At 41.7% G+C, this 72,089-nt stretch overlaps 4 protein-coding genes across 5 annotated transcripts; all 4 read left to right on the top strand.

Annotated features, from left to right (window-relative positions):
- Window positions 1–13,631: 13,631 nt before the first annotated feature.
- LOC112068644 (beta,beta-carotene 15,15'-dioxygenase-like) lies at window positions 13,632–21,638 on the top strand. The gene is made up of 10 exons (XM_024135831.2): window positions 13,632–13,650; window positions 16,341–16,466; window positions 16,657–16,786; window positions 16,979–17,126; window positions 17,211–17,361; window positions 19,393–19,613; window positions 19,743–19,994; window positions 20,442–20,547; window positions 20,669–20,767; window positions 20,866–21,638. Exons 1-9 carry the CDS (start codon window positions 13,632–13,634, stop codon window positions 20,698–20,700), a joined length of 1,185 nt encoding a protein of 394 aa, XP_023991599.2. The 3' UTR covers window positions 20,701–20,767; window positions 20,866–21,638.
- Window positions 21,639–21,722: 84 nt separating this feature from the next.
- Window positions 21,723–25,886, top strand: bola3 (bolA family member 3). Its single transcript, XM_023995443.3, has 4 exons — window positions 21,723–21,902; window positions 22,120–22,246; window positions 24,763–24,851; window positions 25,077–25,886. Exons 1-4 carry the CDS (start codon window positions 21,867–21,869, stop codon window positions 25,140–25,142), a joined length of 318 nt encoding a protein of 105 aa, XP_023851211.2. The 5' UTR covers window positions 21,723–21,866; the 3' UTR covers window positions 25,143–25,886.
- Window positions 25,887–32,449: 6,563 nt separating this feature from the next.
- LOC112068643 (synaptic vesicle membrane protein VAT-1 homolog-like) lies at window positions 32,450–66,851 on the top strand. The gene is given in 10 exon segments (XM_024135830.2): window positions 32,450–32,770; window positions 33,771–33,900; window positions 34,160–34,375; window positions 35,152–35,294; window positions 36,970–37,045; window positions 37,047–37,077; window positions 40,525–40,580; window positions 40,719–40,913; window positions 57,754–57,837; window positions 64,427–66,851. Coding segments are annotated over 10 exon segments (1,242 nt in total). The 5' UTR covers window positions 32,450–32,558; the 3' UTR covers window positions 64,526–66,851.
- Window positions 66,852–68,526: 1,675 nt separating this feature from the next.
- On the top strand, window positions 68,527–70,353 carry clec3a (C-type lectin domain family 3, member A). Of its 2 annotated transcripts, none has more exons than XM_024135836.2 (3): window positions 68,527–68,709; window positions 68,821–68,907; window positions 69,872–70,353. In XM_024135836.2, exons 1-3 carry the CDS (start codon window positions 68,601–68,603, stop codon window positions 70,267–70,269), a joined length of 594 nt encoding a protein of 197 aa, XP_023991604.1. In that variant the 5' UTR covers window positions 68,527–68,600; the 3' UTR covers window positions 70,270–70,353. The 2 variants fall into 2 exon arrangements, with proteins under 2 accessions (XP_023991604.1, XP_023991603.1); XM_024135835.2 differs by having other exon boundaries at window positions 68,815–68,907.
- Window positions 70,354–72,089: the final 1,736 nt, after the last annotated feature.

Raw genomic sequence — 72,089 nt, 5'->3', positions numbered from 1 at the left:
AACTAAGTAAAAGACCATCCTGTGTAGATAACCAAGGTGGCTTAATGGAAGGTTAGAAGTGACTGACTAAGGAATCTTGGTATCAGCTATATAAAAACTGTGCATCATCTGTAAAGGCTAGACTCTCAGCCTAACAGTCAGTCAAGACTGGTGGGCTGACGGTCTCATTATTGCAATAATTAATTGATATKAAATAAAGATGATTGTTTGAAGAAATGATCAAGACCAAGTCTCTCTCTGTACTGAATTTCCACAACAATGTTCTATTCCGTCTTTGTAGGATAATGTCACGATCGTTGTTAGAAATGGACCACGGCGCAGCGTACTTAGAGTTCCATATGTTTAAGAAATATGAAACTCACCAAAAACAATACAGACGAAAACGAACCGTACTGTGCTGCTCACAGGCAGCTACACAAAAACAAGATCCCACAAAAACCCAGTGGGAAAAGGCTGCCTAAATATGATCCCCAATCAGAGACAAATATAGACAGCTGCCTTTGATTGGGAACCATACCAGGCCAACRTAGAAATTAAAAAACTAGACTACCCACCCTAGTCACACCCTGACCTAACCAAAATAGAGAATAAAAAGGATCTCTAAGGTTAGGGCGTGACAGTTAAAATGCATTTCATACATACAAACACATTTTAGACAAGGAGCACATTTACCGTACTGTACTATTCTGTACTATATTGTACTGTACTGAATTATACTCTACTGCACTGAACTATACTCATGTTTACTCTACTGGGGCCTCAATTATAATCGTTGTGTAAATTTTACACTAAATATCTGCTTGCACCATTTCTGAAAAGAGATTATAAACTTGGCGCATACCACACATACACAGCTTTACCGTTATAAATCAGACCTGTTGAGCATTATAACTCAGCCTAAAAACGCCCATCACTTACTCAGCTTTTATGGTGACAATAACGACCTTATTTGCTATATAGGGCCTAGCCTACTTTGGAAGTATTGGAATTAGGCCAAGAGAGTATCGAAACTAACTTCAGTTAGTGCTAAATACGGCTGCTAGAATCCTGACTAGAACCMMAAAAAATAAATGTTGATCATATTACTCCAGTGCTAGCCTCCCTACACTGGCTTCCTGTTAAGGCAAGGGCTGATTTCAAGGTTTTACTGCTAACCTACAAAGCATTACATGGGCTTGCTCCTACCTATCTTTCCGATTTGGTCCTGCCGTACATACCTACACGTACGCTACGGTCACAAGACRCAGGCCTCCTAATTGTCCCTAGAATTTCTAAGCAAACAGCTGGAGGCAGGGCTTTCTCCTATAGATCTCGATTTTTATGGAATGGTCTGCCTCCCATGTGAGAGACGCAGTCTCGGTCTCAACTTTTAAGTCTTTACTGAAGACTCATCTCTTCAGTGGGTCATATGATTGAGTGTAGTCTGGCCCAGGAGTGTGAAGGTGAACGGAAAGGCACTGGAGCAACGATCTTACTGTCTCTGCCTGGCCGGTTTCCCCTCTCTCCACTGGGATTCTCTGCCTCTAACCCTATTACAGGGGCTGAGTCACTGGCTTACTGGTCCTCTTCATGCCGTCCCTAGGAGGGGTGCGTCACTTGAGTGGTTGAGTCACTGACGTGATCTTCCTGTCTGGGTTAGCGCTCCCCCTTGGGTTGTGCCGTGGCGGAGATCTTTGTGGGCTATACTCGGCCTTGTCTCAGGATGGTAAGTTGGTGGTTGAAGATATCCCTCTAGTGGTGTGGGGGCTGTGCTTTGGCAAAGTGGGTGGTGTTATATCCTTCCTTTTTGGCCCTGTCCGGGGGTATCATCGGATAGGGCCACAGTGTCTCCTGACCCTTCTGTCTCAGCCTCCAGTATTTATGCTGCAGTAGTTTATGTGTCGGGGGCTAGGGTCAGTTTGTTATATCTGAGTACTTCTCCTGTCTTATCCGGTGTCCTGTGTAATTTAAGTATGCTTCTCTAATTCTCTCTTTTCTCTCTTTCTTTCTCTCTTCTCGGAGGACCTGAGCCCTAGGACCATGCCTCAGGACTACCTGGCATGATGACTCCTTGCTGTCCCCAGTCCACCTGGCCGTGCTGCTGCCTCCAGTTTCAACTGTTCTGCCTGCGGCTATGGAACCCTGACCTGTTCACCGGACGTGCTACCTGTCCCAGACCTGCTGTTTTCAACTCTCTAGAGACCGCAGGAGCGGTAGAGATACTCTTAATGATTGGTTATGAAAAAGCCAACTGACATTTACTCCTGAGGTGCTGACTTGCTGCACCCTCGACAACTACTATGATTATTATTATTTGACCATGCTGGTCATTTATGAACATTTGAACATCTTGGCCATGTTCTGTTATAATCTCCACCCGGCACAGCCAGAAGAGGACTGGCCACCCCTCATAGCCTGGTTCCTCTCTAGGTTTCTTCCTAGGTCTGGCCCTTCTAGGGATTTTCCTAGCCACAGCCACCGTGCTTCTACACCTGCATTGCTTGCTGTTTGGGGTTTTAGGCTGGGTTTCTGTACAGCACTTTGAGATATCAGCTGATGTAAGAAGGGGCTATATAAATACATTTGATTTGATTTGATCTAAAGGGAATAGCAATGGCAAACTTAATCAAATGTCTCTGGAGGTGTTGGCAAAATATTACAAAATATTAAACTTTTACAGTGACACTTGAAAATTATTAAGGACCTGTAAACAGATCGTTTTAATTAAATAATGCTTTGTGTTTACTTTTTACCGAACCTAAATATGCTGCACTGCCTGCGAATTCTGAAACTTTGTCTAGAACAGTATGTCTATTCTAAAAAAAAACTACAGTAGGCTTTCACACTTCAATGCAAAATATCAACTGTCTGTTCACCTGTTAAATTCTACTGTATGTTATAAATCACGCTACGGATGCATAGAGCAACATAAAAAATCTAAACGTTTTGGAAAACTCTGTTTATTCAGTTTTACACACATAATAAGACAACACAATAAACAATATAAATATACTCAGCTCGGAAAAAAGAAGAAAAAAAGTAACTATAAAGATACCGTACTTTAGACAAGTTAAACACACTGGGCAGAAGGGGACAAAAGTTAAAGGGCAATCTGTAGTTAATACAGGAACAGAGTGGTCACCTCGCCATTGTTCCTGTAAACAGACGAGGGAAAGGGGTGAAGAAATGCAACCACTCACACTCACAGTCAGTCATGACCACAGAMTGACCATCCACTGGACCAAAATTAAAGTTTACAATGTTATTATTATTAATAATTTTTTTACAATGTAAGTGTAAACCAAATAAAAAACAGGGCAAAACAAGCTCCCATGTTGGGCTCTGACAGAGCAAGAGGAATAAGGCATCCACAAATCACATTCAATAAGAATCAATAGGCACATCACCAACTTCAATGTCCTCCCAAAAAACCCACAAAGAAATGCTCCTCCAACCAGACTTATTTTTGTTTTGATAAGAATGCCATCAGAGGGTGGACTGATCAAAGTAAGACTGTTTTATGTTTGGAGCCCAAACATCATAAAACAGTTTGGAGTTGCCACGTTTATTGAATTACATTTTTCTAATTTCAGACAGCACAACACATCTCCCACCCAATATTTATATGATGGGGAACCGTGTCGTGGCAGAATCAGATTTAGCTAAGTAACATAGATAGATAAGATGTTATTTTCATCATATGCTTGTGAGATACTTGTCATTAGAATCTTCTGAGCTAGGGATTGRTAACTTGGGGCYAGAGAGGGGAGAGGTCAGGCTTGTCTTCATATGTCAATGTATCTGTTAAACCATGTGGTGCTAAGTAGAATATTAGAAGGGGAGGAGGACAGAGTGGAATGTTGGTTTCTTATGGGAACGTTGTTTGTAACTATTCCTAAACCATGGGATGGAGTTATTAATTGGGAAACCAGTTAGTTATCTCATACAATGTCTGTACGCTAGTCACTCCCTACTTTTCTCATAGGGGGAAGGAGTTTGGCCATGTTTGGAACCATTGTATGTCCCCTCTGAGGTTGCCCTTATCTTGACCTAGTATTTGACCTAAGGGGCTCACTGTCTGATTTTGAGTTTGTCCAGGTTTGGGAGTATCTAGAAATGACAATTGATATATGCCATTGGATGAGGTAATGTTTTGGTAGACAGTGAAGTATCAAGCATGAGATTTAAACCTTGTCTTGGGAGATCAAACTGAACGATGATTTAAAGCTGATGCTGTCTAGCGATAGGATACTCCTCTTTCGGGTAAAGGATTCTTTGTAAGTTGAGAGGGGTGTATCTTGACTATAAATGAAACTAAGAATTGTTTCGTAAGGACTCTCRGAGAATTCATTTATAGACACTGAATTGATCTGAGAGTCATTAAAGGGCTTTGGTGAAGCTTGTATATATATTAAAGATGGAATATATAATTTAACTCTGACTTGTGTGTGGTTGGCTCTCTCTCTCTCTTTATTGAGTAATACAGGAAATTTCCACGACAACCGCCATCTTCCAGTTCTGGAGTATTAGCCGTCTAGCTAAAAGAGTTGTATGAGCAACAGTGTCCGACATTGTGGCTGATTCCGTTTTACATCGAACACAGGTAGGATCAAAATGAGAGAATATTCTTCCAAGTTTGGCACCGGACCAGTGGATATGGTGAACCACCTTGAATTGAATGAGGCTGTGTCTAGTGCTAAAAGAGGACGAATGCACCCTGTGCAGCACAGATTCCCAGGTGTCTTACCCAAGTTCCTCCCCTAAATCCTTTTCCCATCTAGTCTTTAAAGGCAACAAAGAAGGCTTCTTTCTGTAAATCATTAATGATTGCATACACATCTGAAATTGCACCGTTAGGAAGCTTGTTTAGCTCAAAGATGCTTTCTATAGCTGTACTCTCAGGCATATTGGGAAATCCAGGTGTGGTAGCTCTAACAAAGTTCCTAGTCTGGAGATAGCGGAAAAAGTGGGATTGTAGCTGAGCAAAATAGGCAAATATATAATCAAATAATAATAATTGGGCTAGTGAGGAGAGGCCCAGTGAGTGCCAGATGCCAAAAGTCCCATCATTTAAAGAGGAAATAAAATGTTCTGATTGATTGGGCCTGATAGAGAAATGCCTCGAAGGCTAAATGCTAAACAGAACAGATTCCAAATTTTAAGAGACTGCTTTACAATTGGGTTGACACACCTTTTGCCTAGGGACACTGGGAGAGAGGAGCACAACACAGAGGAAAGTGCAGCAGGTTTACATGATTCAGACTCCATCTGGACCCAGAGTGGTCTTGGGCCAGTAGGATCAGCTTGTAGCCAGTACAAAAGGGCTCTGACATTTGCAGTCCAATATTATGTCTAAAAATTTGGTAGAGCTAAACCACACAATACCTTAGGCTTCTGTAAATGTTTTCTACCAATCCCTGGTACCTTGCCATCCCAAATAAAACACATCAATGTTTGATCCAGTGAATTTAAAAAATACTTTGGAATAAAAATGGGTAAACATTGAAATAAGTATAAACATTTGGGCAACACATTCATTTAAATGACATTAACCCTTCCAATAAGAGAAAGAGGTAGAGACTTCCAAAAACTAAAATATTGTTTCAAACTGTCTGCTAGAGCAACAATGTTTTCCTTAAACAAATTTGAATATTTCCTTGTCACTTTAACTCCCAAGTGGGTGAATAGATCCCGGACAATCCTAAACTGAAAGTTTGTAAAAGAGCACCTTAAAGCAGCCTGATTTACAGGAAAAAGCTCACTCTTGCCTAGATTCAGCTTGTACCCTGAGATTGCTGCAAACTGTTTAAGAACAGATAAGGCATGTGGTAATGAGGTATCAGGGTTGGAGATAAACAAAAGGAGGTCATCCGCATATAGTGAGACTTTCTGCTCTAAGCCCATCCTGAGTATACCTTGAATAGCATCGTTAGAGCGCAGTGCGACRGCGAGGAGCTCGATTGCCAAAGCAAATAACAAGGGAGAGAGTGGACAACCCTGTCTGGATCCACGTGCAGGTGAAAATAGTCAGAGGACAAGTTCTTAGGCCATGCCAAAGCCATGGGAGAGAAATAAAGAATCTTTATCCACGCAATGAATTTGGGACCAAAGCCAAATCTATAAAGGGCAGCTGTTAGGTATTTTTTTATTTCACCTTTATTTAACCAGGTTGTCACGAGGAATGACGCTGGATGGACGAAGCAGGTACGGGGAGTAAACATTTAATAAATGACTGACATAGACAAGACAGGAACAGCGTCAAGAACTAAAACTTAGACAAAAACAATACAATGAAGCAGCAGGGAACAGAGCTAGGGAACTGACAATTATAGGGGAGGAAATTAACAGGAGATACTGTAAGTGAGTCCAGGTGAGTCCAATAATGCTGATGCCAGTGACGAGGGAAGGCAGGTGTGCATGATAGATGGCAGGAACGTGTGATGCAGGGTAATCTGGCGCACTCAAGCGCCGGGGAAGGGAAGAGCAGGAGCAGGCGTGACAGTACCCCACCCTCTTGGGACGCAACACAGCGTCCCTCCTGGGCGAACCGGCCGAGACATGGGCGCTGGGCAAGCCGGTTGGGGCGGGAAAGCCCGGCGAGCCAGCCGAGGCATGGGAGCCTGACGATCCGGCTGATGCAAGACGCCTGTCGATCATGCAGCAGCAGGGGAAGGGAAGCCCGATGATCCAGTGAAGTGTGACGTGGGATGGGAAGCCGCCGAGCCAGGAAAACCTCTCGAGCCAGCCAGGGCGTGGAAGCCCGACGGGCTGGCTTAGGCACCCCCGGTTCCATCGGCGGCGGAATCCACCCCGACGTCACCAACAAAACAAAAGACAGACAAACTCCTGGACCATCTGGGCAGACAAAACTGACGATCCAGCTGAGGCCCGACGTGGGATGGGCGCCATCCGAGCCAACCGGGGAAAGGAAACATCTTGAGCCAGCTAGGGCGTGGACGAGCTGGCTAGGCATCCCCGGTTCCATCGGTGGCGACCCAGAACCGTTGCCACCATTCCAACCGGAACGCCAGTACTCCCCGATGCTTCGTTTGTTGGCTGCTTCATTCTGTCACGAGGAATTACGCTGGATGGACGAAGCAGGTACGGGGAGTAAACATTTAATAAATGACTGACATAGACAAGACAGGAACAGCGTCAATAACTAAAACTCAGACAAAAACAATACAATGAAGCAGCAGGGAACAGAGCTAGGGAACTGACAAATATAGGGGAGGAAATTAACAGGAGATACTGTAAGTGAGTCCAGGTGAGTCCAATAATGCTGATGCCAGTGACGAGGGAAGGCAGGAATGCATGATAGATGGCAGGAACGTGCGATGCAGGGTAATCTGGTGCCCTCAAGCGCCAAGGGAAGGGAAGAGCAGGAGCAGGCGTGACACAGGTAGGCCAGTTGAGAACAAGTTCTCATTTACAACTGCGACCTGGCCAAGATTAAGCAAAGCAGTGCGACACAAACAACAACACAGAGTTACACATGGAATAAACAAACGTACAGTCAATAACACAATAGAAATAAATCTATATACAGTGTGTGCAAATGAGGTAAGATTAGGGAGCTAAGGCAATAAATAGGCCGTAGTGGTGAAGTAATTAATATTTAGCAATTAACACTGTAGTGATAGGTGTGCAGAAGATGAATGTGCAAGTTGAGATACTGGGGTGCAAAGAAGCAACAAAAAAATATAACAATATGGGGATGAGGTAGTTGGATGGGCTATTTACAGATGGGCTATGTACAGTTGCAATGATCTGTGAGCTGCTCTGACAGCTGATGCTTAAAGTTAGTGAGGGAAATATGAGTCTCCAACCTCAGTGATTTTTGCAATTTGTTCCAGTCATTGGCAGCAGAGAACTGGAAGGAAAGGCGGCCAAAGGAGGAATTGGCTTTGGAGGTGACCAGTGAAATATACCTGCTGGAGATCGTGCTACGGGTGGGTGCTGCTACGGTGACCAGTGAGCTGAGATAAGGCGGGGCTTTACCTAGCAAAGACTTATAGATGACCTGGAGCCAGTGGGTTTGGCGACAAATATGAAGTGAGGGCCAGCCGACGAGAGCATACAGGTTGCAGTGGTGGGTAGTATATGGGGCTTTGGTGACAAAACGGATGGCACTGTGATAGACTGCATCCAATTTGCTGAGTAGAGTGTGGGAGGCTATTTTGTAAATGACATCACCGAAGTCAAGGATCTGTAGGATAGTCAGTTTTACTAGGGTATGTTTGGCAGCATGAGTGAAGGATGCCTTGTTGCGAAATAGGAAGCAGATTCTATATTTAATTTTGAATTTGAGATGTTTAATATGAGTCTGGAAGGAGAGTTTACAGTCTAGCCAGACACCTAGGTATTTGTAGTTCTAAGTCACATATTCTAAGTCAGAACCGTCCAGAGTAGTGATGCTGGACGGGCGGGCAGGTGCGGGCAGCGATCGGTTGAAGAGCATGCATTTAGTTTTACTTGCATTTAAGAGCAGTTGGAGGCCACGGAAGGAGACTTGTATGGAATTGAAGCTCGTCTGGAGGTTTGTTAACACAGTGTCCAAAGAGGGGTCAGAAGTATACAGAATGGTGTTGTCTGCGTAGAAGTGGATCAGAGAATCACTAGCAGCAAGAGCAACATCATTGATATATACAGAGAAAAGAGTCAGCCTGAGAATTGAACCCTGTGGCACCCCCATAGAGACTGCCAGAGGTCCAGGCAACAGGCCCTCCGATTTGACACACTGAACTCTGTCTGAGAAGTAGTTGGTGAACCAGGCGAGGCAGTCATTTGAGAAACCAAGGCTGTTGAGTCTGCCAATAAGAATGTGGTGATTGACAGAGTYGAAAGCCTTGGCCAGGTCGATGAATACGGCTGCACAGTATTGTCTTTTATCAATGGCGGTTATGATATCGTTTAGGACCTTGAGGGTGGCTGAGGTGCACCTATGACCACCTCGGAAACCAGATTGCATGCCGGAGAAGGTACGGTGGGATTCGAAATGGTCGGTGATCTGTTTGTAGTCCCACTCAACGTGGTAAAAAGCTTTTTCCGCATCAAGCAAGACCACCACCTTTTTGGGCCATATTTTGAGGCCCCAGGATCTTATTTTTATCCATTTAAACTGGTCTTGGTCTGGTCATGGTCTCGATCCACTGGTCCTTGGTCTAGATCTGGATCTAAATGGTTCCGGTTTTGACTTAATCTCTGGTACTCAAACCAATTTTAAACTTTGGAATTCATGTAGGTAATGGTGCTCCACCAAATTGGTAGTCTTCCACCTAGCTTGGAAAGACAGTACTGTGCAAAATCGAAGTAAAAAGCTGCATTCCCCAAGTAAAGATGACCTTCACTTCAGCAGTGATGAATTCATGAACTTTTTTGACGAAAAGATCATGATCATTAGAAAACAAATGACRGACTCCACTATGAATATGCATATTTTTCCAAAACTCAGTTGTCCTGTGTCTGCACAGAACTGTCAGGACCTTAGATCAATGGAGACACTAAACATTTTTAATCCTGTAGCTCTCGACACAATCACTTAAATAGTCATTGCCTCTAAACCTTCCAGCTGCCTACTGGACCCTATTCCAACTAAACTACTGAAAGAGCTACTTCTTGTGCTTGGGCCTCCAATGTTGAACATAATAAATGGCTCCCTATCCTCTGGATGTGTACCAAACTCACTAAAAGTGGCAGTAATAAAGCCTCTACTGAAAGAGACTAACCTTGGCCCGGAAATGTAAAGAAAATATTAAATCTCCCATTCCTCTAATACATTTTTAGATAAAGCTGTTGCTCAGAAACTCACTGCCTTCCTGAAGACAAATAATGTATACGAAACGCTCCAGTCTGGTTTTAGACCCCACCATAGTACTGAGACTGCACTCGCGAAGGTGGTAAATTACATTTTAGTGGCGTCAGACCAAGGCTCTGAGTCTGTTCTTGTGCTCCTAGACCTTAATGGTGCTTTCCACACCATCAATCACCACATTCTTTTAGAGGGTTTGGAAACCCTAATTGGTCTACACTGACTATTTCTTGCCTGGTATAGATCTAATCTGTCTGAAAGATATCAGTTTGTCTCTGTGGATGGTTTGACCGCCGACAAATCAAAGGTAAGTTTCAGTGTTCCTCAAGGTTTCGTTCGAGGACCACTATTGTTTTCATTATACACTGAGTAAACCAAACATTTGGAACATCGTCGAGCATGGACTGTACAAGGTGTTGAAAGCATTCCACAGGGATGCTGGCCCATGTTGACTCCAATGCTTCCCATAGTTGTCCTTTGGGTGGTGGACCATTCTTGATACACACGGGAAACTTTTGAGAGTGAAAAACCTAGCAGTGTTGTAGTTCATGCCTCAAACTGGTGCGCCTGGCACCTACTACCATACCCTGTTCAAAGGCACTTAAATGTTTTGTCTTGCCCAATCACCCTCTGAATGGCACACATACACAATGCATGTCTTAATTGTCTCAAGGCTTAAAATCCTTCTTTAACCTGTTCAGTGGGGTTTTTAGCATATAAATCTTATCAATCGTGGCAACAAAAAAAAGTGGGATGCATGCCAGCAAATCCACTACACAACACAACGCTAAACAATACATTAATTGCACTATACCTCTGCCACGCCTGGCTATCAGCGGAGCCTTGTTTGGCAGCGAAACAGTTCATGCAGCCTCATTTACTGCTTTAAAAAAAACATAGCTGATATGGCTGACTTGCTTAAACAAATGTGGTTTCTACTGACAATTGAGATGTACAAACTATGGCATAACGGGATGACAAGCGTATAAGAGGCAAGCCGTAATTTCGATAAAGACATTAATGAACGAGCTAGGACAGACGTCCTTCGTCTGCAAATTTTGTCATCAAACTTTGTCATCAAAGTCTGGCATTTATGATGATAGACAACTGGGAATAATTTTAAACTAGGAAAATAGATCCTTAATCTTAGACTTGGGAGCACACCCTTGTAGTGGTCTTAAAGGCAGCAGGCCTAACGGGGCCACCGTGGAGGCCACCACGACTGCATTCAACTGAAATTGTTGCAGAAGAAGAATGCTGTCCATGCGCTGAGTTGGTATACATGCCCTCATAGTGCGGGAGTTCAGAGCCATGCCAATAAAGTTGACCTTCTGGCTTGGTGTGAAGTTACTCTTTTCGTTGTTCATGGTAAGACCCAGTGCAGTGACGTGGTTCAGTGTCAGTGCTGTGCCCTCAGCCACACACTGACGAGGGGGGGTGCAGATGAGCCCGTCATTGAGGTAAGGAAGGATCTTGATCCCTTGTAGGTGGATGGACCTCAGGGCTGCGCTCACACATCTTGTGAAGACACGAGGAGCYAGGGAGAGACCGAAGGGTAATACCGCAAACTGGTATGCCTGACCCTGGAAGGCGAACCGCAGAAAATGCCTGTGTTCCGGTAATGCAGGAACGTGAAAGTAAGCATCCTTTAAGTCCAGGGACGTGAACCATTCCCCTGCAGCTATGGTCTGGAGAACGCTGATAGTCCGCAACATGTGAAAGGGGAGAACGTTTAGGAAAACATTGAACCATTTTAAATCCAGAACTGGACAGAAGCCTCCGTCTTTATTCGGAACCAGGAAATAGGTTGAGTAAAATTCATCTTGCTGTTCTGATGTCTCAGCTGTTTTCAACGTTCAATGACCCGCTCAGCCGCAGAGTCAAAGAGCAGTCCGGGGACCACTGGGAGCTTTCTCAGCATCCGTCTGGAGTCATCAGACATTGGGGCTTGGGCGACGAGTCACAACAAGGGTTGTCTGCCTAGCGCTCTGTTCATGAATGCAAACGCTTGAAGAGCTGCGTCATTCAGGTTGCAGAGGTCCAGGTCTGCGTGCTCCGGCTGGAGCATCCTGTTCTTTGCTAGCATGAGCACTGAGAAAGAGTTCCCAAAGAGGGACATGTGGGCCGCTGTGCCGTAGGCCCGTGACAGTAGCTCATCTTTGGCCCTGCACTGAGGTCTGGGGCAGTGGGCATCATCTTTCAGGGCTTCATCTGGGGAGAGCATTAGTTYTGCTATGCATTCATCCACCTTAGGCATATGGTCCAGCCCATATTGTTTTGCGTTGCCCGTGATGGGGGGCACCGTTGTTGAGATAATTATATACATGTAGGTAGCATTATTAAAGTGCCTAGCATGTGACCGGTCAGGCACCGTGTTATGCGGTGATGCACACTGTGTCTCCAGTGCGCATTCACAGGCCGGTGCGCTCTGTGCCAGCGCCCTGCATTTGCCGGACGAAAGTAAGCATCCAGCCAGGACGGGTTGTGCCAGCTCTACGCTCGAGACCTCCAGTGCGTCTCCATGGCCCAGTGTATCCGGTGCCTGCTCCACGCACCAGGCTTCCAGTGCATCTCCCCAGTCCGGTGAGACCTGTTCCGGCTCCACGTACGAAGCCTCCAGTGATGATCCATGGCACGAAGCCTCCAGTGATGATCCATGGCCTGGAGCCTGTAGTGATGATCCATGGCACGAAGCCTACAGTGATGATCCATGGCCCGGAGCCTGTAGTGATGATCCATGGCACGAAGCCTCCAGTGATGATCCATGGCCCGGAGCCTGCAAGGAAAATCCAGGGCACGGAGCCTCCAGCGGCGGTCCGCAGTCCGGAGCCTTCGGTTTCTGTTTACCTGTTTTTTTGTGAAGGTTTCACTTCGATTAAAGWTGTGGAATTACATGCACACTGCGCCTTGGCTCATTTATGACAGGGAGTTTGAAGATAGTGAACGTGACATGGGGATAGAAGCTGTTTAGAAGCCTCTTGGACCTAGACTTGGCGCTCCGTTCTCGCTTGCCGTGTGAGAGAACAGTCTATGACTAGGGTGGCTGGAGTCTTTGACAATTTTTAGGGCCTTCCTCTGACACTGCCTGGTATAGAGGTCCTGGATGGCAGGAAGCTTGGCCCCGGTGATGTACTGGGCCGTACGCACTACCCTCTGTACTGCCTTGCAGTCGGAGGCCGAGCAGTTGCCATAGCAGGCAGTGATGCAACCCGTCAGGATGCTCTCATTGGTGCAGCTGTAAAACCTTTTGAGGATCTGAGGACCCATGACAAATCTTTTCAGTCTCCTGAGGGGGTATAGGTTTTGTCGCGCCCTTTTCACGACTGTCTTGGTGTGCTTGGACCATGTTAGTTTGTTGTTGATGTGGACGCCAAGGAACTTGAAGCTCTCTACCTGCTCCACTACAGCCCCGTCGATGAGAATGGGGGTGTGCTCGGTCCTCCTTTTCCTGTAGTCCACAATCATCTCCTTTGTCTTGATCACGTTGAGGGAGAGGATGTTGTCCTTGAACCACACGGTCAGGTCTCTGACCACCTCCCTATAGGCTGTCTTGTCGTTGTTCAGGCCTACAACTGTTGTGTCATCAGCAAACTTAATGATGGTGTTGGAGTCGTGCCTGGCCGTGCAGTCATGAGTGAACAGGGAGTACAGGAGGAGACTGAGCACGCACCCCTGAGGGGCCCTTGTGTTGAGGATCAGTGTGGCGGATGTGTTGGTTGAGCGTTTTCCTGTTTGCTTATGGCGGAATACAGCTCATTGAGTGCGGTTTTAGCGCCAGCCTTGGTCTGTGGTGGTATGTAGACAGCTACGAAAAATACAGATGAAAACTACACAGCTTATCATGAGATACTCTACCTCAGGTGAGCAAAACCCTGAGACTTCCTTAAATATCGTTCACCAGCTATTGTTTACAAATATGCATAGGCCACCGCCCCGTGTCTTACCAAAGGCTGCTGTTCTGTCCTGCTGATGGTGTATAACCCGCCAGCTGTATGTTCTTAATGTCGTCGACCACAGTTGTGGTCCCGTGTGGCTCAGTTGGTAGAGCATGGCGCTTGCAACGCTAGGGTTGTGGGTTCATTCCCCACGGGGGGACCAGGATGAATATGTATGAACTTTCCAATTTGTAAGTCGCTCTGGATAAGAGCGTCTGCTAAATGACTTAAATGTAATGTAAATGTAAATGTCGTTCAGTCACGACTCGGTTAAACAAGATATAACAGTTTTTTTTATGTCCCGTTGGTAGGATATACGTGCTTTCAGTTCGTCCCATTTATTTTCCAGCGATTGAACGTTAGCTACCAGAACGGAAGGCAAGGGCAGATTAGCCACTCGTTGCCTGATCCTCACAAGGCATCCTGATCTCTTTCCGTGAAACCTATGCTTACATTTCCAGCAATCATGGGGTTCTGGGCCGGGTCGGGTGTCCGTAGTATATCCCTTGCGTCCGACTCAGAAGAACTCCTCTTCCAATTTGAGGTGAATAATCCCAGTTCTGATGTCCAGAAGCTCTTTTCGGTCATAAGAGACAGTAGCAGCAACATTATGTGCAAAACAAGTTAAGAACAGCGTGAATTAAAAAAAAAATAGCATGGTAGGTTAAGAGCCAATAAGACAGCAGCCCTACCCTCCGGCGCCATCATCATACATCATTGGCCAGTAAGAAGAATTAAGTAAAACCACAAGTCCAAATCCATATCTCTGTCCATGGCTAATTTAGGAAAGGGCCAATTTTAGCTAGCCAGACACTGGAGGACAATACAAGGAGATGCAATAATTCAAATATTTTTCTGTCATTAAAGTTTGGCTTGATGTGATTGGTGTGAAGCCAAATCCAAACTGGCTTCCCTTGACACCTTTTGTGGTGCGCCAGGACCATTCACAGTTGAGCTCACTCAGTTTAGATTAATGCTGATTGGCTATCATTGTGTAAAATAAATTATCAAGGGAGGCCAAATGCTTGCTGGCTTCCCTTGCATTCAATTCTATTGGCGGCAACAACATCATACTCTTTTTGACCAGACAGCGTCAGATAGTGGGGCTACACATACAGAGTCAGTGTCACGCCCTGACCTTAGAGAGACGTTTTATTTCTCTATTTGGTTAGGTCAGGGTGTGATTTAGGGTGGGCATTCTATGTTCTCTATTTCTTTGTGTTTGGCCGAGTGTGGTTCCCAATCAGAGGCAGCTGTCTTTCATTGTCTCTGATTGGGAATCATACTTAGGCAGCCCTTTTTTCCTCCTTCATTGTGGGATCTTGTCTTTGTTTGAGTGCATGTAGTTTGCACGACGAAGCTTTTCGTTCGTTGTATTGTTTATAGTTTTTTTTTTCTTGGTGGAACATTTAAAATAAAGAATGTACGCCTAGCACCTTTACAGTCAGGAGGAGCTGTGTTGCTCACTAGGATGCTTTCTCCGGTGAGATACATTCAGCCCCTTACTAATTGAAGGACAATTATGAAACACAGAGAAACGAAAGTTAAATTATTTAGTAGTTGTCATTTTTTATTGGTAAATTTATTTTTTGGGGGGGGTGAATACACACCACGGAAAAGCAAAGCAGTTGTCCCTTTTTGTTGTTGAGGCAATTGGAGTCCAACCGACATCCCCAGGTTTTAATGTCTATGCCGACATCCCACAACTTGCCACAAGCTGACGGTTCATAGCTTTATGGCACGAACCGCATAGTTATAGGCTATTCATGATTTAAATAATGGCCGTGTGAAATAGCTAATGGATGTGGTTGTTTCACAAAACGTTGAACCCAGCTTTCAAAATTGTTTCTCATAGTCAATTAACAATATTCTGAAGGCCTACTCCTCGAACAAAGACCATTTCTTCTCTTATTAGTTATTCACACATTTTTTGGAATACATTTCAACTCTATATCTGGCATGGTACAGGTGTCTTTTTAAAAACATTTTTAAAGCACATAACCATGTGTGTGAGGTGTTTAGATTTGTTTAAGACTACCAAGAAACACTCTGTGCCCACTGCAGCAAAAGATAAGGGCTGCAGAATGAGCAGTGACGCTCCTTGGTTGTACACTCTGAGTAGAGGGGCCCCCCTTTTACTATGACAGAATGTACAGGAAATTGTGCTCTATGTGCAGAAGTGTCCAATATGAGCGTACTGAACATCGTGCAATACGAATGGGCTAATGAACTATGGGATTTAAAAGTGTTTTCTAAAGTTTATTATAATATTGTTATAAATAATGTTTGGTTATTTGTATTACTGTTGTTACCATAACTATCTAGTAATCTTTACTATTATACTATTATTTGTGCTATAAAGGGGATTAATTTAATAATTTTTCATATTGTTAACCAAATTGTAAGTCTGCTAACATTTCCTCATAAAATGTTACAAATTTTGACMATTTGTATTATTCTTCACCATCTTCTTTGCAGGACTTTCATTTTGAAGGAAAATCACAGAGGACACTGCCTTATTCTTGCTATATCTTACTTATTCTTGCTGGCGGAATAGACACACTATCATAGATCCCCCCCCCCATGCTGTTTTGTAAAACTCTTGTTTTATGTAGGCAACCTTCCAAGCTGGCTGCAAGGCACGCTGCGCAATAGAACAGGCATATTCTCAGTGGGGGATACCACATACAACCACTGGTTCGATGGGATGGCCCTGATGCACAGCTTTACATTCAATGATGGTAAGATGAGTGGAAGTGTGTCTCTTTTTTGTGATATAGAAACTCAAACAAGAGAAGTCCAATTGGAAAGCTTTTGGGCTTTTTGGTATTATGGGCTCCATGGGTTGTGCAAGTAAAAACAATTTCCACATTTAGCAATTAAATTCACAATAGAAGTACATCTGTTTGTGTGTGTGTGTGTTTATTTCAGGTGAAGTAATCTACAGAAGCAGATATTTACGCGGAGACACATACAAAGACAACATGGCTGCCAAAATAATTATTGTGTCTGAAATGGGGACAATGGCCTACCTGGATCCAGGCAAAAACCTCATATCTAGGTAGCACATTACAGATGGTTCACTTTGGCACATTAAAAAGGCAAGATGTTGAAATCAATTATCTAGCAATTATGTTCTGGCATGCTGTAGCAAAAGATCAGGGATGATAGTGCATATGATCTGACTGTTGATGATTTAATTGTATTTGTCCCTATGCATATACCTGTTGCTGATCAAAGTATCTGTCTCCAGGGTGATCACCTTTCTTAACCACACGGTCCCAGACTTCACTGACAACTGTGGCAACAATTTCATTCGATATGGGAAGGATTATTATGCAACCTCTGAAACCAAATGCATCCGCAAAGTAGATCCTGTGACTCTGGAGACTCAGGACAAGGTAACTTAAAGTTATCACTGGCGTTGCTATCTGGATGACCATACGCATGAACACACCTGTTTTATAATCTTGTTATCTCACTAGGTGGACTACTTGAAATACCTTGCTGTGAACCTGGTGACATCCCATCCACATTACGATAAAGACGGAACAGCCTACAACATGGGGACTTCAATAGCGGAGAATGGAAAGACCAAATACACCTTTTTCAAGTTTCCAGACACTACTGCGGGAGGTACACTACCAGTCAAAAGTTTGGACACACCTACTCATTCAAGGGTTTTTCTTTATTTTTACTATTTTCTATATTGTAGAATAATAGTGACGACATCAAACTATGAAATAACACATATGGAATCATGTAGTAACCAGGAAAGTGTTGAAAAAAATCCAAATATATTTTATATTTGAGATCTTCAAAGTAGCCACCCTTTGCCTTGATGACAGCTTTGCACACTCTTGACATTCTCTCATGAGGAATGCTTTTCCAATAGTATTGAAGGAGTTCGCACAAATGCTGAGCACTTGTTGGCTGCTTTTCCTTCAATCTGCTGTCCAACTCATCCCAAACCTTCTCAATTGGGTCAAGGTCGGGTGATTGTGGAGGCCAGGTCATCTGATGCAGCATTCCATCACTCAAATATCCCTTACATAGCCTAGAGGTGTGTTTTGGGTCATTGTCCTGTTGAAAAACAAATGATGGGATGGCGTATCGCTGCAGAATGCTGTGGTAGCCGTGCTGGTTAAGTGTGCCTTGAATTCTAAAAAAAATCACAGACAGTGTCATCAGCAAAGCATCCCCACACCATCACACGTCCTCCTCCATGCTTCACGGTGGGAACCACACATGCGGAGATCATCCGTTCTCCTACTCTGCGTCTTACAAAGACACAGCGGTTGGAACCAAAAATATCAAATTTGGACTCATCAGACCAAAGGACAGATTTCCACCGGTCTAATGTCCATTTCTTGTGTTTCTTGGCTCAAGAAAGTCTCTTCTTATTATTGGTGTCCTTTAGTAGAGATTTCTTTGCAGCAATTCRACCATGAAGGCCTGATTCACACAGTCTGCTCTGAACAGTTAATGTGGAGATGTGTCTCTTACTTGAACTCTGGAGCAKTTATTTGGGCTGCAATCTGATGTGCAGTTAATTCTATTGAAAGTATCCTCTGCAGCAGAGGTAACTCTGAGTCTTCCTTTCCTGTGGTGGTCCTCATGAGCCAGTTTTATCATAGCGCTTGATGGTTTTTGCGACTGCACTTGAAGAAACATTAAAAGTTCTTGACATTTTCCGGATTGACAGTCCTTCATGTCTTAAAGTAATGATGGACTTGTCATTTCTCTTTGCTTATTTGAGCTGTTCTTGGAATAATATGGACTTGGTCTTTTACCAAATAGGCCTATCTTCTGTATACTACCCCTACCTTGTCACAACACAACTGATTGGCTCAAACGCATTAAGAATGAAAGAAATTCCACAAATGAACTTTTAACAAGGCACACCTGTTAATTGAAATGCATTCCAGGTGACTACCTCATGAAGCTGGTTGAGAGAATGCCAAGAGTGTGCAAAGCTGTCATCAAGGCAAAGGGTGGCTACTTTGAAGATTTCAAATATAAAATATGTTTTGATTAAACAGTTTTTGGGGGTTACTACATGATTCCATATGTGTTATTTCATAGTTTTGATATCTTACCTATTATTCTACTATGTTTGTCCAAACTTTTGACTGGTACTGTATATCTTCAAAAAGATCACTTTTCTCTCTTTTTATGTTTGAGTTAGTTAATTCCTAGTTACAGGGGTATCACCAGTCCCTGTAAGGTTGTTTCTCCCTTTGACTTGATCACTGTCCATACCTCTCGGTTGTCATGTCTAAAACAGGCACTATTTAAAAGGAAAGAGAAATCTAGCAGAGACTTCAGCGCCCCAGGAGTTAAACTTTAGACCACTGACCTTGTTACTTCTGACCGTGTAAGCTCTGAGCTTCACTGGTATCTGATGAAATGTCATGGTCTGATATAGCAGTGGTCAATACCTTTTTTATATTGGTGAAGTCATGTTTTAACACATTTGAGCAATAACCTTGTATTTCATAATCTCAAACATTTAGCAGAACCATTTACCCATCACCTATCTGGGGTTTGTCTTACTACTTTACACCATGGATGGAGAAGTATCCTGAGCCTGATGCAGATCTTTTTCACCAAACATTACAAATAGCTGTAAATGGTTGTAAATTCTCAGTTTATATGTTTAATCAGATAAGGCCAATGCTTCTCTAGCCTTGAAGAACCTTGAGGTGATCTGCACAGTTCCCTGCCGCTCCCTCCTCAGCCCCAGCTACTACCACAGCTTTGGCATGACTGACAACTACTTCATCTTCATTGAGCAGCCATTCAAACTGGACATCCTCAAGATGGCCACCGCATACATGAGAGGGGTCAACTGGGCTAGTTGTCTGATGTTTTGCCCTGAGGAAAATGTAAGGGTTATAAGACTCATTTTCTTTGGCAATGAATTTAGTGATTCCAATGTACTTGGGTCTGTCAAGTACATTGTTGTTTTTTCCATTTCATGGAAATTACATCCCTTTGTGTTTTCAACTTGACAGACCCTGATTCACCTGATCGACAGAAAGACAGGCAAAGAAGTGGGCATAAAGTACTACACAGAGGCAATGATAGTGTACCATCACGTGAATGCCTTTGAAGAGGATGGTCATGTCATCTTTGATGTTATCGCCTATGAAGATCCCAGCTTATACAACATGTTCTACCTAAACGTGTTAAAAGAACAATCAAAGACCTCAGCAATGTCTGTGCCAAAGTGCAAAAGATTTGCCCTTCCTGTACAGACTGACAAGGTAATGGTTTGCAACTGATTACCATCTTAACCTTTTAAACATTGCCCTCAACTAATGAGTAGTCTGTCACGCCCTGACCATAGAGAGCTGTTTATTCTCTATGTTGGTTAGGTCGGGGTGTGATTTAGGGTGGGTTATCTAGGGGAATTGTATTTCTATGTTGGCCTGATATGGTTCCCAATCAGAGGCAGATGTTTATCGTTGTCTCTGATTGGGGATCATATTTAGGTAGCCATTTCCCCATTGTATTTGTGGGATCTCGACTATGTTTGTGTGTAGTTGTGGTCTGCACTGCATGTAGCGTCACGGTTCATTTATTTGCGTTTTTGTGCTCTAAGTTTCTCTTCTAAATAAAGGATGGAAACATACCACGCTGCGCCTTGGTCCAATCTTTATGACGAGTGTGACAGTCAACTGTTTCTATAATTTTGTGAACTGTTTCTGAAGGTGATTGATGTTGGCGATGATATGGTGAAACTCCAATACACAACAGCCAGCGCTGTGAAAGAGAAAGAGGGTAAACTACTCTGCCAGCCAGAGGTGCTTTGTGACGGTAAGACCAAAACTTGTATTGCTCAATGTTCTGTTAAATTCTTGTGCCATATAGACACTCAAAATGCATACCAGCCCAACATTTTGTTTAACAATATACTTGTGTTGATTTTGTTGTTCAGTCCCAAAATCTACTACCCAGGATAAATTATGACTTCAATGGCAAGAAGTGCAGATTTGTCTACATGACTTGTGTTGCAATGTCAGCAGTGGCAACTAAGGTAAAAGTCCCTGGGATTTTAATTTAGGCCTTTCTGAACATAACTGCATGTGTCGCTTATCTAATAATTTGTTAACTATACTTAACTTCTATAAATAGATCATGAAGTTGGACACTGAGACAATGGAGAGAGGAGAACTGCTGGCCATCAGAGCCTGTGTTCATTCCAAGACCCAACGGAGAAGGAGAGGATGATGTTGAGATTGCTTTACATGGTCCTCAAATCTTAAATATATGTTGATTTAGAATGGCCAGACATTCACACTGTATGCTGAATAAAGTTATAATTTCAATGAAAGTATGTCCATCATATTGCACCTACAAAATGTCTCTTATGTCCAGGTGTGGTCTTGACAACAGTCATCAACTCCAATCCAGGGGAATATGGCTTCATCTTAGTGCTAGATGCAAAGTCTTTCAAGGAGGTAGCTTGAGCATATGTGAATGCAGAGCTTCACATGGACATGCATGGATACTTCATCCCAAAGGAAAATTAGTCTGACAAAGCAATTATTTACGCAGAGTAGTCTACTACCCTCTACAAAGAAATATACACTATGGGAAACAATAGGGATAGTATTAGAAACTCTAAATACCAACGTGCCTTGTAAATATTGTTGTATAAACAATGTGCTAGTATTGCTACATTTTGCACAACACATGATGTGAGCAGTTATCTAAGGACTAATGCCAGTGTAGTCTGGAGTCATCTCAAGGGAAACCATAATGGATATCCTCAAGCATCTACCTATCAATATACCATTAATGTTAGGTAGCAAAAACATTTTAATTATATGATTGGTGTGTTATTTACGTATGATTTTTTATGTTTTTTTTGTCCTGTATAGGATTGTCATAAATCCTTATAATACAAATTATTGCACCATTTATTGATTTAATTAGGCCTAACAAAACAATGTGTGAAATTGTCTCCAGTCCACGAGAGGGCGCCAGTTACAACAGTGAGTGTACGTTTGCGTGACTGATACCTACGTCATATTGTGGAGACGAACATTGACATCGAGGGGCATGACTTTTTAAAAACTTGTGTTGGATTACTGTTCATTATTGTTTTATCTTCAGTAAAGGACTTGGTCACGATGCTCTCTATTTCCAGGTTTCTTCTAAAAAATCAAGTAAATCAATTTCATTCATTCTAATGCATAACGTTAGACTAGCCAACTTTGAAGGTTGAGTGCGACTGTTTTCTGCTCACTCAAGTCAGACAGCAAGTGACACTTGCCATTTAACGTTAGCTAGTTAAGTGAGCTATCTAACGTTACATCTTGTAATTCAATATGTATTGTGAGGTAGCAAACGTTCGCTAACTGTCTTTGAAAACATTTGTTTTAGGCTGTTTTGGTTTCTAGACAGTTGCAGAGGACTCTGTCTTCTCAGACAGATGGAGAGACCCGAATTGCACACATTCTCAAAGAGAAGTTTCCATCGGCCACGTCTCTAAAAGTTGTGGACATATCAGGTAAATAGACATAGAAACGTGGGTATCAAAAGGGGTCCTGGTCTAGCCCAGCTAGCTAGATCATTATGCATAATCAAATGTGTGTTACAACGACGCTGAATTTGTTGGTGTCTTGCTGGTATTCAGTAGACTCATTCTCGCGTGGTAATCCTTCCATATTAGGTCTCGTTTACGCGACTATTGGAATGAAATGCGAGAAGCCTGGGCTTCCTAGGATAATGCATTGTGTGAATTATTGGCGGTTGGCATCCAATAATAATAGTGCATTGGTGTACCAGATGCACTCATAGGTTCAATAAAATACCTATGGAAAAACAACCAAAAACCCAGCCCAAACTGCATATACTACCATACCCAGCATTATCCCTAACCACAGGCCTGAGTCGACATTACCTCCTTTATTAACAACTTCTGTAGTTCCTTTATAGAAATATCTAGATTATCCAGAAAATATTCAGCTGCTCTACACAACAATTCCAATTTTATCTGACCAGCTCTCTACTTATGCAGCACAATTCACAACCATAGTGATGAAGGTCAGAAACCTGGACTTGTCCAAACACAGTTGCTTGGATCCACACATTTCACTGGGAACATTCACTATTTGTCCTCCTCCCTCTGAGCAGGCAATGGAGAGAGCCTTGAGCCCTACCTCCTGATTCATCCTTCTCACTGCTTCTGTTTATGTAACACCCTGTCCCACCTGTGTCTGTTTCACCTTTACCAGGCACTCTGTAGCCCTGGCCTCACGACTACCTCCACAATTACTACACTTTCTGGGCTCATCCTCCAAATATTTCTCCACTACGTGGAAACCTCCACACCTTGCACATCTAGGTTGCCCCATCCTACACACTGACGCTACATGACCACATTTCTGGCAGCGGAAACACTGCAGAACAGCTGGCACGAATGCTCTATCCGGATAGCTCAATATATCTCAACATTACCAGATCAAAAGTACCTCCAAAGCATAGCAAAACCAACAGGTTCCTCCAATCTATCTCGATTACAGCTAAGCCACATAGCCTCACACACACCAGAAACCTTCCTCTTTAGCTACTCAACCTCTACACTTAGAGGCACTGCTATCAYACCCTTGAGTGAAGCCCTGCTCTGTAAACTAAAGCACATTATTTCTCGTTCTCCCAGTCAGACCATGCACACTGCTCAGTCCCTTTGGGAGGTGGATATGCATCCTATCCGAACAAATAAACTATCTTAACATACTGCATACATACTTCCATATCCTACTCTCCATCCACCTTGAGACCTCAAATGGGTCTGCCAAAACCCCAGATTTACTTTTTCTAAGAACCAAACTCCAATCACCATAGAATCCTCATAGACAATCCTCTTATTTCCATTCCCCGTATCTGCTTCCTTTCCATTCTTCAAAGGCACTGCAGTCACCCCATCTTTCTTCTCTGACTCCTCTCTTCCATTTTTACCTATCTCATCTTAACTCTCTTCACTTCCCTCACTCCATGATCACTATTAACCGGAGAAAAAAAGGTTTTCAGCTTCATCTCTTAATTTATTTACGCGAGGGCTAGTTAAGTCTACGCTCGACTAATGCTCGGCCTAGGCAGCGGCGTCATACACCCATTATTTTAGAAGTGTTACGAAGTATGAGAGTATTGAGGGGGGATGATCCGGAGGGGGAAGTTGGATAATAATTTTCCCCCTGCAATCTAGAGCCGTAATCATTATGCCTAATTCTATGATTTTTCTGGATAGGTTTTCTAAGCATACCTCTTTACCTGTTCAATTTGAATGAGGGTGTCATTCTGACTATTGTAAATCACACATCAATATACTGCACTAATATGCCTAGGATATTACATACAAATTACAACACAGTACATGGGATCATAACACATATCAATACAGGCACATATCATGGCATCATAATTAATTCACAACTATCATGATATTATCATAAGGTGCCAGATTACATTAAAACCAAGTATGTTTCTGCATTTCTAAGCATACCTCTTGAGCTGTCTGTATCCTCATGCCTGGTGCTTATTTTTGTTACGCTTCTCTGCATCTCTGCTAAAATCTGGGTAAAAGATTGAAAGGAATGTGAGTCTTATTCAGTACATTTAGTAATTACTTGCTTTTCTAAAGCCTAGCAAAATTGCCAGCAGACATGCCAGCTAAGATAGTTGGACAACCTACGCTAGTTATGAGGTTGGGAGATTGGGAACCTATCTAGCAGGCTAGCTAAAGCAAACTTCATAAAATGGCTAGGTGGCTAGTATTACAGAGAAACAACAAAATATTTGTGTTTTATTTATTCATCAAGAAATAATCAATAGGGTACATAGCTTAATCAAATTAATGTATAAACTTACCTCCTGCGAGTTCTGCCCATCACCAGCAGCTAAAATCAAATCAAAAACAGGACAAATCTTAGGGGGCACGTGCCCTTCTTCCCCCTATGGGCATGACGCCTCTGATTCCTTGGTGCACTCATGACAATTGTGTGTCATTATGTTTTCTGTTCTCAGGTGGCTGTGGTGCCATGTATGAAGTCCATATAGAATCCAATGAATTTAAAGGGAAAAGAACTGTTCAACAACACCAACTAGTCAACCAGGTAACCTATGGAGATACATTCTGTAGATATAAATTAGTTTGCACCATTGTATAGAAGGGTATAGGCTATATAGCTGTCAAAATTGTACATTTGCTTTGGTTGATACTGTTTTGTACCGATCAGATGTGTKGGGGGAGAGAAAGCAACAACAAGTAGTAAAGTAGTCCATATGCAAAATTGTTGCAGAAACAGCACAGCTGAAAACTGCTATGTTCTCATCCACAGGCTCTCAAGGAGGAGATCCAAGGAATGCATGGACTACGAATATTCACAGATGTTCCTCGAGAGTAGGACCAAGCCCTTTTACAAATTGTAGGTCTATGAATGTACACCCCTCAAACGGAATGTCATAGGCTGATTACATTTTCATCTAAGGATGAACACCCTAAAATCTCAGATGAATTGCTGATGTGTCTATGACAGTAACAAAGGAAATGGTTTGTCCTGTTACTTCCTGACAGTATTGTCATAAATAATCTGAAGAATTTATGGTAGGGACATATTTTACAATGTCAATTGTGTAATAAATGTAACAATAAAACTATCACATATTTTTATTTATTTACCATAAACACAATTAAATTATTGATGAGATTGAAGATGAGATTATTCGAATGATGCCTTTACAGAAGACATTGACCTAAAAAGCTATGATGCGCACAAAATAACGCTGTCAGGATTCAGTAGTAAATTGCCAAGTCAATTGGATAGGGGCCTAATTGAGTTGGCCTGTAGTTTTTTTAACCATTGTAAAGATAGGATGCAAATACATTGTAGTGAACAGACGGAAAACCTCATAAGACAACTAGCTATGCAACGTTTCTTGTACATTTAATCTGTAATTGAAAATCCTTCCTATATTTGTGTTTTTGTTTAGTGTAGTAGTTGTTTGTCATGAGACAAGTTTTCATTCTGTTTCCAGTATTTATGTTCTGTTATTCCTCCTTGTTAACCATTAATGTAGAAATAAAAGTTGTTGACAAAGTAGATGGATTTAAATAAATAGTATGTGATTAAAAGGACAAAAACACAGGACCCTTATGTCTTTATTAAAGGGATACTTCAGGATTTTGCCTACACTACTGTAGAACTTATAATTTGCCAGTGTCTAACAACTTCATTAGATTGTAATAATCACTGTGTTGACCTACTTCTACTGTGGCCCCAATGCGACCCATACTTGGTAAATGTACTGCAGTTTTTTTCTACTGGGAAATTCGCCAGCAGGTGGGGCCCACTAGCTATTTCCCTGGCCAATATTTTTGTGGGTTAGTACTTAAAGTGAGAATACATTTTACTACATGGTAGCCTACTTGAGATGTAACTTTGTTGCTCACTTATTCATAAACAGGTTATGATTGAATTATAGACATAAACTATTGCCAGTAAATGGGCATTCATAATTTTGATATTCCCCAAATACTGATATACAATGTCATGTAGCCTATGTGTTGTGGTAGTCAATCAATGTTAGGTTCATGTTTTGATACTCACAAATATTTGAATTTATGTGCCTGGAAGAAGAAATTTGCGAATAACCTTGTCTGATCACGTGCTCATTTGTAGCCACAATAGTGGAATTTGCAACAAAAAAAAAAGTGGAATTTGCAACAACAACAAAAAAGTGGAATTTGCGGTTCGTCTTCAAAATAAAAGTCCCCCATTTGAAAGTGATGTTAAGGGATAAAAATAGTGGAATCATGTCATATTTGAACAGAATAATCCTAAACAAATTTGGATGTTACATTATTTAAAATGAAATACAATAATTAATTAATTTGACAATAAACAGAAACATCTGTTGAAATCCAACTGCATTGTGTTATGTCAGATAATGCGTAAATTCTGCCTGCACTGATCGGTTGAGAGACGCGCTTTGCATAGGAGTGATGCCATCTGACATAAGACAATGATCCCACTGTGGATGTATTAGACTGCATAATTGCATTGGGGGACATACATACAGTACAAGTCAAAAGTTTGGATACACCTCATTCAAGGGTTTTTCTTTATTTTTACTATTTTCTACATTSTTGTAGCAACCAAAAAAGTGTTCAACAAATGAAAATATATTTTATATTTGAGATTCTTCAAAGTAGCCACCCTTTGCCTTGATGACAGCTTTACAAAGTCTTGGCATTCTCTCAACCAGCTTCATGCGGTAGTCACCTAGAATGCATTTCAATTAACAGGTGTGCCTTGTTGAAAGTTAATTTGTGGGATTTCTTTCCTTAATGTTTTTGAGACAATCAGTTGTGTTGTGACAAGGTATACATAAAATAGCCCTATTTGGTAAAAGACCAAGTCCATATTATGGCAAGAACAGCTCAAATAAGCAAAGAGAAGTGACAGTCCATCATTACTTTAAGACATGAAGGTCTGTCAATCTGGAAAATGTCAAGAACTTTTAATGTTTCTTCAAGTGCAGTTACAAAAGCCATCAAGCGCTATGATGAAACTGGCTCTTGAGGACCACCACAGGAAAGGAAGATCCAGAGTTACCTCTGCTGCAGAGGATACTTTCAATAGAATTAACTGCACCTCAGATTGCAACCCATAAAAAAAATATATGTTTATTTTTATTTCACCTTTATTTAACCAGGTAGGCTAGTTGAGAACAAGTTCTCATTTGCAACTGCGACCTGGCCAAGATAAAGCATTGCAATTCGACACATAGAACAACACAGAGTTACACATGGAATAAACAAAACATACAGTCAATAATACAGTAGAACAAAGAAAACAAAATGTCTATATACAGTGAGTGCAAATGAGGTAAGGCGAAGTAATTACAATATAGCAATTAAACACTGGAATGGTAGATGTGCAGAAGATGAATGTGCAAGTAGAGATACTGGGGTGCAAAGGAGCAAGATAAATAAATACAGTATGGGGATGAGGTAGGTAGATAGATGGGCTGTTTACAGATGGGCTATGTACAGGTGCAGTGATCTGTGAGCTGCTCTGACAGCTGGTGCTTAAAGCTAGTGAGGGAGATATGAGTCTCCAGCTTCAGAGATATTTGCAGTTCGTTCCAGTCATTGGCAGCAGAAAACTGCAAGGAAAGACGACCAAAGGAGGAATTGGCTTTGGGGGTGACCAGTGAGATCAAATCAAATCAAATTTTATTAGTCACATACACATGTTAATGCGAGTGTAGCGAAATGCTTGTGCTTCTAGTTCCGACAATGCAGTAATAACCAACAAGTAATCTAACCTAACAATTCCACAACTACTACCTTATACACACACAAGTGTAAAAGGAGATATAAGGAATATGTACATAAGGATATATGAATGAGTGGTGGTACAGAACGGCATAGGCAAGATGCAGTAGATGGTATAGAGTACGGTATATACATATGAGATGAGTTACTGTAGGGTATGTAAACATAAAGTGGCATAGTTTAAAGTGGCTAGTGGTACATTGTTAACATAAAGATGGCAAGATGCAGTAGAAATTGATATAGAGTACAGTATATACATATGAGATGGGTAATGTAGGGTATGTAAACATTATATTAAGTGGCATTGTTTAAAGTGGCTAGTGGTAAATTTTTACATAATTTCCAATCAATTCCCATTTTAAAGTGGCTGGAGTTGAGTCAGTATGTTGCAGCGGCCGCTAAAATGTTAGTGGTGGCTGTTTAACGATCTGATGGCCTTGAGATAGAAGCTGTTTTTCAGTCTCTCGGGTCCTGCTCTTGATGCACCTGTACTGACCTCGCGCTTCTGGATGATAGCGGGGTGACAGGCAGTGGCTTGGGTGGTTGTTGTCCTTGATGATCTTTATGGCCTTCCTGTGACATCGGGTGGTGTAGGTGTCCTGGAGGGCAGGTAGTTTGCCCGGTGATGTTTGCAGACCTCACTACACCTCTGGAGAGCCTTACCGGTTGTGGGCGGAGCAGTTGCCGTCACAGGCGGTGATACAGCCGACAGGATGCTCTCGATTGTGCAATCTGTAGAAGTTTGTGAGTGCTTTTGGTGACAAGCCGAATTCTTCAGCCTCCTGATTGTTGAAGAGGCGGCTGCTGCGCCTTCTTCACGACGCTGTCTGTGTGGGTGGACCAATTCAGTTTGTCCGTGATGTGTACACCGAGGAACTTAAAAACTTTCCACCTTCTCCACTACTGACCCGTCGATGTGGATAGGGGGGTGCTCCTCTGCTGAGATATACCTGCTGGAGCGCGTGCTACGGTGGGTGCTGCTATGGTGACCAGTGAGCTGAGATAAGGCGGGGCTTTACCTAGCAGAGACTTGTAGATTAACCTGTAGCCAGTGGGTTTGGCGACGAGTAATGACAGCTTACATGAAGGCCCCACTCTCACACCCCCAAAACGAGATACGACGATCCGGTAACAAACATCCCCCGCTATCGAAATATGTTGGATGATATCTCCTCTCTAAGTCTTTAGATCGAGATGTGCATTCCCTCTTCTCTCCCGGCTGAACCCACCAACAACGAAGATGGCATCTAACCACAGACTGAAGACTCAAAGACAATCCAAAGTTATGAGGTTTGAGTAGGTAGATAGATTGGCACGGCTCATTTATTATAGATAGATACGCACATTACCTGAAGGAGTCGTATGCGAATCGGATCAGGTGAAATTGGTCGATCTTATACGAGGGTCAACATGCTTTTGGTCAGCGATGAGTGACGGCCCATTGCCCTTCTGAGGTTGAGATATAGGATAGCCGCCATATTCTTAGATTAATTGTAATTGGGATTGGAGATGGCTCTTCACTTGTGAAGTTCCAACTGGGAGGAGGTTACCTGTAACAAGACACCTTCGACTCATTTCCCTCGTAACGTTGGATTACTCCGTATGTAATCAGAAAAGCCCCGTCCCAGTAAGAAGTTCACGCTGAAATGCCTGGACGTGCCGACGCAGGTGCGGGCAGTGGATCGGTTGAATTAGCGATGGCTCATTTGTTTAACTTTGCGTTTTAAGAACGCATCTCTCGCGCAGGCAGCACGGAAAGGAAGAGTTGTAGTGGCAATCCTTAAAAGGCCGTTGTTGGAGGTTGAGTGTTTCTAACAGTGTCCCAAGAGGGTGCAAGAAACATGTTATAACGAAGGGTATGGTCCCGTCTGGCGTTGACGCAACGGTGAATTATCGAAGAATATCAACTAGCCCAGCAAGAAAGTATACCCCATCCTCAATTAATGATGGAACTCATAAGACGCGTACAAGAAGTGGTCCCAGATTGAAATCCTGTGCCCCCTCAACCAACACCAATAAAGAAGAGAACAAGCACAAAGCAATAGGTCCGGGCAAACAGGCCCTATCATATCAACCCGAATTTGGGACAAAACTGAACTCTTAAAAAAATCAGCCAAGAAGTAGTTTTTTTCAATTGGTAACGAGCAAAGAGACAATCAAATATTTGAACAACCGCAAGGCACACTGAAATTCGAGATTCTGCACAAAATATAAGAAAAAGTGCGGGGATTGACAGAGTCGAAAGCCTTGGCCAGGTCGATGAATACGGCTGCACAGTAATGTCTCTTATCGATGGCAGTTATGATGTTGTTTAGGAAATGCTTCACAGAGTTCCAGTAACAGACATCAACTGTTCCGAAGACACTGCGTGAATCAGGCCTTCATGGTTGAATTGCTGCAAAGAAACCACTACTAAAGGACACCAATAAGAAGAAGAGACTTGATTGGGCCAAGAAACACAAGCTATGAACATTAGACCGGTGGAAATCTGTTCTTTGGTCTGATGAGTCCAAATTTGAGATTTTTGGTTCCAACCACCGTGTTTTTGTGAGACGCAGAGTAGGTGAACGGATGATTTCCACATGTGTGGTTCTCCATGAAGCATGGAGGAGGAGGTTCAAATTCAAGGCACACTTAACCAGCATGGCTCCCACAGCATTCCGCAGTGATACACCATCCCATCTGGTTTGCGCTTAGTGGGATTATCATTCGTTTTTCAACAGGACAATGACCCAAAACACACCTCCAGGCTGTGTAAGGGCTATTTGACCAAGAAGAAGAGTGATGGTGCTGCATCAGATGACCTGGCCTCCACAATCACCCGACCTCAACCCAATTGAGATGGTTTGGGATGAGTTGGATTGTAGAGTGAAGGAAAAGCAGCCAACAAGTGCTCAGCATATGTGGGAATTCCTTCAAGACTGTTGGAAAAAGCATTCCTTATTAAGCTGGTTGAGAGAATGCCAAGAGTGTGCAAAGGGTGACTACTTTGAAGAATCTCAAATATAAAATATATTTTGATTTGTTTAACACTTGTTTGGTTACTACATGATTCCATATGTGTTATTTCATAGTTTTGATGTCTTCACAATTATTCTACAATGTAGAAAATAGTACAAATAAAGAAAACCCTTGAATGAGTAGGTGTGTCCAAACATTTGACTGGTACTGTATATTCACTGTACAGCCTTACCGCCTTTAATTGGTGCACAATCCATAGGTATCAGCCTACTCAGTGACACCCACAGAACACAATATCGTTATCAGAATCATATGTGTACAGGATTATTAAAAATAAAAAAAATGTTTACAAAAATGTTGACATTAATGCCGTAGTTGTAGGCCAGAATCACTACAATAAATGTACTTTAGTTGTCAGCCTGGCCTGATATTGCGACACTAGCTACCTAACGTACTTCTCTCCTTACTGCAGGACGTGTTGTTGTGTTGCCTGCTTTGCAGCACAAACTATCACAATTGGGCAGTAGACTGTATTACGGTGACATCAAAATGGTTACTACCAATATTTTAAGTTATATATCGTGTAGGCTGCTGTCCTACTCTAAATATAATCAAGTGGCATGGAACAAATTCGCCACGTTACTGGCCCGTGAAGCAACTGCTGCTCAGTGGGTAAGCACCTCGATATCATACCGTTGTACTGGTCATTCACACRGGCTTCTTGTACGTTAGCTGACATCCAGATGGTGACCAATACTACAAGTTATTTCCCCCTCGTCCATTGAAATAAACATAACTTTATTTTACAAGTTTGAATTAGTGCCAATGCCATGCTTCTGTTTTTGCCATCAAGTCAACATTAACTAGGCTCATCAGCACGACTGACTGAACCGAAGCCTTTCGTCTCCACTCGACTCTCAACTGCGCGACATACGTGATCAATTTGGGCACTAGGCGTGTCCCTGCTAATGATTTATATATACACTAGATGACTGTAAGGGGGCGCCGATTTGTAGTTTTGTACCTCCATCTTGGCACTTCCCCACCAGTGTAAAACAAATATTTTGGAAGCTACATAAATACATGTATGACTGTCTACATTCGTTTTTGCCACGTGTATTATGTTACAGACAATGTAATACATACTTTTAAATCATATTATGCGAGCTAAACGTAAATTAAAAAAWATATATTTTTATAAAATCCTTAAAGTATATATTTTTTAGATGAATAATGTTACTGTCCCTACTACAACAAAACAATACTTAAATACATGCAATTTTGTCCTTGAAACGTTTGATTGAGGAGTGCCAATATGGCGAGTGTGGCTTCAAATCCTCTCATTGGCCAATACACAGCACAAGCAATCCAAGGTTTATAAACATCTTTGGTGCGAATAGCCTCTCCCTCTTCCAAAAGAGAACTGATTCGGCTCATACTGCGCATTCTGAACTTGGAAGGAGGGAAGGACCAGTTACAAACTCGAGCATCCCCTTCCAGCCTCACGAAGCCCACCGACATGGCTAAAGAAGGAACGGAGATGACAGAGGAAACTGAGCACATGATAGAGAAGAATAGAGCAAAAGAAACAGAAAATGTATCTGCAGGAGATACCAAAGAAATGCGAGCCGTAATACTTTCCGGTTTCGGGGGTCTCAACAAACTCCGGGTAACCAAGAAGGCGATGCCTGAGCCACAGGAGGGGGAAGTGAAAATTCGCGTCAAAGCATGGTAAACGTTGCATATTAAACTGTTGATTAATTGCTACATTGATGCCTGCCTATATGATCTTAAAATATCAGTGATTCGAAGTTACCACATTCACAAGTGTATTGCAACATGTTGCAGATTCTGATTCAGTATGGGCGACCCATGAATAAAAGGTTCAACTCGACCTGTATAGTTTGTAAAAGTGACACGAGAAAAGGACTCATTGCATTCACGAAGCCACATGCCCTCTGATGTTTCACTGTCTGTAGTAGATTATTAAGATGATTCATGTGGACCAATGTGGTCTGTGGACCAATCATGCAAATTAAAAGCAAAAACACCTGAAATGTTGGAATGAATTACAATTTGGCTTGATACAATTATTTGCTTGGCTTGTTCTTGACTGATCATCTTAATGAGCTTTTATTGGCTATGGCAGAAGGGGGAATAGTTACTGTAAATACCTCAAGCTAGGTGAAATTGATTTTCTCATTACAACTGGCTCATACAAAGTCCTACAGTTGTGGTATTTGTGCTCTATTCTCTTATGATAGGCTACTTGGCATTTAGTAAGTAGATTCTGTTGAGGGATTGAATAATTGTCTTTAGTCCAACCATATTGTTTTATTGATAATATTGAAATACATAATAAATACACATAAACTATACTTTCAACAAGTGGCATGCAATTTTTCCATAAGAGGGAGAGCCTGTTACAGATATGCTCTATCACAGATTGGCTATTCATTGTTCAGTGCATGTGAATCACTATGGCCTTGGAACTGTAGCACCTTTTATTAGTCTGGAATTCAAGCATGGGTTTGTAGATGTCAAACAGTTTGTGTTGTGAATTTATGACTGCGAAGGCATTTATTTACTAACATATTTTAAGTCTAAGTAACATTTATCGAATAGTGAAAATGTCCATCATGCATTATTGTGTCTTCTCCAATCACCTAAGTGAAAAATAAATAACTGCTTGATTGTGAGGTTAATAATAATGAGACATTTACTGTTGCAGTGGCTTGAACTTCCTGGATCTTATGGTGCGTCAAGGTAATATTGACAATCCTCCGAAAACTCCACTTGTCCCTGGATTTGAATGTTCTGGAATAGTTGAGGCGATGGGAGAAAACACCAAGGGATTCGAGGTCAGTGAATCCAGATCACAGTATGTTACAGATATTATGTCATGGATTAGTAGCACAACTACATTGATCTCACTTTGCATTTTTACCTCCCAAATTATTGATTTGTGTTCCAGTTTGAAATGGTTAATGTTGATATTTTGAAATGCATTGGTCAGAGTAGCATGTGAGGTTTGTTGCATTTCTAAAACAAACCTGTAAACATGTCACCTCCAAAATGTGCATTTATCATATTTTATAGCTTACCCTTTCCTCTCTTCAGATAGGAGACCGGGTTATCGCTTTTGTAAATTACAACGCCTGGGCAGAGGTGGTTTGCACACCGCTGGATTACGTCTATAACATGCCTGATGATATGACTTTTCCTGAGGCAGCGGCCTTCTCCATGAACTTCGTGGCTGCCTACATGATGCTGTTTGAGGTTGCCAATCTCCGAGAGGGGATGTCAGTATTGGTCCACTCAGCAGGGGGGGGTGTGGTAAGTCAACTCCCGAAAGGAGGTGGAAAGAAATCATCTCCTGAAAATGATATCAGTGATGTTACTATAGATACCGCCAAGGTGTGTATCTCTGGTGGCTCTTGAGGGTAACAGCCTGTGGCTATTATCAGACAGCTCAGATGCTGTTTTACATAATGCTGTATTCATGATTGAAGATGATGGTGAGATGTGGCTGAGAAAACGACATCTAGGAAAGATGTGACTGTGGTTGAAGATGGAGAGTATCTGGCCTGTGCTGGTTACAGTATATATGCACACAGACTCTTCAGATGTTTTAAAATATTTTTTTTTACAAGACATTGAATTATCAGGCTCATGTAGCACATTTCCCTTTAGCGAAAGCACTGTTAGTGATTCCCAGCTWTAATAATTAAACATAACTAGAGATGTAACTATACTCTACTCTAGAGATGCTCCTACAGACTGTAATTCATGAACAACCTCTTACAGTGTGTCAACATACAGTAGAGCGACTGCTCAGATTTCAGACTGATGCACACAATGGGGTATAACTCTGTTGTTTAATTCACACATGTAGTACCATACTGTAGTAGAGATGGACAAGAAAACATTTACTGTCTTTACCTAGTGTGTTGAATGATTAGAACAGGATGAGAATAATTATTATAATTATTTTTCATATAAAATATGGATTATGGTTGGTAAATCTGTGGAAATGTCATTGTCTGGATTGGCCTTGTGTAATACTGTCTGTGTCTTGGAGAGTCTGACTGGGATTGTGTGGTGTTTTTCAGGGTCAAGCTGTGGCTCAGCTGTGCTCCACTATACCCCGCGTCACCGTGTTTGGAACGGCCTCATCTTTCAAACATGAAGCCATCAAAGACTCTGTGACCCACCTCTTCGACAAAAATGCTGATTATGTACAAGAAGTTAAAAAGTAAGGTTTGTTTTTTGTTCTACAATAGCAATTATTGGGATAAAATCTTTCTTCTAAACATAGAGCTGCAGAGGTAATTGTTCTACACAATTGTTATGAATAAGACTAATTTGTTAGCAAATGTGTAATTTCGTTGGATCTTACAGATTTATTAAAATATGTTTAGATATAATTTCACATAATTACTAATGATCTCTTTCGATTTATAATGTGCAATTTGATATGTACATATGAAATGATAATGTGATAACGTAGAACACAGAGCATGTAGAGCTCAGGGAGGATGCAGATGTTAGTCGATGCCATATTTGGACGTGTGTGGCTACGGTCCCTATGGCAACACGCAGCTCGTCTCCGAGAGCAACGGCAGTGTGTGGGCAGAGTGCTCAGAGGCTCTCTGAAGGCAACCTGCAACAGGCTGTCTGCTGGGGACGTGGAACAGCTGGGCCAATCAGGAAAGCGCCCCGATGCCTCATAAATACTATGCCCATTCAGATGCACTCTGCATGTCATTTTCTTGTCTGTTCCAAACATATTACTCACCATATGTCTGCTGCAGAGGGACAAGTGAGAGCCATGAAAAAATGAGTTTTTGATCAGTCATGGAAATAAAAGTGCTGGAAACAAATTGGCTCCCTTTTAAAAAGAAGATGGAGAACAAGCTTTGGAGGAAAAATACTTTTGGTGTAGGTACAGACAACTAGCACAAAAATAATATTGCGATATTGTCAAAACGATATGATATATCGTTCAAAAATAATATCCCGATATGTAACTGTATGGATTTAGTCTCCCATCATAATTATCTTGTTGATTGGCAATCAGTGCAATCCATAGGGATGCTGCCACCTCAATAGGAGACCATCAGAAAAGACCCTCTATGCCAAGGCTAACTTCATGTCTACTGTCTAGTAGGAATAGTGTTTTGGAGGTGAGTCATGCAGTCAGGAGGCTTAAAGCATGTCATCCGATAATCACATTCTGAATTTATTCTGAAGTGCTTTATAAATGCATACATTCAACCAAGCTTTCCTCTTGAGTTCCTTTCTTAAGGAGCCTAATCCTTGGTTCCCCCTCAGTACTTATTGACAGAGGGAGAATACTGTCTGCCTGCATATCACAATGGTAGTAAATACAGCCATATCAGAGGGAGGGGCAGATTAATAAGCCTTTCATCTCTGTGGCCCCACATTCCTCTCAGGATCAAGAGAAAAGCAAAATTAAATTGGTCTTAAGTCGCTCCTTTTACAATATGCAAGGCCATGGGCATCATAAGACCCCGAGCAGTTTAGCCAAGCAGGCGGTCAGGCCACCAGGCAGAAAGGAAGGCTATAGGACCCTTGATCAGAACATGCCTCTCATTCTTTCTTTTACATTTGTGCTCTTAAGTGAGTCATGCCACGAAAAATCGCACTGATGGTTAACCTGTCCAATGCTTTTAATACTGTATCACTTGAAATCAAGAGTGGAATTTGATGGAACAAAGGCTGATCGAATTGTCAATAAAGTGGATTGTTTATTATTTGCTAAAAATATATAAATGTAACTATTGAAATCTGAACTAAACATTGAATGACTAATAGATTGATAGGCGTCTGATGAAGCCTGTAGTTGAGGCTGTCTGTAAATGAGGAACATGTTGATTCTCGTTAATTGAATTTCCTGTATTTGGTAGGATCTCTCCAGAGGGAGTGGACATGTGTCCTGGACTGTCTGTCTGGGAGAACACTGGTAAAGGCCTCGCGGTTCTGCCTGAGGCCTCTGGGAACCTACATCCTCTACGGTTGGTGTCCTATCAGGATGCTACTCTTAAATTTGCTACATTGTGCCACCAGTATCACACATAAGACTCTTGAGATATGATGTGCTGTTAGCCTGTGAATGATGAAGTTTCTTTAGTGACATTTTTAATTTAGAACATTTCAAACTTACTGACAGGTATTGTATATAGGTTAGGCACCATTGTACTTGTGCTATACTGTACATATACACTGCCTTCAAGAAGTATTCACACCCCTTGACTTATTCTATATCTTGTTGTTTTACAGCCGGAATTCAAAATGGATTAAATATATATTTTTTCTCACTCATCTACACACAATACCCCGCAATGACAAAGTGAAARCATGTTTTTAGAAATGTTAGCAAATCTAATTTACTTAAGTATTCACACTCCTGAGTCAATACATGTAGCGGTAGGTAGCCTAGTGGTTATAGTGTTGGGCCAGTAACCGAAAGGTTGCTAGATCGAATCCCCGAGCTGACAAGGTAAATCTGTCGTTCTGCCCCTGAACAAGGCAGTTAACCCACTGTTCCCTAGTAGGCTGTCATTGTTATTAAGAATTTGTTCTTAACTGACTTGCCTAGTTAAATAAAAGTTAAATAAAAAAATGTAAAACATTTGGCAGCAATTACAACTGTGAGTCTTTCTTGCAAACCTGGATTGTACAATATTTGGCCATTATTCTTAAAAAAAAAATTTTGTTGATCATTACAAGACTTCCCATAAATTTTCAAGCAGATTTAAGTCAAAACGGTAACTTGCCACTCAGAAACATACACTGTCTTCTTGGTAAGCAACTTCAGTGTAGATTTGGCCTTGTGTTTTAGATTGTTGTCCTGCTGAAAGGTGAATTCATCTCCCAGTGTCTGGTGGAACAAGGTTTTCCTGTTGGATTTGCCTGTGCTTAGCTCCATTCTCTTTCTTTTGTATTCTGAAAAACTCCCCAGTCCTTAATGATTACAAGCATACCCATAACTTGATGCAGCCACCACTATGCTTGAAAATATGGAGAGTAGTACTCGGTAATGTGTTGTATTGGATTTGCCCCAAACATAATACTTTGTATTCAGGACAAAAAGTTAATTGTTTTACCACGTTTTGCATTATTACTTTAGTGTCTTGTTGCAAACTGGATGCATATTTTTGAATAGTTTTGTTCTGTACAAGATTCCTTCTTTTCACTGTCAATTAATTTAGTATTGTAGAGTAACTACAATGTTGTTGATCAATCCTCAGTTTTTTCCTATCACAGCCATTAAACTCTGTAACTGTTTTAAAGTCACTATTGGCATGGGGAAATCCCTGAGCGGTTTCCTTCCTCTCCGGCAACTGAGTTAGAAAGGACACCTGTATCTTTGTAGTGACTGGGTGTATTAATACACCATCCAAAGTGTAATTAATAACTCCACCGTGCTCAAAGGGATATTCAATGTCTGCTTTTTATTTTATTTTTTACCCATCTACAAATAGGTGCACTTCTTTGCAAGGCATTGGAAACCCTCCCTGGTCTTTGTAATTGAATCTGTATTTGAAATGCACCGCTCGACTGAGGGACCTTACATATAATTGTATGTATGGGTTACAGAGATGAGGTAGTCATTCAAAATTCATGTTAAAAACTATTAATTCACCCAGAGTCCATGCAACTACTTACACTACTTGACCAAAAGTATGTGGACACTTGCTAGTCGGACATCTCATTCCAAAATCATGAGCATTAATATGGAGTTGATCCCCCTTTGCTGCTATAACAGCCTCCACTCTTCTGGGAAGGCTTTCCACTAGATGTTGGAATATTTTTGTGGTGACTTGCTTCCGTTCAGTCAAAAGAGCATTAGTGAGGTCGGGCACGGATGTTGGGCGATTAGGCCTGGCTCGCAGTCTGTATGGACTTCGCTTTGTGCACAGGGGCATTGTCATGCTGAAACAGGAAAGGGCCTTCCCCAAACTGTTGCCACAAAGTTGGAAGGATAGAATCATCTAGAATGTCAGTGTATGCTGTAGCGTTAAGATTTCCCTTAACTGTATCTAAGGAGCCTAGCCTGAACCATGAAAAATAGCCCCAGACCATTATTCCTCCTCCACCAAACTTTACAGTTGGGACTATGCATTCGAGCAGGTAGCATTCTCCAAACCCAGATTTGCCCGTCAGACGGCAAGATGGTAAAGTGCGCTTCATCACTCCAGAGAACGCATTTCCACTGCTCCAGAGTTCAATGGCGGTGAGCTTTACATCACTCCAGCCGACGCTTGGCATTGCGCATGGTGGAAACCCATTTCATGAAGCTCCCGACAAACAGTTCTTGTGCCGACGTTGCTTCCAGAGGCAGTTTGGAACTCGGTAGTGAGTATTGCAACCGAGGACAGGCGATTTTTACGCGCTACGCACTTCAGCACTCAGCGGTCCCGTTCTGTGAGCTTGTGTCGCCTACCACTTCGCAGCTGAGCCGTTGTTCCTCCTAGACGTTTCCACTTCACAATAACAGCACTTACAGTTGACCGGGGCAGCTCTAGCAGGGCAGAAATGTGTCGTTTTGTCTATGGAGATGACATGGCTGTGTGCTCGATTATATACACCTGTGTGGCTGAAATAGCCAAATCCACTAATTTGAAGGGGTGTCCATATACTTTTGTATATATAGTGTGTGTGACTTGTTAAGCACATTTTTACTCCTGAACTTATTTAGGCTTGCCATAACAAAGGGGTTGAATACTTGTTGACTCAAGACATTTTAGCTTTTCATTAAAAAAAATGACAAAAATGGCTTTGACGTTATGGGGTACGAAAAATTGCAATTTAATCTATTTTAAATTCAGGCTAAAACACAACAAAATGTGGAAAAAGTCAACTGGTGTGAATACTTTCTGAAGGCACTGTTTCCTATGACATAGCTTAGACCACAAATATTTTTTACGTTTCTTGTAAGCTCTTTCACCTTGTCTAAGGACACTTAGAATACAGATGGTCCTATTATTTATAGGTAATATCCCTCCATCTACTCAATAGTCAATCTGGACAGAATTTAAGCGACCGCTTGAACTTCATTGAAAACCAAGCGCGCGTTGTGATTCAGTGTGAAATGTAGGTTAATTCAAATGGATAAAAAAATGATACCTGAATTTATTTTACTGACCCTGGCTTTTATCCACATCTGAATTGTTTAATTACAAGAGTCTTCTTGGGTTTCAGATAATGTAGAATTAGTGTTTCTGTCAGTATGACAGTCGTGGAGTTGTAACACTAGTGCGGCATGAATCAATGAATAATATAACGGTGGACAGAGTTCATTAGCTGTGCCAGATCTAAAGGAGGCAACCGCTCCTCCCCCACAATAACCCCTCTTCACCTCACGGCTCTTTACGGTTCACCTATCACTTCAGCCCAACAGTTAACACAGCCACCCTGTCTCTCTCTATAAGCTTGTGTCTTTGTTTTTGTGTTTTCAGGCTCATCAAACATGGTGACCGGGGAAACAAAGAGTTTCTTCAGCCTTGCAAAATCTGTGAGTCAGAAAAGTCTGTCACTGAGTTTACAGAATGGAACAGTCTGTTTAATATTTATCGAACATTCATTACTTACAATGAAACACAAATGAGTTATTGGGGTAAGTGATGTGTGTGTCTCTGGTTTGACTCCCCAGTGGTGGCAGGTTGAGAAGGTGAACCCTATTAAACTCTACGAGGAGAACAAGGTCATTGCTGGATTCTCGCTGCTCAACCTCCTGTTCAAGCAGGGCAGGTGTGGGCAGGTGAAAACGGTGGTGGAGAAACTCTTCTCSCTCTACAACCAGAAGAAGATCAAACCTGTGGTGGACTCCCTGTGGGCACTGGAGGAGGTAAGTGGACAGCTGGTGGGCAGGGACATTTCCCTGAACACATCTGGCATGATGTCTTTAACTGGTAGGTCTACTATACAGCCAATCTGGGAATGATCCACACGGTCACTAAGGAAACACAGATGGGTAGTAGGAAAGTTTTAGAGAAGGTGGTATGGAAACATCCTGGATGGAGTGTCATCTGTTGTTTGTCACTTTTCCGCTGTTAGTGGACGTTGGTTCGGCCCGCAGATGGCAGGTGGGCCGTTGAGACCGGTTGCTTGTTTTGATGGATGCAGTTATGCGACGTTCACATTCACGCCCACATGAATTCCATACATCAATCTCCTCTCCATCTCTGCCAGTGCATCTCTCTGGGTGTCTGTTTTCCTCTTTCTGTTTCTACACCGTCACCAACTCTGTTTGTAAAGAAACACAAATGTGACATTTGGGTGTTTCACACATTCTGCTATTTCTGTGGACTTGATAGTGGAACTGCTAGTGGTTAGCAGGCAGCTCAGCACAGAGGGTCATAGAGTCATTTATTGAGACTACAGTCCTGCTGCTATGAGGTAGATGATTGGTGGTTTAATTATTCACAAGATCCCCTGCTTATAGAACAGTGAAAGACCTTCCGGAGCTTTCCTCTCCATTCATATTACTGGTGTTTACCTCCACTCAGTTATTTTTATTTATACACCTATACATTATACATACATACACATATTGACCAAAATCTGTTTCAAGTGAAAAAAGGTATAGACAAATTGAATTATTTCTGTCCTTCCTATCGAATGTCTGAGACACTACTGTACATTTCATTTATCCATTCCAGGAAATGTGAATAGTTTCTCTGGTAAGGCTGACATGTTATTATTTGAGTAGAAACAGTCAAGGAGATACAGTGTGTCATGTAATTTGATTTAATTACATTGTGTTGGTTAGGTGGCCAGTTCAAATCACAGAGCCGACCTCTGATTCAGAGGGGTTGGGTTAAAAGCGGAAGTAAAGTTTTGGTTGTGTGCACTAGACCAGTGGTTCCCAAACTTTTTATAGTCCCATACCCCTTCAAACATTCAACCTCCAGCTGTGTACCCCCTCTAGCACCAGGGTCAGCGCACTCTCAAATGTTGTTTTTTGTCATCATTGTAAGCCTGCCACACACACACACTATACGATACATTTATTAAACATAAAAATGAGTGTGAGTTTTTGTCACAACCCGGCTCATGGGAAGTGACAAAGAGCTCTTATAGGACCAGGGCACAAATAATAATAATCAATAATTTTGCTCTTTATCTCACCATCTTACATATAAAACCTTATTTGTTAATTGAAAATTGTGAATAACTCACCACATGTTAATGAGAAGGGTGTGCTTGAAAGGATGCACATAACTCCGCAATGTTGGGTTGTATTGTATTGGAGAGAGTCTCAGTCTTAAATCATTTTCTACACACAGTCTGGGCCTTTATTTAGTTTTCATACCAGGGAGGGCTGAGAATCCACTCTCACATAGGTACGTGGTTGCAAAGTGCATCAGTGTCTTAACATCGCGATTTGCCAAGGCAGGATACTCTGAGCGCAGCCCAATCCAGAAATCTGGCAATGACTTCTGACTAAATTCAATTTTCACAGTTTTCGATGAGGCTCTCTTGTTCAGATATCAGTAAGTGGACTGGAGGCAGGGCATGAAAGGGATAACGAATCCAGTTGTTTGTGTCATCCGTTTCGGGAATGTACCGGCATAATTGCGCACCCAACTCACTTCAGTGCTTCCCTATATCACATTTGACATTGTCCGTAAGCTTGAGTTAATTTGCACACAAACAATCATACAATGATGGAAAGACCTGTGTGTTGTCCTTGTTAATGCAGACAGAGAAGAGCTCCAACTTGTTAATCTTAGTCTAAATTTTGTCCCGCACATTGAATGTAGTTGCGGAGAGTCCCTGTATTCCTAGATTCAGATCATTCAGGCGAGAAAAAACATCACCCAGATAGGCCAGTCATGTGAGAAACTCATCATCATGCAAGTGGTCAGACAAGTGAAAAATATGGTCAGTAAAGAAAACTTTAAGCTCGTCTCTCAATTTAAAAAAGTGTCAATACTTTGCCCCTTGATAACCAGCACACTTGTATGTTGTAAAAGTGTTACATGGTTGCTGCCCATATCATTGCATAGTGCAGAAAATACACGAGAGTTCAGCGGCCTTGCTTTAAAAAAGCATTTTCACTGTAGCTGTCAGGCATTCCTTTGGTAGCAAGAGCCTCTCTGTGGATGATGCAGTGTACCCAAGTGGCGTCGGGAGCAAATGCTTGCACGCGCGTTACCACTCCACTATGTCTCCCTGTCATGGCTTTTGTGCCATCAGTACAGATACCAACACATCTTGACCACCAAAGTCCATTTGATGTCACCAAGCTGTCCAGTACTTTAAAAATATCCTCTCCTGTTGTCCTGGTTTCCAGTGGTTTGCAGAAGAGGATGTCATCCTTAATTGTCCCCCCATAAATGTAACGGACATATACCAGGAGCTGTGCCAGGCCTGACACATCTGTTGACTCATGCAGCTGTAACGCATAGAATTCACTGGCTTGTATGCAAAGCAGTAATTGTTTCAAAACATCTCCTGTTATGTCACTGATGCATCATGAAACAGTGTTGTTTGATAAAGGCATTGTCTGTATAGTTTTTTTKGGCCTTTTCCACCAGCATTGTCCCAGCCATATCCGCGGCAGCAGGTAGAATTAAAGTCCAACGTCCCTGTCTGTTGGTCGGTTCTTTCCCGGGTAAGGAGGCAGTAGCTCTTCGGCTGCATCAGATTCACAACTGTCAGTGTCCATGCCAGCTGGGCTAACAACAAATGTAGAATTACTGATAATAGCATTGGATGTGCTTGTGGAAGCAGAACAACTTGTGTCGTTGACAGGTGCAGGTGTAGTACTGCTGGTAATAGCAGTACTACTAGTAGAGTATGGATACGGGCCTTACTTTTTTTTTTTTAACCATTTATACATTTTTGAGCAAGCGGAATGAGCAGCAGCTACTTTTGGCTACATACGGACCGTTAGTGGAATTCCCACGAGAGAGAAGCGGTTAATGTGATTGGATGTTAATTATTTGACTAGGCTACCTGTATTTGACATTGTGTTGTTATTTTGCTGAACACTAGATGGTTGAATTTTATTTTTGGCAGTGAAACGAGGCTACTAAGGCGAGAAAAAAACCTCCCCCAAATGTATAGACCCTTTGGAAAATATAAATGGACTGTTTTAAAATGTGAAGGAAAAAAATATATATTTAAAAAAAATGTGAATCACATTTTTCTTTGTCTTACCCCCAAAGGCTGGTTTGGTACATGATTCTGTACAGTACACTCTTAGAAAAAAAGGTTCCAAAAGGGTTCTTCAGCTGTACCCATAGGAGAACCGTTTTGTTTCCAGGTAGAACTCTTTTGGGTTCCATGTTGAACCCTCCTTGGAAAGGGTTCTACCTGGAACCAAAAGGGTTTTACTTGGAACAATAAAGTGTTCTTCAAAGGGTTATCCTATGGAGATAGCCGAAGAACCCTTATTGGTTCTAAATAGCACCTTTTTTCCTAAGAGTTGTCCTCCACAAGAGGTCATTTAATAAATGGGCTCCCTTGTGTTCAGAACACAGCCTTAGTTGAACAGCCACCTGTGATTTGCTTGAAGACAGCAAGCAATAAATAAAGGATTTATTTTATACTGAACAAAATTATAAACRCAACATGCAACAATTTCAACCATTTTACTGAGTTACAGTTCATAGAAGGAAATCAGGCAATTGAAATAAATACATTAGGCCCAAATCTAGAGAGTTCACATGACTGGGCATGGGCACAGCCATGGGTGGGCCTGGGAGGGCATAGGCCCACCCACTGGGAAGCCAGGCCCAGCCAATCAGAATGTTTTTCCCCACGAAAGAGCTTTATTACAGATGGAAATACTCCTCAGTTTCATCAGTTGTTTAGGTGGCTGGTTTCAGACAATTCCGCAGATGAAGAAGCCGGATGTGAAATCAAATTCAAATCAAATTGTATTTGTCACATACACATGGTTAGCAGATATTAATGTGAGTGTAACAAAATGCTTTTGGTTCTAGTTCCGACAGTGCAGTAATATCTAACAAGTAATCTAACAATTCCCCAACAACTACCTAATACACACAAATCTAAAGGGGTGAATGAGAATATGTACATGTAAGTATATGAATGAGCGAAGGCCGAGCGGCATAGGCAAGGTGCAATAGATGGTATAAAATACAGTATATACATGTGAAATGAGTAATGTAAGATATGTAAACATTATTAAAGTGGTATTATTTAGAGTGCGTTGTATAAAGTGACTAGTGATCCATTTATTAAAGTGGCCAGTGATTGGGTCTCAATGTAGGTAGCAGCCTCTCTGAGTTAGTGATTGCTGTTTAGTAGTCTGATGGCCTTGAGATAGAAGCTGTTTTTCATTCTCTCGCTCCCAGCTTTGATGCACCTGTACTGACCTCGCCTTCTGGGTGGTAGCGGTGTGAACAGGCAGTGGCTCGGATGGTTGATGTCCTTGATGATCTTTTTGGCCTTCCTGTGACATCGGGTGCTGTAGGTGACCCCGGTGATGCGTTGTGCAGGCCCACACCACCCTCTGGAGAGCCTTGTGGTTGAGGGCGGTGCAGTTGCCATACCAGGCTGTGATACAGCCTGACAGGATGCTCTCGATTGTGCATCTGTAAAAGTTTGTCAGGGTTTTGGGTGACAAGCCAAATTTCTTCAGCCTCCTGAGATTGAAGAGGCGTTGTTGCGCCTTCTTCACCACACTGTCTGTGTGAGTGGACCATTTCAGTTTGTCTGTGATGTGTACGCCGAGGAACTTAAAACTTTCCACCTTCTCCACTGCTGTCCCTTCGATGTGGATAAGGGGGTGCTCCCTCTGCTGCTTCCTGAAGTCCAAGATCATCTCCTTTGTTTTGTTGACATTGAGTGAGAGGTTGTTTTGTTGACACCACACTCCGAGTGCCCTCACCTCCTCCCTGTAGGCTGTCTCGTCGTTGTTGGTAATCAAGCCCACTACTGTTGAGTCATCTGCAAACTTGATGATTGAGTTGGAGTCGTGCATGACCACGCAGTCATGGGTGAACAGGGAGTACAGGAGGGGGCTGAGTACGCACCCTTGAAGGTCCTTGTTTGGCGTGGTTACACGTGGTCTGCAGTTGTGAGGCCAGTTGGGCGTACTGCCAAATACTCTTAAACGACGTTGTGGCTTATGGTAGAGCAACATTAAATTCTCTGGCAACAGCTCTGGTGGACATTCCTGCAGTCAGCATGCCAATTGTACACATCTGTGGCATTGTGTTGTGACAAAACTGCACATTTTAGTGTGGTCTTTTATTTTCCCCAGCACAAGGTGCACCTCTGTAATGATCATGCTGTTTAATCAGCTTCTTTATATGCCACACATGTCAGGTGGATGGATTATCTTGGCAAGGGGAAAATGCTCAATAACATGGATGTAAACAAATTTGTCCACAACATTTCAGAGAAATAAGCTTTTTGTACATATGGAACATTTCTGGGATCTTTAATTTCAGCTCATGAAACTTTTGACCAATACTTTTGTTCAGTATAGATCCATGTTTGCTTGGTTTATTGTTTTTCCTTTTGATCCTATCAGGCRTTGTGGTGGGAAAGTGACAGACTGACTCCCCACTATTCTGCATGGTTGTCATGGTTTCAGAAGTTGATCCATCCACAGCATTCTGCAAAGTCATGCCAGGGTGGGTGGCACCTTTAAATGCTCATACCAGAATAGGAAAGAAAGTGATTGAGGAATTCAAATCCCTAATTACAGATGTATCACACTGAGATGACATACTGTAATAAGTTATCATTTTTTTCCCAATCAAGATTTTTTATTTGGAATTAATTATCAGAATATTTGCCGTGAGGTCACTGTCTTCGAAATCAGTCATCCGAATAAACCTCAAATAAACAAATAATGACAGTCAGTGGAATAAATGCTATCCTAGCATGTCAGCTACTTTGAGTTGATAAATTGACTTTTCTAAAAGGCTTCCCTATCTTAGTTCTGTCCATTAGAAACATTATTGACTTACAGGCTTTCAGAGTGTTGACTTAACCTACAATCATTTTACTCTGGGGACTGCATGTACTTGTAATACTATTGACCATGATATTACTCCTCATGTGCAACAATAGTGCAGGCCTGAGTTTGTCAGCGAGACATGACTGACCTTCTGTATCCATATGGTCCCTTTCCATCAGGTGACATAATGTGATGTGTGATGAATTGAGCTCTGTCACCTGAGTGCAGAACCACCGTTCCCCAGACATGGCTCTTATTAATCTCTGCTGTTCACTTCTCCCCCAAGAGGGCTCTTCAGAACACATGTTCTCTATCTGGAAGCCTCCACCACACAGAGTCATGTTTTGGATGTGAAGTGTGTTCTGCCTTATGCCGTCACAGCATGGAAAAGTGTTATTTAGAAAGTCAGGGAGATTAGTACCTGCTGCTCCATACTCATCATAAGATGTAATAACATACTAGCTACGTGGTCTGTATCACCTGACTGATACGTCTGCAGACTCCTCACTGCCCGGAGAAAAACTACTCTGCTAATCATGAGGAGACTGCAGCTGGTACCGCAGAAGAGGGCGAGAGAGTGTAAGGGCAGAGAGAGAGAGAGAARTTAGTGAAGGTTAATGAGAAAGCAAGGGATAGTGTTTTGAAAGGGATAGGTTTGAAGGAGGCTTCAGTGCTGTAACATTTTACAGCATCGCTCACACTAAAGCTCAGCCCTAATAGTCATCCTTGTTTATGATCCTACTGTTCTGCTTGGAAACAATAACAGACCCAGAGGGGGAAATAGATGAGCTGGCCATGTCTTCTCCAAGCAATGTGAATCTTATTACCTGTGTTGTGGCCATGCTTTCTGGATGCCATTTAACCCCCTGAGCTGAAGATGATTATCTGGATACTTTCTATGACAGCAACATTCATCATTCAGCACCAGTGTGGCCAGGGGCCTCGCTATGATTGTTTGGTATGGTCCTCTACCTTCTGTTCCACAGTAGTCATGAGGGAACTCATGCAACATCTCCCCGTGACATCCTGACCAGGGGATATCATTTTGTTCTCCACAGCCTCTTAATGTCTCTAGACTCGGATTTGTCAATATATCAATATATCAATATAGCAATATATCAATATAGCAATATATCAAACGGGTTTGCACAATGAAAAGCAAGTTTACATATAAGGCTATTGTCTTGGAGAAAGGCAATGATGTGTTTCTGTCTTTTTTTTTCTTCCTCTGCTTTGAAGAGCGGCTTTGAAGCCACAGACTTCAATTACTACAAACTATTTCTGAATGCCCTGAGCATCACAGAGGCAATTCTCTCCTGTGCCCGTGAGTCAAGTGAAGTCCTGGAGAGGTCCATAGTGAAGTTCAGGGGGCTATTAGAGGAATGCAGCCGGAGAATGCACAAAGCTCCCCCCTAGAGATGCACATCAACCAGCTGTATCCTGCTCCTCCAAACCAGTCAGTCTTTCACAGCACTCCAGGAAATGAACACCCCTCCAGAAACACAACTCTAGTATGCTTTATGCTGTGCTGCTCACTCAGGGAAGAACCCATTTTTACCTTGGGCCACATCCATTTGTCTGTTGCCTAGGAATTGTCAGTGAGCTGACACCGGAATGCATATCGGTTGTTTTCGGACCGTTGTTTACTGTTGTTGCAGAGCTCTCCCTCCCAACCAGCCTGGCTGTTCCACTCTGCTCCCTGACACCTCAGATCTGGCATTGGCAGGAGGCAGGCAAGGCAGGCAAGGCAGCCAGGCAGCTCTGGACAATCTGATTTATGGTCCTCTCAGACAGCACTTGTTAAAACTCAGCACCAGCAGGGTTTTCTCCTCACCAGCCTATCAGGCAGAAGGCCATTACTGACACTGGCATTACTCAGGATGTACTACCACCGTAGCCAGGCTACAGATAACGCAAGCCTCAGTAGATTCACTAGTCCACCTTGTCCTGGAAATATGTTTCGATTTCTCATTAATGAGACTGTCATGGTTCAAGTCTTCTGAGTTGTCACCTAAATCTTGTGTAACACAAGCTTGAACCACACTTTCAATGCTTTAATGCGTTCGTCTTTACCTATCTGTATCCTATCCTACAGCCGAGAAGTATTCTCAACACAGCACCTTTTCTGTCGCTACTTGTTGCCCAGTGGACTCCTGCTCAGCTGTCTCGTGTCGCTAACTGAGCTACAGCATTAGTATTACGTGGTTGTATATCACGGCAGCTCTAGCGTTACCTCCCCGGCTGAGCTCCAGCTCTAGCGTTACCTCCCCGGCTGAGCCAAGCTTGGCACTGTTGCCATAGGAACCACAGCCCTGCATTGATAAACAGGCCGGAGTGTAGCCAGGGACTTCTCCGAATATGTGGGTGGCAAGAGAGTGACCAGGCTGCCACACCCTGTTATGACACCCTAGAGCCATTTTCACTGACTAGTGACCTGTAGGACAGTGAAATCTATCAGCAGCATGTGGGCTCTCTGACACGCTGAAATGAACCGTGCTAAGACTGGCATGTATTATGGGTTGTTATCATTGTTAGCTACTGATTCCACCACATGGTCTGATCATTCCTGTTTGTTCCAGTGATTCAAATGGCTGTTGTCATTCACCCCATGTTTGCTCTGGCTCCTGCACCTTTCTATTAACACTATCATGTAAATTAAGGCTCTTAAATCTGGGCCTTAGCTACGCTTGTTGATTTAATGACCTTGCACCTGGCAAACCTGGCCTGTGTAAGACAGCATGATGAACACAGTCCTCTCCTCTCGTAGTAGGCAGTAAGCTGAATGTGCCCAAATGGTAGAAGGAACTGAAGCCCCCAGATAAGGTTGTTATCTGTTCATCTGTAATACATGGAGGAAAATGGATGGCTGACTCGTATTGGTGAATTGTTCATAAACATGTGAAATGATAGACATTAATGTTATTCATCAGTGTGCAGTCCAACTGATTTGCAGAGATAAATTGAACAACATGTAAACGGCTGTAGATAACTAGATAATAACACTGTGATTCCTAAACCCTATTCACTATGATTAAATCTATTTTTAATAATGTAACTTTTTTCCTTATATGCACAGCATTGGAAATATGAATTTCTGTATCACTTGACTGAGTGGACTATTTTCCTCTGAATTGTTAAATGTGTCAAGTCAAGATATCTCAAAATGGGTCCATCACAGCACACCGTGTTTCCTTCAGGTGATCGACGGGAGCTTGTGAATTTTCTAACTATAATAATAGCACATCAGAATTTCCAGAATAATGACAGTTTCTCTTTTGCTCCATTAAGAAGTCTGAAATGATGTCACTTATGGTTTGTAATGCACTTCTATTTTTTGTGGCTATTAGCAGTCCTTTGGGTATTTCCAATCCACAGATCTGGTAGACATTTTTAGATGGGATCTCTTTATTTCTGCTGACAATTTGAAGACTTTTAGTACATTTTCAAAAAGACAAGCTTAGCTTACCCCCTCAGTACTGTACTATCTTTTTCATATGCACTTACAGGAAGTATTTACACCCCTTGACTTAAAAAAAAGAAATTGTTACATCCTGAGTTTAAAATGGATTAAATTGAGAATTTGTGTCACTGATCTACACACAATACCTAATAATATCAAAGTGTAATTATGTTTTTCTAAATGTTTAGTATTGGTGGCTGCATCATGTTATGGGTATGCTTGTAATCATTAAGGATTGGGGAGTTTTTCAGGATACAAAATAAACTCAATGGAGCTAAGCACAGGCACAATCCTAGAGGAAAACCTGCTTCAGTCTGCTTTCCACCAGACACAGGGAGATTAATTCACCTTCCAGCAGGACAATAACCTAAAACACAAGGCCAAATATACACTGGAGTTGCTTACTAAGAAGACAGTGAATGTTCCTGAGTGGTTGAGTTACTTGTCTAGAAATGATTAACAACCAATTTAACAGAGCTTGAAGAATTCTGAAAAGAATAATAGTCAAATATTGTACAATTCAGTTGTGCAAAGTTCTTAGACATTTACCCAGAAAGACTCACAGCTGTAAACGCTGCCAAAGGTGATTATAACATGTATTGACTCAGTGGTGTGAATACTTATGTAAATTAGATATTTAAAAAAATATATACACCGTTCAAAAGTTTGGGGGTCACTTAGAAATGTCCTTGTTTCTGAAAGAAAAGCTATTTTTTTTATCAGAAATACAGTGTAGACATTGTTAATGTTGTAAATTACTTTTGTTGCTGGAAATGGTAGATTTTTTTATGGAATATCTACATAGGTGTACAGAGGCCCATTATCAGCAACCATCACTCCTGTGTTCCAATGGCACGTTGTGTTAGCTAATCCAAGTTTATCATTTTAAAAGGCTAATTGATCATTAGAAAACCCTTTTGCAATTATGTTAGCACAGCTGAAAATTGTTGTTCTGATTAAAATCAAGTACGTTTCTAAGTGACCTCAAACTTTTGAATGGTAGTGTATATTTCTAAAACCATGTTTTCACTTTGTCATTATGGGGTATTGTGTGTAGATGGGTGTGTGAAAATGCTATTTAATCCTTTTAGAATTCTGGCTATAACAAGAACATGTGGAGTAAGTCAAGGGGTATGAATACTTTCTGAAGGCACTGTATTTTAAAAGGAACATATGCTTTGTCCACTTACTAGCACACCATAGAACAGCAGTCTTGCCAAATTCAATGAAAACCTACTTTTGTTGTTGTGGGACAATGATCTGAAAAGAACTTGGCCACACTGGCCACCATAAAAACATTGAAGGTCTTGGGAACCCACATCCAGTTTAATCTTCTCCATGTCAGCATTTTCTTTTCAGATTTTAGATTCACTCTAGCTCACATGGTGACAAGATTCTGTTATTTGGTGGCACAAAGGGAGGTATTTTTTGCGTGATGAAAAAATATTTTCCGTTATAAAGCTTTTGTAACACAGGTCTATTGATGCTATGGCTTTGGTTACCTCTCTTGCTCTCAAGCAATTTTCTATGCTACAAACATCTGTCGTGGAAAAATCCTTACACAGGGACACTCAAAGTCAATCTTAAATGAATCATTGTTTATTGTCAGCGTGCTGGAGAGGTTCCAACCAACTCAATGCACCATAGAACACATGTCTGTCAGAAGCTCTTCCTGGGCAGTCCCAGCCGTTGTCTTATATAAAGCTATACACAGACAAGTTATATTTGCATGATTTAGCATAATTAATTAATCATTATGGTTTTGTTTCATTCATGTGACCGACCAATACTGTTTCATAACATGTGACAGACCAACACCTCACAAGGCTTCTCTCTAAGCTGAGACCTTAACTGAGATATTGTTTGTTCGTTCTCAAAACAACGTCTGGGCGTACTGCCAAATTGCAGTTACTGATAAGAGGAGGATTTGTACAGTCAGCCACTTGCATGAACACAGACATTGGTTTATAGAACAGCACATGAATAGAACACAGAAATTAGTTATAAGCACAAGCATTCAAATTCCCATTACACACCTCCACCTGAACCAGCTATAATATGACTGACAATGTAATCGTCTTCTCCAGACCTTCAGAATTTCTGCCTTTCCTGTCATTTAGGGTCTTGTCAAGGTTGGATGCTATTAGAAGTTGTGACAGTAGCTGTGTGCCTAGAGATCGATCTCCTGTGTGAGGCTGGTTTGGGATGCCGTGGCCTTTTCCTGTTGTGGGAGGAGGATCTGTTCATTAAACAGCTGCCCACATTCATCTGGGAAGACCGCTCTCTGCTAAACATTGAGATTACGGCTGCCTGATAAAGAATGTTAAGTCATTTATCAAGCCTGACAATGCTTTTTCGGAAAGGGCCTTCTGATCCTCATAGGCTTGGCACTCACCGGTACGACACATCACAATACTACTTCTGGCATGGTCTCAGAAAGGAATTCCAAGATATGACTGTTTAACATCGCAGGGATACCACCGGGATGCAGCCATACCTGGTTGTGTAAGCAGAAGCTTTTCTGTAAATTTTCCAAGTGAGTTCTTTGAAGTCCATTCAGAAGTTATTTTTGTGGTTTGTTGGTGAAATGAGTTGTGCAATTGTCAGCAGTTGTGGGAGGACAGATACTGTAGCTGTCTGTGGAGCTCTCCGTAATGTTGTCTTGGGAGGATATCGTGCAGCATGTGAGTTTCAGCTTTGTATGAGAGAGAGAGAGAAAGAGAGCGAGAGAGAGGTGTGTTTATGAGATGTTTTGTATTTTTCCTGGGAACCCTGTGCTCTGCTGTTGTCAGTGAGGTTTGGCATGAAATGCAGGGTATTCTCTGGAACCACAGCCCATGAAGAGTCTCATTAACGGGAAGTGGGGTGGCGAGCCAGGGGCAAAGACTCCCATTGCTTGTGTGCGTGGGATGAGAATTCAGGGGGCGTTGGTTAGTGTAAATGCTGAGCCTGGAAAACGGTTCTCGCCTGGCTGGAGAGGGTGGAGGGTGTGTCTTCAGGATGGAATGAAGGAGAGGTTGCCTGGATACCCATGCAGCATTGCCTGTCTAACTTGGAGTGTCTTGGCCAATTTGTGTGTAATCGGGATCTAGACAGGGAGTACAGTAGGGGTTCACCATGGATAAAGCATGGCGGAGCCTCCTTGCTGGTTCTCAGATATGTGCCTGCTTCACAATTTACCCCCTACCGACTCTTCAACCAGCCACAATTCTCCATCATTGTTAATTAACATCACATTAACAGTCCCTGACCTACTTCTGCTTTAGGCTATGTCATTTCTTTTAACTAAAGAATGTTTTGGAAACAATGGGATCCAGACAAAGAGGTACATTGTCTGTGTGTACCATGGTAATGAGAACAGTGATATAGGCCATCCATGGTCATCATCTCTGAGGGGTTGAACTATTCCCATGTAGTGATTATTTAGATCCCCATGAGTTTTAATGAGCGAAATCAGAGAGTAATCACATTACCCTTTTCCATGAAACCCCTCTACCTTCCAGCACAGCTATTGAATGACTTTATAGTATACATCATTTCCAATGCAGTAACTCTGATAACGGCTTTGAACACAGGAACAAACACTGGCACAGACTGCTGGTTCACAGTCTGGATTATGTTGTTCTGGCTTCATGCTTGAGTTCCTTCCACCCTCCTCAGCCCATGAAAAGACGCAATGCCTTTAAGCCTTCCGCATGTGAACCGAACAAGTGTGCTTGCATACTCCATTAAAAGACCTTTGCTTGAAAAATTTGGAAAAAATGTGTCAATACTACTGTTTGTCAATATTGAGATGCCGTAGCCACTTCCTAAAAATAGTCAGAATGATTTTTTATGTTTTTGCCAAATGGCGCAATTTTACATTTAACCAAGATGTTTTGTTCAGTATATCTCAAGTGAAAAAAGTTGCATGAAAACGATTTGTCTCTCATCAATTAACTGTTTGTTGTCATTCAAGAATCCCTAATGTTGACCAATCATCGACAAAGGGGTGTAGACTTTGGCTACCGACTTTGGCTACCGACTTCGGCTTGCCTCAAGATATTTTTTGTGTGCATGAACATGCGGAAAAACCCTTGCGGAACAAAAACGTCACAAAATGTTGTCATAATATATGCACAAACTGTTCCAAACTGTTTCGGATGGGAAGGATGCGGACGCATTAAATCTAAATCTTCTTTAACAAAGGAACCTAAAGATTAAGAGATGGGGGGTGGAGATGAGGTGGGGGATGGATTAACCATGTGGTAGTAAGGTGTCACAGCCGTCCAAACCAACACAACTGTCTCACATTGAAAGTACTCTGTTTGCAGTGGCTTGTAGGAAAATGCTGAGGCAATATTTGTCAGAAATGGAAGGATCCACTGAATCACAGTAACTGTATGACCTCACAAGGCTGTATTTATGATCCCACTTTTTCCCATAACATAATTTATTTACTAACATCATCATTTATGTATGGACAGAGATTGGTGCACCTACCTGGTAGAAATGGTTTTCTCATGGTGTACCTACTGAGTACTGTCTGGATAGCACCCCACTTGGATATCCCAAGGCAAAAAATATTTGCCATTCAAACTGGATAACATGGTCTCACTCAAAGACATTTTAGATTATATCAGTTTTTAGTCATGAAAGAAAAGAAAATAGTTATTGTTCCAACTTCAAACATCGGTGCTACTCGAGTCTGGTAAATCCTGTTGGGGTTGTAGGAGAAGTAACATGGGGATTAGATTCCACAACCCACCACCCATCAGGTTGGAGTGGCTCACAGCTGCCACTACTAAAGCAGCCAGTCTCCAGTTTGAGTCAATGGTCGTTGAAAACAAATTTTTAACAAGCTGTTGTACACTGGGATATTCTGTGTGGCTGAAGTTAGTAAGCATGTATTAGATTTATGGTGAACATTATGAATGATAATTATTCACATGCTGATAAATGTTTACCCACAGTGAGGGATGTGACTCAAGGCTCTACGCTGACCTTTTTTACAGGGAGCACCTGTGTGCCGAAGTTGAAACATTTTGGAGCACAAAGAAATTTAAGAGCACAATTAACTGCTTGTTACCTCAAATATTTTTTTCTTTGTAGTAATGGTGCAAGCATATACTCCGTGGCACCCAGGGCCTGCGGTACAGTGAAGGAATCATTGCAACAATTATCATCTGGGTGATTTTATTCTAAGCGCACTGGTGCTCCTATATTAAAATTCCAGGTCACACAGCAAAATATTTAGGTACATATGCAAGTAAAATGGTCACACTGTAGAGCCATGTGACTCATGTTTTCCATTGCAGAGTGCATCATGTTGAATTACAGCATCACAGAGCCTTCTAGTGCATCTCCCTGTATTTGACTGCAGGATTGATTCTTGGTACACTCATTTTCCTAATTGTGTTCTCAAGTGGGTTTCTGGAAAAGCAAACACTACTGCCATTAGAAATGACCAGGGATGAATTAAAGGAAAGAGATCTATCCAACCCCAAGGGGAATGAAACAACACACAATCAGGGAAAACACAACTTGTGCTCAATGGATTTCGGAATCATTATAGAAATGTTACCACTGATACATTTCCATGCTAAAGATATTACAGTAATGTAAAGGGTGCCTACTCATGACTCTCAGTTGCTTCCTTTCAAAACATTCAAAGACAATTGCTCCATTATACGGATATGACTTTGAAAATGCATTGTGCCTTGAAAGATATATTTTGAACTGCTCTCTCAGTGATGCGTTTTATTGTGCTCGCCTGGCCATGGACTGCTGTAAATGGATTCATTCTGCAGTAATCACACTGAGCATAGAGGCAATATCCCTGAGATGCATCAGGGCAGACTGGTCTCAGATATCCCTTCTCTGCTGTACGTAGCAACAGATGATAGGGAGCATGGGGAGTGGTGTGCTTTGAGCACTGAAACATTGGGATTGGTGAAACGTCACCACATAGAACAAAGAGTATAGAGGCAGAGATGCAACTTTAAAATGGAGTCTGACAGTAAGGTAAGAATACTTGGAAGGGCAGCCCTAAAGTGGTCTCCAGTGGCATTGACTTAGAGGAGGTAATCATTATAGGTCATCTCATCATGCTATATGTCATACTGTGAAATGGTGTGATGAAAAGTATTGGCGTGGCAGGGTTGACCTCCCTAGAAGTAGGAGGAATACACTTGCAGCACCTTTTTTTTTAGGCGGGTGGGGAGCAATTCCAATCATCTGTAAATGTCATGAGCTCTGACGGAGGGTTTGGGTATTGACTGGGTCTGGCTAGATGAAGGACAGGGACGCTAATCTTCACCGGCCATGTATATCAATTCAGAAAAGCCACCAGACCAAGTCACGCAATATACAAAGTACAGTATTCTAGAAATGACACGTATTTTTCAGTCCTGTGAAATGGTGTGATGATCGTMGTGCTTTGTGCACATCCTGGCTGTCTTAAATGTGTGCTGGCTCTGATGACTGACTGAATGATTATACAGTGACCTGCACTGATTTATTTGAGAGAGAACCAGTGTGTGCTTCAAGTTACTGTCTGTCTGGGAAGTGGAATGTTTGACCTCTCACTTCCACCCAGCTGAATGAACAGGCAGTAACACTTTAAAATATGGCCCTCAGCTTAGCACATGTAGCAACTGTTCCACTCAGATAATAACACTCTGATCATTCTAAATGAGAGCATGTGCTGACACTGGTTGTATGATTGGTTGAGTTTGGAATCTGAACACCAATTAGTTGTGGTTGTTGGCTGTAATTTGTTGGGTTGTGTATGAAGATTGTACTATGGCTAACCCTGTAAAACAACAAATTTCACTGCACCTATACGTTTTTTAAACACTCTGTTGTTAGTCAGGCTATTTGCACAGCATAATAGCATTCAGTTCTGCAGACAATGTGGACTGTGATTTAAGAATGTGATTTTTAGCTGGCTCCTATTATAAGAGTTTGGATGGAAGATGCTAAATGTAGTTTTGAAGTTGTTGTGACGAGAAATGCAAACCCTTATCACCCCGATTGCAACGTCTACTCCTCTTTGCACATACTCACACTCTGTCGCTATGTTTTTCATGGGCTTGCTGAGTCACCACTGCCACCTAATGTGCAGTGCCTAAAACTGCATGCACTCTATTCAGAACGTCACATACAGCTCCCAAACAAAATCACAAGCTGTATTTTGGGGGATCAAATGTCTAAACTATATGGTATATATTGTTATTACTGACATTGATTTTATGTGACAGTCAGTGTTTGGTCTGATTGGTTATTGTGTTTGAACCCCAGGTAAAAGAAGCCATGCAGAGGATCCACGACAGAGGCAACATAGGAAAGCTAATCCTGGATGTGGAGAAGTCTCCCACTCCTTTGGTACGTACACAACCCTGACATTTTTTTCTACAAAAACAAGTTATCAATAAGTGGTCTAAAATTGCACATGCATTCAACAAGTTTGAAAAACTTTGAGGAAAAAGGAAATTATTAACTTGTTATGGCTGAGATCCCGTTAACGGGATCGACTTGACAACAGCCAGTGATAGTGTGGACTGGGCGCCAAATTCAAACAACAGAAATCTCATAATTAAAATTCCTCAAACATACAAGTATTTTACACCATGTTAAAGATAAACTTGTTGTAAATCCAGCCACAGTGTCCTAGTTCAAAAAGGCGTTATGACGAAAGCATACCAAACGATTATGTTAAGTCAGTACCTAGTCACAGAAAAACACAGCCATTTTTCCAGCCAAAGAGAGGAGTCACAAAAAGCAGAAATAAAGATAAAATTAATCACTAACCTTTGATGATCTTCATCAGATGACACTCATAGGACTTCATGTTACACAATACATGTATGTTTTGTTCGATAAAGTTCATATTTATATCCAAAAATCTTAGTTTACATTGGCACGTTATGTTCAGTAATGTTTTGCATCCAAAACATCCGGTGATTTTGCAGAGAGCCACATCAATTTACAGAAATTCTCATAATAAACATTGATAAAAGATACAAGTATTATACATGGAACTTTAGATAAACTTCTCCTTAATGCAACCGCTGTGTCAGATTTCAAAAAAACTTTACGGAAAAAGCACACCATGCTATAATCTGAGTACAGCGCTCAGAGCCCAAACAAGCCATACAGATATCCGCCATGTTGTGGAGTCAACAGAAGTCATAAATAGTATTATAAATATTCACTTTGATGATCTTCATCAGAATGCACTCCCAGGAATCCCAGTTCTACAATAAATGTTTGTTTTGTTCGATAACGTCCATAATTTATGTCCAAATACCTCCTTTTTGTTCGCGCGTTTAGTTCCAAAATCCAAATTGTTCCAAAATCCAAATTGATAAGCAGGTCAGACGAAAAGTCAAAAAATTCCATTACAGTTCGTAGAAACATGTCAAACGATGTATAGAATCAATCTTTAGGATGTTTTTAACATGAATCTTCAATAATGTTTCAACCGGAGAATTCCTTTGTCTTCAGAAATGCGATGGAACACAGGTCGCTCTCACGGGAGCGCGTGTGGTCAGCTCATGCCAGACACCTGACTCAAAGAGCTCTCCTTCCCTCATTCTTCACAGTAGAAGCATGAAACAAGGTTCTAAAGACTGTTGACATCTAGTGGAAGCCTTAGGAAGTGCAATATGACCCAAAGACACTGTATATTGGATAGGCAAACCTACAAACCTCAGATTTCCCACTTCCTGGTTGGATTTTTTCTCAGGTTTTTGCCTGCCATATGAGTTCTGTTATACTCACAGACATCATTCAAACAGTTTTAGAAACTTCAGAGTGTTTTCTATCCAAATCTACTAATAATATGCATATCTTAGCTTCTGGGACTGAGTAGCAGGCAGTTTACTCTGGGCACCTTATTCATCCAAGCTACTCAATACTGCCCCCAGCCATAAGAAGGTTAAATAGCATCATGACTCACCACAGTGAGCAATTTATCCCTGGAAAACTCTTGGCCAAATCAACACATGGTTAGGTTTGAGGTTCTTAGATAAAACTAAGTCTGATAACAATGAACATGATATCCTCCAATGGCACTGGTTTCTATAGTGACCCGTGAATGTCAGCGTCCCCATTTGGAGCAGCAAACATAAGAAACAAAAGCCTGAGCAGCGTTGACAAAATGTTGATTCAATGTTGATACGTTTAAAGTAACTGTCCAGTAAAACCCCATCTCAAACTCTATTAATTGTATTTTTAAAAAATAAAAAAAATGTTTAAAAAAAAATGTAATGCTTGAAATTTTCTTGGGCCATATGTGATTGGTCCAGTAGCTTTTGCCTTTTTTGTTTTTATTCTCCAGTGGGGCGAAGGATCATTCTTGAGATAATGGGAGGCACGTGCTCAGTAATGCACACTCACTGCACACAAGCAAGATAGCTAGCAAGCCGAGCAATCCACAGCTGGTGTTAGCAAAAAGGACAACTCATATGTAACAACTATCTCACCTGTTACTTCTATTTCAAATTATGTGGTTTGTATAGGTAGACCACAATTAAAATACCCAAATGCGGGACAACAGGATGATTTTGCGGGACATTCGCGAGACAGTTGCCTTCATGAATAAAAACCTTTAGCAGCACGTCCCCATCCCCCCCAGATGTAGCCTATTGAATATCATTATAGAATATGCATAAAATGCATCCTCCAATTGCAACATCTACCTATGCCCACACATATTGTCTCAAGAAACATTTATATTTTTAATACCCTCAAACACCAAGTTAGGCATCCCTCATTTCAAAATAGGCCATGGCATCATCACTGTCAATCATGAATGATAATTCTTTACATTTTACCAGTGAAATGTCCAAACTGCGTCTGCATGCCGATCATTTGATCTCAAGTAGTTTCATGGGAATATGCATTTAGATCTTCGTGAATTCCTATTTCGTGGGCAAATTAGAGCAGATGGTGTTAAACTTCATAGCCTTCCTGTATTACATATTTTTTTCAATCATAGCACATTCTGGCGCAGTTGAGTTTTGGCCATCTGATAATTTTTGGGGACTATTCAGCTTACCATCCTAAAATCTCATAAGAAATTATGTGGTATTTTTGGTGTAACAGTAATGTTACTATAATGTTACAGTAATGTTACTATTACTATGCTACTATGCTATTATATTTGGTTTTGTTATGTAGAGTACTAACGCACTGGCACACACTCTCCTTCACTGCAGCCGAGGTGAGTAAAACATTTAAACGTGTTAACCCTCGCAAGGCTGCAGGCCCAGACGGCATTCCCAGCCGCGTCCTCAGAGCATCCCAGACCAGCTGGTGGTGTGTTTACGGACATATTCATAAATCCTTATCCCAGTCTGCTGTTCCCACATGCTTCAAGAGGGCCACCATTTGTTCCTGTTCCAAGAAAGCTAAGGTAACTGAGCTAAACGACTACGCCCCGTAGCACTCACTTCCGTCATCATGAAGTGCTTTGAGAGACTAGTCAAGGACATATCACCTCCACCCTACCGGACACCTAGACCCACTCCAATTTGCTTACGACCCAATAGGTCCACAGACGACGCAATCGCAACCACACTGCACACTGCCTAACCATCTGGACAAGAGGAATACCTATGTGAGAATGCTGTTCATCGATTACAGCTCAGCATTTAACACCATAGTACCCTCCAAACTCGTCATCAAGCTCGAGACCCTGGGTCTCGACCCGCCTGTGAAACTGGGTCCTGGACTTCCTGACGGGCCGCCCCAGCATGGCCACGATGCGTGGCCATGCACGCCTCCAACTCAATCATCAAGTTTGCGGATGACACTACAGTGGTAGGCTTGATTACCAACAACGACGAGACGGCCTACAGGGAGGAGGTGAGGGCCCTCGGAGTTGGTGTGTCAGGAAAATAACTCCACACTCAACGTCAACAAAACAAAGGAGATGATTGTGGACTTCAGGAAACAGCAGAGGGAGCACCCCCTACTCATCGACGGGTCAGTAGTGGAGAAGGTGGAAAGTTTTAAGTTCCTCGGTGTACACATCACGGACAAACTGAATTGGTCCACCCACACAGACAGCGTTGTGAAGAAGGGCAGCAGCGCCTCTTCAACCTCAGGAGGCTGAAGAAATTCGGCTTGTCACCAAAAGCACTCACAAACTTCTACAGATGCACAATCGGAGCATCCTGTCGGGCTGTATCACCGCCTGGTACGGCAACTGCTCCGCCCACAACCGTAAGGCTCTCCAGAGGGTAGTGAGGTCTGCAGAACGCATCACCGGGGGCAAACTACCTGCCCTCCAGGACACCTACCACCCGATGTCACAGGAAGGCCATAAAGATCATCAAGGACAACACCCAAGCCACTGCTGTTCACCCCGCTATCATCCAGAAGGCGAGGTCAGTACAGGTGCATCAAAGCAGGGACCGAGAGACTGAAAAACAGCTTCTATCTCAAGGCCATCAGACTGTTAAAACAGCCCACTAACATTTAGCGGCCGCTGCCAACATACTGACTCAACTCCAGCACTTTAAAAATGGGAATTGATGGATTATGTAAAAATGTACCACTAGCCACTTTAAACAATGCCACTTATATAATGTTTACATACCCTCCATTACCATCTCATATGTATATGTATATACTGTACTCTATATCATCTACTGCATCTTGCCATCTTTATGTAATACATGTACCACTAGCCACTTTAAACTATGCCACTTTGTTTAACATACCCTACAGTACTCATCTCATATGTATATACCGTACTTCTATAATCTACTGCATCTTGCCTATGCCGTTCTGTACCATCACTCATTCATATATCTTTATGTACATATTCTTTATCCCTTTACACTTGTGTGTATAAGGTAGTAGTTGTGGAATTGTTAGGTTAGATTACTTGTTGTTATTACTGCATTGTCGGAACTAGAAGCACAAGCATTTCGCTACACTCGCATTAACATCTGCTAACCATGTGTATGTGACTTAATAAAAATTGATTTGATTTGATTTGATTTGGTTGAATGAACGTTCTTTCCACGTCATAAAAAAAAAAGTTATTTTACCTTTATTTAACTAGGCAAGTCAGTTAAGAACACATTCTTATTTTCAATGACGGCCTAGGAAGAGTGGGTTAACTGCCTTGTTCAGGGGTAGAACGACAGCTGTACCTTGTCAGCTCAGGGATTCGATCTAACAACCTTTCGGTTACTAGTCCAACGCTCTAACCACTAGGCTACGCTGCCACCCCAATTAAATGAATTGACGTCTGTGCCCAGTGACAATTAATCATTATGTGATCTTTCAAGACATTGATTCAGCTTTGATCTAACATTACTAAATGAGCACCATTGTGAGAAGTAGCAGAGTAATGGCAGCACTACACCCCTGCAGTCTACTGCACCAAACAAGTAATTGAAGCGCACCTAGCCTACGCTTTTGCCTTTTGCAAAATTTGGTGATGCAGAAATGAGAGACTACATGTGTGGCTGTTTTATGAAAATCTGGGAATATTTGGCCAAGGAAACATTTTGGTGGTCTCATGGAAGGTCAAATAGCTAGGAAGTGAGACTTTAAAATCGGATTTAGTGAAGTAGCAGCAAATATGTTTATTGTGCAACTAATGAGCATGGAGAGCCTCACAAGTTTGACGAAATGACCTTATCTTTCAGTCTAATACGGTTATTTACTTACTTTTGTAGTTCTTTATCAGAAGTATGCTTTTTGAAAATAGTTAGGCCTAATTGTCCTCTCCAAGTTTAGCTGGAATTTAGCCCGAAAGGATTTGAGAAATATGATTGGTTGACAATAGGCCTATGACATTAGTCTACATCTCGTTTTGCACTGTGCAGAATATCAGATCTCAGCAACGATTGGAGAAGTGTTTAACATCACCAGTAGGCTACCACATTCTTATGATAGATTTATTTTTCATACGCGAAAAGTGACTGCAAGAGACAGGTTGGAATGTCTGACTGAAATACGGGACAAATTGTTTTTAATCTAAATTAGTGGTGTTTGAATTTGTTAATAAAATGCAGAACATAATTGTTTGGTTGTGGGATGTGGGAAGAGGGCCAAACTGCAGGACTGTCCGGCACAATCTGGGACTTGTAGTCACCCTAGGTTAGTAAGAGTTGGCCTGCTGACTGTTTAGAAGCAGTTAGCTAATGTTAGCATGCTAACGTTAGCTAGCATGCTAACGTTCGCTATCAATGCTAAATAAGCCAGCTGGCTAACCAACAAGAAAGCAAGTCAAAGCAGATCCTCCACACAACAACCATCTCACCATCTCCTTCAATTTTAAATCATGTGGTTTGCATCTAAAAGTTTTAGATCAAGGGGAAACCTAGTTAACGTTAGCTGTTGTTGATAAAGATAGCAGCAGCCAGTAGCTAGTTAGTTAGCTTCACAACTAACGTTACCTAGCTGGCTAACGTTATTTATGTTGCTAACAACACAAATATTAGGAATATAATGATAAAGCAAAGGACATAAACGACTCATAATTGTGCATTAATCAGTGTGCATTTATTAATTTATTGATGTTATAGTAAAGTGCCCTAGTAGTTTTATTGTGCATTTCCAAATCCTGAATCCATCCATACTATTTGACTTAGTGCAGCCAGGCTCAGGAAGTCTGCCCCAGTGCTTCCACATGGGAACTAATTTGAATATCCAAGTGTATGCCAGTGTTGTTTCCGAAATGCCAAGCAGGGACACAGAGAAAATCTGCTTTTTAACATCCTTAATTATATATATTTTGTATTAGTAATCTATTTAATTCATATTGTAATTAATTGTCGGTAATATTTCATAACAAATCTGGAACACTGGACAGATACTTTAATAACTGAATCCTTTGTTCCTTGTCTTTGGATGTTTTCTTATAGATACAGTTTATACCGTACATGGTGTGTATTGGTTCTCTATTCTGTATTTGGATAAATTACAATGTGTTCTGTATTCTGTGTAGATGGCCAGTGACAGCACAGAGACTAGTGAGGCTGGTGAGGAGGAGGAGGAACATGAAGGGGACAGTGACAACAAGGAGCGCATGCCTTTCATCCAGTAGGCCCAGGCACGGCACCACAACTGGCCTGGACACCTTAAAGGAAGGCGGTGGAGCGGGGGATTAGTCCCATAACAGACGACTCCACGACCAGAACTACGCACCGTGAACTCAAACCGTTGTACAGTATGTGAGTGTATGTTTGTGTGCTTGTGTGTGGGTCTGTTGTCTTTTGTTATGTAAGATGTTTGAAAGACATTTGGAAACTCATAAGACACTGGTTGTCAAAGTTGCCCATCAGCTAAAGTGCCATTCACTATCCAGTATTATGATGAGCATTGTGTTGCTGACCAAATGATGTTAAGAGATGCTTAGACCTATCTGCAGCCTCATYGTTGTTCAKTGTGTTCTATGGCAACCTTAACAAGGGARCAAAGTAGGAAYGGAGTGAATAAGGGGTTGATTATGTTGCTTTTAGGGAMAATAYGAGAGTGAGTGATTGAGTGTKAAAGAGAACAGTAAGTGAGTGAGAGTGAACCAGGCACATAAGTGATTTTGACCATGCTTGTACTCCTGTCTTGGTGGTTGAAACAAGAGGGAAACAAGGAGGGTGGGTGTTAGAGTAAACGTCTCCTCTAAGCTATATTCCCCTTTCTCTTTTACCACTATTATGATGACGCAGAAGTGAGATTCATTTCGGCTGCTTCATGAACACTAGTCACTCTGATCACCCCATTACCACTGAATACACAGCAAACCCAGAGCAGATTGGCCCTGGGCTATTTACCTCCACCTGCTGCAGTGAGTCTATCAAAATCACTCTCTGAGATCGTTTCTCACCCTCCTCTCTCAGGTTATCTTCAGCAGTGTGTGAGCTAGGAGAGATTATTAGGAAATGCCACTGTAAATGCCTGCTACCATGTTTACCGACACATTAGGGATCCGACCTTCTGCGGTGTTGTTATGGGATCACCAGTGCCTTTGAGCTAGAAGGCTGCAGCAGTCTTGTAGAAGATTTCAGTATTTGAATTGTACCCATTCCACAAACACTACATTTCATGGTGGTTCTGCCAAATGCCAGGCAGCATTCTGAGTGTGTTTCCTACATTTCTGCAACTAATGAAAATTAGAAATATAACGTCAGCTTTTGGCCTCATCCATAGTCCACATTTCAGACAAACGATGCAGAGAGAAATGGCATGGTGGTCAGGTAATGATGATGATTAACCACACCCGTTTCTGTTTAGTCTGTGTTCTTTATGTGTGTGTAAGAAGTTGTGTTACCTTTACTGGCTGGTGCCTGTGTATAGTGTACAATGCCTCCCAAACAGAGTGCCAACGAGGGGGAGGACTAAAGACACATTCACTTACAGATGAGCTGATGGGCCATCAAGAATGGAAGTACTATTGCTGTGGATACCACAGGACAGGAGTTATTCATTTCAGATGTTAACATCTCATGTGAGATGGAGTATGACAACTGTATTGTGCTACCAGTATTATCCATATGGAAAGTGTGAAATCAATCATCCAACGTACAAAGCTATTTATTCATTAAAATATGAAACTACCATTGATGGTACGGAGATGAAAGCTATTGAATCGCCTTGTTATAAACAGTAAATCTAGCTAAGGCAGCCGTGTTTCATATAACTGCAAGCTTACATATTACCTTCAGGAGTATTCCCAAACCAAAAATAAATGTACAGACACCGTATAAAACAGCATACAATTTCTTGTAACTTTGCAAGTGAATAGAAAATATGATAAATTTTTCTATGTACCCTACTGTCTGTATGGGAAGAAAGGGCCCAGTTATTACATGGCTGTAGAAGTGATTGGAAAGTAGCCAGCTGTGCTTCTCCATCCAAACCACCCACTAGTGAAGAAATCCAGTTTCACACATTTCATTGATCTTTCATTTGCCACTTACAACATTCGTATGATCGTTAATGAGCTAAGTCACATTAAATGTCACAACATTTTATTCAAATATTTTATTAGCGTCATCACAACATTGCACCTATTTCCTTTCATGATAGACTTGGCAATGATGCTGGAAATCAAGTATATTAATGAAGGAGAACAGTACATCTAAATGTGAATGTGTCTTTGGGTTTTCCAGTTAGTCTAGGTCTAGAGTGTAGAGTAACTTGCAGTGTGTATGTTTGTGTTTCCATGGGAGGTCATTATGATGGATAGTCAACTTGCCTTAAAAGTAAAAAAAGATAAACAAAATATGTAGGCGTGTTTAGTACTGTAGCTGGAGCCTGATTACAGACTTATATGAAGATATTGTTTAACTGTATTTGTTGGTATTAGTGTTTTTGTTATGTTATACTGTACGTAGTCCAGTTCTGTTTACATGAATAAATGTATCTGAAGAGCATTCTGGGAAAGCTGTGTGTTTTTCTTGGCCTGTGTCATCTGCAGGTTTTCTCCACTAGCCACCCTGTGAAAGACTGCCTATAATATCACACTCTCATAAGCTGGGGTATTTCTCCAAGAATGTACAGTATGAAAAATGATTTAAGCTTTAAATCCATGGTAATTTTCTCACTGTAAATTACTTTCCTGTTAACAATGGTAAATAGACTTTGACCATGGTTACTTTAAGTAGCTCTGCCGATTTCTTAGGTTCTTATCTAATTAAGTCATAAGGATTCAACATGAATTACTTATTTTCATCTTTCCCAATCACTTTGAGTCTTGATATTCTCTTATCATCCCTTTCCCACTTATAGCAGTGGGGTATGTAACACCTTTATTATGCAATATAAATGAGGTTGGTCCTTTGCTATTTACTGGCAGGGCGGTGGCCTTTCACGATGTCACCACCACAACTTCCTATGAATCTTATAAATCAAATACAACTGTGATAACAAATGCTTGACCTTTTCTCAAGCTCCTATCCCCCCACGGTAATGTAAATCAAATGGGTGACCTTTGCCGATGTCCTATGTGCTATTTATAGGCATTATTATCTAAGCCTGCAGAATTTATCTCTCTGACTGGCATAAACATAATTTATGCCGAAGATCTTTTACTGTTTTTATGCTCCAATGCTGTAATATATTTGAAACATGGATTGCATCCTTTTAGCATTGTGTAGCTAAACCACTTTAACTATGTGGTCATATTGCACCTCTCAACAGCCCTAGACTATTATCTGGATGAGACCAGGGTTCCAGAGTATTGTTATGACATTGTGATTACTTTTCAATGTTGCTCTTCAGGTTTTGGGAATTAATTCATGCAAATGGTTTCACACAGACATTATATTTACTGTACCATTACACCTAATCAAATTTGAGATGTATCTCTTCATTCATTTTTAAGTGAGGCCACGTGCCGCTTGGGCATCCCCGGCTCTCTCAATCAGACAGCAGAGTTTTTCTTAACACTGCACCTCTCTTCCGTCTGATCTGTCTACTCTACAACATCACACGCTAAAAAGAACCTCTGCTGCACCAGAGCAGGGAGCTGGACTTCCTCAGCTCTATTAAGCTCCATGTTTTCCATGGTTACACAGCTGAATCTCTGTATTTTCAGCACATTTGAATGAGATATAATTAGAGTTAAGCAAAATGTCATCATCCTCATAATGTTTTGATGCATTGGGAGACCTATCTATGCATTTGGTCATACAAATAAATTTGGTGACATGGCGTATAAAATAACAAATCTCTTAGCCATCTATGGAGTAGCAACATTTCTTTTTCAGGGTTAATTTACTGTGGGTCAAATGTATCCATGCACAGGGGAGTGGTGGGAGGTCAGATACAGAAACTATCAGATGTTCTCATACAGAACGTTCTGTGCAGTGTTGCAGTCAATGAATTTACGGCTTGTTTGTGAAATGGATGGGGAAAACGGTAAATGAATTGCACCTTGTCCCAAGTAAATATTTATGAATGGGCAGAAACAGGGGCATCATTGTTGTCACCCCACCCATGGTATTTGAGTTCCCCCTGGTGTTTGAAAAAAAAACAAAGTTACATAGTGTCAGCCAATGAGAGGTGAATCACTGCAGGAGCAAACAGTGAGCCTGTATATAGTGAACTGCCCACATTGCTTTGGGCTCCTGTGTCAATGTTAAAAGTTGTGCCCCTTTCTTTTGTCGGAATTTAGTGCGGACATGGCGTGTCTGGTTCTCCCCATCTTTTTGGTTATCTCTCTTACCTTGCTCCACCAGGGATATAGCCATCCATCTCGTACCAGGAAAGCAGTGCCAGCACCACAGAGAGGTAACACTCACCACACACACTACACTAAACTTCAGTGGCTCTACGATGTTTTTCTGTACATTTTCTCTCTGACATGCCTGCCTGCTTGTCTGTGTTTCTATGGAGATGCAGCGGCAGATGAGGATGATGTAAAGTCCCAGCTGGAGAAGCTGTGGCAGGAGGTGAACTCCCTGAAGGAGATCTCAGCTCTGCAGACAGGTATTGCGGGGTTGGCTGCTCTGTGTGCTCATACTGAGTGCTGATTTAGGGCCAGGAACGATTCAAGGAGGGAATGCCTCTGATGGGGAAACAGTGCAGATTTAGCAGTTACTCTATGTTTCTTATGGGTTAAGCAGGTGTATACTGTATGTACCTTTGGTACATGCACTATTGGAGAAAAAAATGGTGCTATCTGGAACATAAAGGGTTATTCGGCTGTCCCCATAGGAAAACCCTTTGGAAAACGCTTTTTGGTTCCAGGTAGAACCTTTTTGGGTTCCAGGTAGAACCCTTTTCAAAAAGGGTTCTCCTATGGATACAGTCGAAGAACCCTTTTGGAACCTTTTTTTCTAATAGTGTGGAATTGATGCAGAGAAATTATGATTTTATATTTATTATGGTAATTCACACTAACCCCAGACGTCAGGGGTTAGCGTAATTTACTAATATGCTCAGTCACCAGTAGAGAGCAGGAGTACTCTTACCTTCAACCTCATGCCTCGCAGCAGCAATAATGATGTTGACAGAGCACTGAGTCATGTGCTGTGGAAGATAATGCAGTTGAATTTCTGCGAAATGTATGATGATGGATATAAAAGTATTATGATGAGACAGGTTCTTTATACAGGGAGGGTGGAAGAACAGAGTGTTACAGTCTCATATAGTATGCCTCTGTCTGAGTTCCTCCCACTGAAAGGGCTTATGTCTTATTTTGGGAACTTGGTTTAGGAAACATGGATASAGATGAAAACCTTTGCTTGGTCCTACTAGTCTTCATTATGTCTGATTGATATTCTATAGATTAGAAAATATCAGTGAGACATTATACACCAATATATCATGTAAATATATATTTAGTATATATTTCAAATTCTTCAGTAATATTTGAGCATGGTAGGTAGGCTTATTGCCTGAGGAAGTTTGAAGGAGATAAATGTATTAAACTGCTTCCCTCTGCTTCCAGTTTGTCTTCGTGGCATCAAAGCTCACAGGAAGTGTTACCTGACCATCGAGGAACCCAAGCACTACCATGAGGCCAACGAACACTGTATCGCGTGGGGTGGAACACTTGCCACTCCACGTGACCTCAATGAAAACAATGACCTGAGGGACTATGCCAAGAGGAGTGCGCCAGGTACCAAGGAGTTCTGGATCGGTGTGACAGACATTGTGAAGGAGGGCCAGTATGTAGACGTCAACAGCATGCCCATCAGCTACTTCAACTGGGACAAGATCAAGAAGCAGCCCACAGGGACCAAGAGGGAGAGCTGTGTCGTGCTCTCACTGGCTGCACAGGGAAAATGGCATGATGAGGTCTGCCTTGGCAAGAAAAAGTACATTTGTGAATACCCCATTCCCTAACTTGTGTACCACCATGGACACCAGATGGTTGTTGACAACCTGATGATCATTTATGCTCGTCATTAAAAAATACATAGAAAACGGTTCCAGTGTGAGTCTCTCTTTCACCTTCACTGAGTTGTCTGTGTTATACTGCTAATCAAAATGTCCAATTTGCTTTAATTTAGGAGTTGGTGAATTTGTAGAGAATTTGAAATTCTAGGTAAACAATGAACAATTCCCTTCTGTACTCCCACTTGCAATAATGATTTTTAATGTGTTCATTGTTTAATAGTTATTTTAAAATAACGAGTAGATAGGGCACACTGCTAGGCCTACCAAAATATGCCACTTGATGATTGGTACAGGACTAGACCTTACAGTAGATTCTATTCTAATCTGTGATATTGGCCATAACAGACAGACAGCCAGACATAAGTTACACCCATACATACATCCATACATAGGCCTACATACATACAGGTAACTGCCAAAATAAAGGAAACACCTAACATAAAGTGTCTTAATAGGGTGTTAGGCAACCACGAGTCAGGACAGCTTCAATGCACCTTGGAATAGATTCCACAAGTATCTGGAAGTCTATTGGGGGGATGCAACACCACTCTTCCACAGGAAATTCCATAATTTGGTGTTTTGTTGATGGTGGTGGAAAATGCTGTCTCAGGCGCCACTCCAGAATCTCCCATAAGTGTTCAATTGGGTTGAGATCTGGTGATTGAGACAACCCTGGAATATGGTTTCCATCGTTTTAATGCTCATCAAACCATTCAGTGACCACTTGTGCCCGGTGGATGGGGCATTGTCATCCTATGGGGGCTTAGCCATGGCAGCCAAAATAATGAGCTGCCCAGCATTTTTATACAATACCCTAAGCATGATGGGGTGTTAATTGCTTAATTAACTCAGGAACCACATTAGTGTGGAAGCACCTGCTTTCAATATACTTTGTATCCCTCATTTACTCAAGTTCTTCCTTTATTTTTGGCAGTTACCTGTACATACATGCAGTGGTGGATTTAGGTACTGTATAGGCTACATGGGCAGCACCAGGCACCCGCACCCAAAAAATTGGAATGGTGATATTTGCGTGATCAGTTTTCTATCGCTCATTTGCACGTCACGTCATTGATACATGTCACCGTGTGGGACTGTGGGTCAATTAACCTTGTCGGAGTGGGCGCCCTGATTCTAGTTTGTGAGCTAGGTAGGCTACTGCCTGGGAAGGTCTCCTACTCAGAAGTACGAGATGGGGAGGGGTGCGGGGGTAGGTTGACCTCAGGTCTCCCCACTTGAAGCCTGACGTAGGGGGAGCGGGGGAATCTATCAAATAGCGCAACTCTAACTCTATACAGTAAAATCAGTCAGGGGGGCTGAAGGGGGCCCAGGCCCAGGGAGCCATACAAGCTAGAACAGCCACTGCATACATTCCCTACAATCAATACAGAAAGTACATAGGGGAACACAAGTATATATAAATAATATATCAAGGACAATTGGGCGAGGGGGCACAATATCACATTACACAAGGACCTTAAGGGGCATACATACACTTATAATTCTAACAGCTTTTTTGTTAGTAGAGTATTTAATTGTCTTAAAATATAGTTGAAAAAAAATTGTAAGGTAAGAAAATGTAGTGTTTTGTTTGTAAATGTACATTTGTGAATATGAAATTTGGCCAAAAGAATAATGAAATGAATTACATCAAATTGTTTCAACTTATTTCTATCATAGGTAAAGAATCCAAGCAGTACATCTCTCCACAATAGTGTAAAATCTTCATTATAATCTACTGATGTTTTGCCAGTTTCCTTACATAA

The sequence above is a fragment of the Salvelinus sp. IW2-2015 genome, unplaced genomic scaffold, assembly GCF_002910315.2.
Source record: "Salvelinus sp. IW2-2015 unplaced genomic scaffold, ASM291031v2 Un_scaffold631, whole genome shotgun sequence".
NCBI lineage: Eukaryota > Metazoa > Chordata > Actinopteri > Salmoniformes > Salmonidae > Salvelinus > Salvelinus sp. IW2-2015.
This window is presented reverse-complemented; position numbering and strand designations above follow the sequence as displayed.

Coding starts and splice junctions, on each gene's coding strand:
- LOC112068644 (XM_024135831.2), top strand. Junction 16,467..16,656: donor CAGCTTTACATTCAATGATG/GTAAGATGAGTG, acceptor TGTTTATTTCAG/GTGAAGTAATCTACAGAAGC. Junction 19,614..19,742: donor TGTTTTGCCCTGAGGAAAAT/GTAAGGGTTATA, acceptor TCAACTTGACAG/ACCCTGATTCACCTGATCGA.
- bola3 (XM_023995443.3), top strand. CDS start 21,867: ATGCTCTCTATTTCCAGGTTTCTTCTAAAAAATCAA. Junction 22,247..24,762: donor AAAAGTTGTGGACATATCAG/GTAAATAGACAT, acceptor TTCTGTTCTCAG/GTGGCTGTGGTGCCATGTAT. Junction 24,852..25,076: donor AACACCAACTAGTCAACCAG/GTAACCTATGGA, acceptor TCTCATCCACAG/GCTCTCAAGGAGGAGATCCA.
- clec3a (XM_024135835.2), top strand. CDS start 68,601: ATGGCGTGTCTGGTTCTCCCCATCTTTTTGGTTATCTCTCTTACCTTG. Junction 68,710..68,814: donor AGTGCCAGCACCACAGAGAG/GTAACACTCACC, acceptor GTTTCTATGGAG/ATGCAGCGGCAGATGAGGAT. Junction 68,908..69,871: donor GATCTCAGCTCTGCAGACAG/GTATTGCGGGGT, acceptor CTCTGCTTCCAG/TTTGTCTTCGTGGCATCAAA.